Here is a 53063-nt window from a genome sequence, read left to right as displayed (position 1 = left end):
GGGAAAGATAAAAAAACCCTTATCCTCTAGTTTTTTCCCTGAACAATCATCCAAGGTATATAATTCAGGTTTGCTTGGTTTCCTTTTAGTATCAAAATACGAGTAAGTTTTTTAGTAAACATGTTTAAATATAAACAAGATCATAAAAGGGCATGATCACCGTGCACCAAACTTGTTTGTTAAGTTTCCATACTTATTAGCACCACAAGTTTGTATTATGGTTGTTTTATATTGTGACAAACCTGATAAGAATAATAGATCAAAGGCTTTTTAATTTGTTCTGATTTATTGAAAGCAAAAGAATCTGTTGGGTCACTAGCGCTCTTACAAGTTACAAGGTCAATGTACAAGAAAACGAGCTAAAACGCTCTCACATCTGCGGAAGCCCAGAACATGATAAACTATTGTTTACTCCCTTTCTCCACAAATATATGGATTTTAAGAATTTTTAGGGAAAAGTTAAGCAAGAGGGGGATTTGTGTATTCCCTTCGTTAGAGCAGTTAGGGTAACTCCTAATTTGAGACCTACATTTATGTCCAACTATTGAACACAAAAAATGTCTGAAATATAACTTATTTTCAGGCAACAGCTAGTGGCTACTAGATTAACATCCAACGCCCCTAAAATCCTATGTTCACGAGCAGTTTAAACATCGCCTAAACACAAAGTCATAATTCAAGCGACTGACACCTAGGAAACTTACAAAAAATTCTTATATTTTATGGATGAAGTGTTTTGTCTTCAACTTATAGATGAATAGAATTTTCATGCACTAAACTATAAACAAACGTCCAAAACCGAATTAGAGTGTTGAGTGCATGTCCTAGCAAGAAAATAAGTTTCATTTTATTTTACGATTTGAATTCAAATAATTTGGAAATCCTCTAAAGCTGGCGGTATGCATTGCCTCTCAGTGCATCTCTATAGATACTCACATAAAAACCATTGGACGTATAAACGTGATATTATCTACAAATTCATTTTCACCCATATTTTATATTGCCTAATCCTTTCTATACATTTTTGTTTCTCTATAGATTGGACAAAAATAGTGCAATAGTTGTTTCTCAGTGATCACAATTCGCCTGACATTGCTTTAATAATTCTATTACTACCATCATAAAATAAATTAACTTCTAAAATTATCCTAAGTTAAACTATTTTATGTTTTGTCAAATTTATAGAAAATATATCAGTACCCATAAATTAGTAGCACTAGATACATCATAAAATATATTTCCATAATATATTTATTTGGTGTCATAGATAATGTTACTTTCTTCTATAAAGTTGATCAAACCTAAGATAGTTTTATTTTGGATTTACTCTAAGAATTATTTTATTTTGGAAAGGAGGTATTTTTTATAAAGATGATTCTAAGAATTAATTTATTTTGGAAGGGAATTATATGATTTGCACCGTCACATTGGCAATTGATAGTATTCTCCATGTCCGATAAAAACACATCTAGCATTCACAATCTTGGAATAAATATTTAGATTGTTCATCGTTGCACCTAGCTAACTAGTTTAATTTTAAGCCATGTGAGGATACTAAACCGGTGCACTATGTTGCGCCGGTTTTCTTTCATGGACAGTATATAACAATACCAAACAGTATATAACAGTGTATTCTACATTGTATAGTACATTGCGGAAAACTATACTACTATGTTACATAGTTGGTAATATAATATGTGTGCCACGTGCAGAACCATGTATATATGCTACAGTAGTGCCAAACCACGGAGAAGCCAAGGATTTATTCGTGGTTGAGGAAGTATGGCAAGTATTTAGAAACTTCCACGCTCAGATTTTTTTTTTCAAAGAGTTTTGTAGGTTCTATAAACACTCGTGCCAATGCCCAATGGACAAGATGACGGCGACCATGCGTTTGGAACGAACTTGGAAGCGACTCCGACCATGGATTTCTAAACGAATTTGGAAGCGACCATGTGTCACCAGATAATGCAACATATGGATCGAGTAAACCACTCGACTCTTGGTGCAGGTGACAAGGTTCAGAAACAGGCACGAAGCCAGCGGTAGGGCTAGGGGGGCTCCAGCCCCCCCTACCGCTGCTGGCTTAGTGAAATTTCTAGTGTTTTTCTTTTAATTTTAGACATAAATTTATAAAGTAGGGTGGGCTGAGAACTTTATTTTTTAGATATATTTTGTGAATTTCATTATTGGTCTATATTTTTAATCTAAGACTACTTTAAACTAATATATTTTTTTTATTACGAAGGATAATAGTAGAGCTAGGTCGATGTAGAATTTTTGTTCAGCCTCCCCTAAATTTTTTTCTGGCTTTGTCCCTGTTCAGAAAGGCACACGTTTGAGCTGCCTGCACCTGACGAAACTCTACTCGGTCACATCCATGCAATAATAATAATAATGATAATAATGGGATGTTTTTTCGTGCGTGAAGAAGGAAAAAAAAAATCCCAGCGTGGCTGCTCGGTTTCTGCTTCCATTTTTCTATCCGCTGCCGCTCAATCTTCACTGGAGTTAGTTTTTCATATTTTCGGCACACCCTCAATCATGAGGTTAGAGTTTAAAACTCTACCAAACAAGGTCTAACTCTTTCAAATGAGAAGTTTTATAAACTAAAAAATTATAGATCTCTTAGATCTTTTACGGCTTTAATACAAATTTTGTTTTCATTAAAGTTGATTTGAAAAGTTATGAGTTTTTTTATGCTACATCTTTTTTTAGAGGCATCCCATACTTTCAACCATCTCCAGAAATTGCATTTTTCTATATTCGATGTTCCCAACGCCTCTAAAAACAATTTCAAATAGGCAAGTTATCTCTCAAACCAACTTTTAGAAATGGCTCTTCACAAAGCTGCCTTTTAGAAAAAAGAACATCTTCGAAAAATATTTCTATAGTAGTGTCAATCCTGTTGAGTAAATAAGTAAACTCAAGCCATGTCCGCTTGAACTTATCATCACTACTTTTTAGTAAAAAAACAATATTTTTCTCTCGTAACAAATCCGTATCAGCATCAACATCATCACAAGCTAAGCTTTGATATGATGTGAAGATTTGTCATTTCTTTTATACCAGCACTTGCACAATTTTGGCATGACTTCTCGTATACATACCAATACTCGATACAACTCAAGCACAACTCGACATACATATCCGTGTCACTCCTCTCAAATTCTCGTGCACGGTTAAACTCGTAGCATTAAGCATGAGCTTTGGATTTTTTTGATTTAATTTAATTTAGTAGACTAATAAAACCCAATTATATCAATGATAACATCCTCATCATAAAAATGTTTAAGGCAATTTTTTTAAAGACCCATGGTAGTATGCATATTCTTTTGATAATCTTGTGGTGTGACATTATCGTGCATTCGGACTTCGGAGGATAAAAGCAACAAAGGGTGATTTTGACTGGACGAGATTCCCAACGGAATTTCAAGGCATCTGTATGTGTCTACTTTGTAGTTTTTTTTTTTACGGTCACAAAAAAACCATTGGCCATATAATGCAGCAGCCAACGCAACTCAGAGCGTCACAAGAATATGTGCTCCCTGCTGCCCTATAAATTCCAGAGAGATTCCCGTGCAGTGTTCCAGAACGGAACAGTAGCTGCATCTCTCTCCCTCTCTCTACTGATTTCTGTGGGTTTTCCTATAATCTGAACATCACAACGCTAGAAAAATCTCCATCCGTCTGATCCACATCAGACGGCTGATAGGGCCCCTCCTATCTCTCTCTCCTCCATCTTCCCCTGCTCTCCACTCCCCTGGAGAGTGGATTGGAGTTGGGGCAACTTGGCGCGCCCCCTCGCTCTCAACTCGCTCCTCTCCTCTGGTTCTCCGGCCTCTCGCTCGCCCCGCGCCTCCGCCTCATCATCAAGATAAGGCTGCGGCAGGTGCAGGCCCATGCTTCCAGAAGCTTCCGGAGCCTTGCGCCGAGCCTGAACTCCCCGGCGGCCCCTGCCACTGTGAAGGCTGCATGAGTAGTCGCGCCGCCGCCGCCGCCACAACAGAGGAGCCATGGGGATGCTCGCCGCCGCCGCAGCAGACTCCGCTCTCCTCGCCTCGCCACAGGCGTCCCTCGTCCGCCGCCGCCGCCGCCTCTCTGGCGCGTGGGCGCTGCGCCTGAGGCCCGCTACCTCCCACGGCGTCGCGGCGCTCAGGTGAGTGTGTCTCTATCTGCTTGCTGCTGCCGGCTCTCGCCAGCAAAACGCGGCGGGTCCTTTTGGGGTGTGCTTTGATTGAACCGCGAGGAGCTGATAACGGGTTCCTTTCTTTCGGGTATTGGAGCTCGCGAGGTGGACGAGGCGTAGTTTGCTAGCTTTGGGGATTTGAACTGGGGATGAATCGTGTGCAAGATTGCTTGTTGAGATTAGGGAAGGTTGCTTGACACTGGTAGGTTAGGCTCTTCTTCCCAATGGGGTGCTTGATGTGAGAATTAGGAGTTGAAATGTGTCATTAAGCATGTTTCTTATATGGTTATTTTTTTGTTGTGGATGCTCGGCTTCTGGCTCCTTTGTAGCTTTTGCTACTTTTTCCATTGTGTGGCCGGTGTATCCAGATGGTCATGGAAATGAAAGCTAAATTTTGTTGTCCTGCATGTGTTTATAAGTTTTCCTGTCGGTATAGCCAGCATTGAATCCGGTGGGGCAAGAGAGGTTAAATGACTAGAAACACTGTAATAGCATTCGGTGTCCAGCTGGTTGAGCTCATGATGCTGTTTTTCTAGTATTAGATTTTACTTTTGAAATTTCCATCGATTTAAGTAGATCACTAACATATTGTATGTGTTGCCAGGGTACAAAGTTTTGTCCCGAAGTGTTACGTTACAAACGTTGAGGTTGATGTTAGCACTGTAAATAAAGAAGAAACTTTCGATGATCACCCATCACTGCCATCAGTATGCTCCATTCCGGTTGTCAATCTTCGAGGAGATGTTCTAGATTCTAGTCCTTTTCCGCTGCATGATAGGGCTTCCTGTCCTTCTGATTTTGAAGAGTTGCCGGTATGGATCTTCTTCCCTTACAGATATTCTTTGTTGAACGGTTTCTTTTGTCCTTTTGTAATTTTCTGTTTGTAATACAGGTCTTGTCTGAAGGAGAGCAACATACTTTGGCATCCACTCCTGCTCATCCTGCTGGACTATATGGTAAGGTTTTTTTTGGAGGGGGGGATGGGGGGGATCACCTCGATTGTAGCATCTGTGTTACTCCTTACACTGTATAAGTTATGCAAATATGCTGCAAATTTCTTGGAAGAACAAGGATCCATGTTATGGGTAGTTGATTAAAAATTTCAAGGCCTTGTAGAAGGAGCAATAGCCGTATTGTACCCCTATGGATTCATTTTTTTTTTAACTTGGAATCTTTTTGTCATGGAACTTGAATATCCTTTAAACATCTTACAACATTGATGCAGCTCTATATGCTAGTTACTTATTTGGTAACTTGGTGGAACAACTGTGGAATTTTGCTTGGCCTGCTGCACTGGCAATTCTTCATCCAAACCTATTACCTGTGGCTATTGTTGGTTTCTTCACAAAGGTACTTACCACTGTAATCCATAGTTATTAAGGCGTAAAGGCGAGGCATGACAATGTGCCACCGCCTGGGCGCCTAGGCGCCCACCTTGGACGCCTAGGCGCCTGCCTTGCCCGCCTAGGCGACCATTTTGCAAGGCGCTGGGGGGTCGCCTAGGCGACGCCTTAAGAACACTGCTGTAATCAATTTAAGATAAACCTTCTATTATCAGTAGTCTAATTAAATCGATGATCTCCAGCTTTCAGTGTTTGTTGGGGCTCCAATAGTTGGCAAACTTATGGACCATTTCCCTCGAATACCCATGTACACAGCATTGAATGCTGTGCAGGTGCATGTCCTTTTTCTTCTCTTGTTTCTTATGTTTGGAAAAAAATGGACAAGTTTCCATGTTCTTTAATTGATGCTAGTTCTTTGTGCAATCTGATCTTGCAGGTAGCCACTCAGTTGATATCAGCTGCAACTGTCATCTATGCTCTAAGAAACCTGAGCCATGGTTCTACAACAGCTGTGGTTCTGAGACCTTGGTTCATTGCGCTAGTGGCAGCTGGAGCTATCGAAAGGCTTGCAGGATTGGCGCTAGGAGTTTCCATGGAGCGCGACTGGGTTGTGTTGGTAGGGTTGCTAATCCCCATACTGTTGTAGAATGTTGCTTTGTCTGACTCAAATATTTGATATCACCTTCCTACAAGATAAATTTGTGAGATGGAACTAAGAACCTACATCAGTGCAAATGGAAAAGTTTGTTGTCTTAAAATAAAATAGAGATTTCAGAATAACTTGCTTGTTGTTGTCTTTGATCAACTTGTTCCCTTAAAATTCTTTTCTCTGTGAAGTTAGCAGGAACAAACAGGCCTGTTGCGTTAGCTCAAGCTAATGCTGTGCTCAATCGACTTGATCTAGTTTGTGAGGTGCAATTTTTCTCTCTTAGACCTGCACATATTCATCTTATTTCATTGGCACTTCAGCACACAACAAAGCTGATCATTGATCAATCTTATTTTCTATTTGTTGGTTGCAAATAGCTGAACACAATATCCTGTTTTGAGTGGACATAAGAACCTTTTTTGGGATTATTGCAGACAGTTGGTGCTTCTGTTTTTGGCCTTCTTCTGTCCAGATACCATCCCGTGACCTGTTTGAAGATTGCTTGTGGTCTAATGATATGCAGTTTCCCTGTTCTGGTAAACTACATTTATCGTCACTCCTAAAACTTGAATAGGGTAGCCAGATGTAGTGTACTCACAGTGCTATATGGTATTTTCAATTTCAGGTCATGTTGGGTCAACTAATTAATAGAGTTTCATGCCATGCGCTTGATTCCTCTAGAACCGCCACTGATGAATCTATTTGTACTGATCTTTTAGATGTACGCAGGATAGGTGAGGAACTTTGATATGATTAGCTAGTTAATTTTACTTTGTTGTATGGTCTAACAGTCTGATTAACCTTCAGTTCAAAATAGCTTGAGTGCTATCAAACATGGTTGGAATGAGTATAAGCAGCAAACAGTTCTACCTGCAAGTGCAGCGACCGTGTTCCTAAATTTCAATGTTGCACTTGCTCCAGGTGCCATAATGACTGCATTATTGATGCATCGTGGTAGGTTTCACTTCTGTGGTTCAAATCTGTGTGGCTACCTTAAAAGGCTCTCTACAAGACTAATCTATCAATTTTGAACAGGTATCAGTCCATCCATTGTTGGTGCTTTCAGTGGATTGTGCTCTATCATGGGCCTTGTTGCAACATTCATCTCCTCAAGCCTGGTGAAAAGAGTTGGAATTCTAAAGGTGTGACATCTACCTTGTTGGTTTTGTTTCCGTAATTGCTTTCACAGTTCATGCAAACGGCTAATGTTATAACAGGCGGGAGCTGCTGGATTGATATTTCAAGCTTCACTCTTGTCAATTGCGCTCACGGTGTATTGGGCTGGTTCAATTTCACAAAGGACACCTCTACTTATATTCCTAGCATCCATTGTAAGACTGAAATCTTCACTTCATATTTCCCCTTTCAATAGAACTTAGTTGAACGCTCAGAGTAATCCTATATATTCTGTGTTAATCTGCAGGCATTGTCTCGGTTGGGGCACATGTCTTATGATGTTGTGGGGACTCAAATCGTCCAGACAGGTGTTCCTGCTTCAAAAGCAAATCTAATTGGAGGAATGGAGGTTTCAATTGCAAGCCTTGCAGAGTTAGTCATGCTTGCTATGGCTATAATTGCGAACGATGTCTCCCATTTTGGCTTCTTGGCGATTCTGTCTGTGTCATCAGTCGCTGGGGCAGCATGGATGTTCTGTCGGTGGTTAACAAATCCAACAGATGAGCAGAGGGAACTATTCATGTTTGATCCCCTTTATCAAGTTCAGGCAGTGTAAGTATTGATTTTTGTATCTATGCTTTTACTTTATTAAGAAATCCGGGATCAAAAGTATTTGAACTTTAGTTGACAAGGGATTCTTATACTCTGGCAAGATATTTGCATCCCTGATTTTCAGTTTTGCTATTACCTAAAATGGAAACTACTACTATTAATGTCCAAACATAAAATATTAATCAGTCCTAATAAAATTTTACATCACATCTTGCAGATAGTAGATGAGGCAGGATGTTCCCCAACACAGCCAGGAAAACTGCAGGCGCCTACTTGGCTGGTGGTGCTTGTTGGATCTGCAATACCCTTATGATGATATTAAGTTATGTTGTGACATTTAGGTTCAATACAAGGTACACTTAGGATAGAAGCATTTGCTCAATACAAGATACACTTAGGATAGAAGCATTTGCTCCTCTTAGTCTCTCTCTCTTTTTTTAACGTAATGGCAGGAGCTCTGCTCCTCTTAGTCTCAGCCATGCGCAGAATTCAATTTGTATACTCATTGATCTCCCCACCTGTATAGCACATATTTGATCTGTTTAATCGTTGCTTGTTATAGTTATAGCTGATGTAGAACAACATTAACAGCCAACAGTAGCACGAAGTTAATAAAATCTAACCCCCTCAGCTGTCCTCTCTGATGCCGCAAATGTGTAACTGTATCTTTTAGTGGATGCACTGTCTTCTTTCTCCTGTCATCTTGGTTCCTTGTTAAGTGGTTAATGCAAAGTCCGATGTTTCTGTAACTAGCTGAGTTAATTACTGTCACAGTGGCGCTGTGGTGTAAAGGTCTGCAGTTCGAACCTGGGCAGCACCAATTAATTATGTTTTTTATTATTACCTCATCTTAGAAGCTACTTGTGCAGTGCATTTCAACTGTAGTTTTGTCATTGCTATTTCGAAAATTTCACTCATTTCCTGTTTGCATAAAAAAAACAAGCTCTGCTTTGGTGGAGTTGGCCTCATGACGGGTTCGTAGCTGAATTGTTTGTCTCAGCGGCAATGGAGTATCTGTCAGTTACGATAGTTCATGTCCTGTTGTAGAAACAGTCATTTAAGTCCTCACCATACCTTTACTTTGAAAGCTCCTTTTAATTGCAATGCAAATACAACTAGAAAAACAAGCACCAACAGTCATTTAAGTCCTCACCATACTTTTACTTTGAAGTTCCTTTTAATTGCAATGCAAATACAACTAGAAAAACAAGCATCGCATGTAAAACTCTGGTTCTGGACACTATTCATTTCAGCAACCTAGTTCTTGACATTATCTTTTTATGTTTGTTTCAGTAACCTACATGTCCCATTTGAAGAAATGAAGTTCTAATCGATTAGCTCTTTGACAAACGCCATATCATAGTATGATCTCAAACATTTTATCTTTTTTTTAGATAAAGGAAGCTTTATTTTAGAAACTAAAGTTACAGCCTATGTAAAAAGGTGGGACACAAATGTAGCATGCTCACTGTCTCATATTAGAAAGGAAAAAAAAAGTTCATCAGCTGAAATATTTTTTAAGAAAAAAACCAGTTCCTGAATAATTCTTCCATCCATTTTGCCGTGGTCAGGAATATAGTTCACTATCTTCTTCAGAAGTTTTCGTGCAAAGAAGCCTAAAATATAAGCACTACTTTTCAACCATGGAAGAGAAAACACTCTCACAACAATTCAGCATTAGCATCAGCACCTGCCAAAAAATCAGCCAACAGTGGACCCATGATAGGTTCTTTTTTGCCCTGCAAATTATCAATGGATAAGGATAATGGATAATAAACACATACAATTGCGCAAAATCTAGGATATGTTTGATTCTCTTGATGAGTATTGTATAGCCTTGTTGAGTTAGAAATGAGAGGGACACAGTCGTTTGGTTGCTGGGTGAGATTGACCTGATCTAGTGAGTTTTTGCTTGCTTCTGCAAGCAAGTGAATTTGGCTCGCTAGCGCTGGCATGGTAAGCTTGCGCAGGCTGCTGAGGTGAGGCAGTGTGTGCTAGTCCGAGAACCAAACTTGTCCAGCTTGAGTAGATCCTGCGAAAGGAATCGTGAAGCTTCGTAAGTGAGATCAATTTTAATCACTACAACATACATAAAGGATCTGTTTGGTTTTTCTTGCTAAATTTTAGTCATCTAAAACTATTTAGCTACTCTTGAATGACTAAAGGGACTACGCTATTTTAGTTTTTTTAATCAGTGTGTTTAGAAGTTTAACTACTAAAGTGATTAAAGTTCAACTGGCTAAATTTAACAAGGGGAATCAAACAGGCCCAAAGATGTGCGACAAACACAAACTACACAAATAGCTGATTATATTTCCTTGTATGGAAGACACAAGTCTTCAACATATAAAAGAACTCTTCAACAAATTTGTTGAGGTCCAGAAAAGGATAAGATGTCAACTGAAGTTAGCACAACAGAAGTTGAAAGAATCTGAGCCTTTTTCTGAGCCTTGAGTGTGATTCTGACTAACACTAAAACCGAATAAGCAAATTCTTCTTCTTCTCCTCTCTCTCTCTCTCTCTCTCTCTCTCTCTCTCTCTCTCTCTTGTGAAACACAGTTAAGTAAGAAACTATTCAGTTAGATACCCTGCCCATCACTGCAAATATGGTTATAATTGAATCCAAGTTTAGATACCAAGCCACCACAAATATTCTCTGTATAGCATTCCTGACCTTTTTCATACTGAATTATGAGAGTAGAACGGTTAATGTGCATATACTCTACTACCCATTGGGGTTAGCATAATAAGAATTTATTGGAGCATGTACATCCGGATTGGATTAAAACTCGTAGTGCTTGGTTTAGGAAATCAACTCATTCTAGACAGAATGCAACTTGTGAGGAATGAGGTGGTGATAGATCGACACATTCTATTCCACAAAACAAACAAAAAAGTAGAGTGAGATGATAATGGATCACTTCATTCTACAAACCAAACACTCCCTAAATGATTATTTGGTTGCACTCCAATCAACGTCAATCTACATGGTTTGGAAGGAGTTGGAATTGAAAAATTACCAAGCCAACATAGATTGAGATAGACTAGAGTGTAACCAAACAAACAATAATAAATAAAATAACGAGACTTGCTAAAACTTATGTGCTTGAATTTTAGCTTTCTTTCGAACGATGGTTATTGTATATATTTATATTAAAATTGCAGTTTTAGTTAGTTGCAATTTATGTAGGCATAATCTGCAATTTTTGGTCCTGAGAATAAGAAAAAGTCGTTAGACAAAACTCTAAACCCAACAAAATCTAATTTGTATTGGCGCAAAGACAATCATAATTATTAACAATTATTTATATAGTTATACAAGCACACAATTTTGATATATTATTGATAAAAAATATAAATAACAAATTATAAAAGTAACAATTCTCGTATACTTAGTTGGTACAAGAGTATTGCATGCCTGAAATCATCTTTAAATGTAGGCACCTACATATAAAATATAGGAGAAGTGTAAAAAAAAAGTGTACTATTATGGATTATGCTATCCTTTTGTTCTAAACACCCAATTCAATGCATCAAACTTTTCGCTTTGTGTGGTTAGAGCATCACCAAGACTAAGTAAATTTATATTCTAAATTACAAGATTTAGCCATTGTGTAAAATAAAAAATTCACTCAAAATATAGAGTTTCACAATATCCTGTGAATAGGATAGCCAGTGAAGACGACATGTATCTATGACAAGCGAAAGTTTAGGGATAGCAAACTTGCTATTTTGGCAAACCAGATAAGACACATGTTGGACTTTAATTTTTGCTTTAAAAATATAAAAATAGCCTAGAGAAACTCCAAGAGCTTGGCTAAAATTAGTAGTCAAATTCTATTGTTTAGCCATTTTATAAAATAGATAACTTATTAAAAAAGAAGAGGTCCACAACAGCCTTGCTATCAGATAGCTAGTGCCAGTGATTAACTATATATGGCTACCGAAAATCAAGGCGTAACCAACTTTCTATTTTACAAAATCAAATAGCACATTGGTTGGAGCCTATTTTTCTCATATACAAGTTCTAAAATAGCCTCTACAATAGTAATAACCAAACTGTTGGAGTTACTCTACATGTATAACATATGTGTTGGAGTTACTCTTAGGATTACAACGTACAAAGATGCTATCCTACAAAGTTTACATTAAAAGCTTCAAGGCTCCGTGTGGCAAATAAACTTATAAACCTACCCGATTTCCTCAACTCATCAAAAAATAAAAAAAATCCAAATCAATTCATTCATTCCATAGATTGGTCATCAATAATCATATTCTAGTTCATTTGGTTTCACTGTATTTTCCCCCTCCATTGCAATTATTTTCTACTGTATTTCAGAAATCCAAACTCAGAAACAGATAGCAACTAATCATCACCACTGATCATTTGCTATTTTTTGCCCCTGCTATTTTCTCACCAGAAGCCTCACTGCTGGCTACCATTGCTGCCACTTTTCCCGGGAAAATGCAGCCAGCCAATCCCCTCCTTTCCCTCACATTCAAATAAATCATTAACCAAACAAACAGAATTAATTAATATAAACCAATTATTAATTGACCACGTCTCCTATTTACACCCGACCCTAATCAAACTCCAACCTCCATTTCTCCCCCTCTCTCCTTCGCCATGACGCCGCCGTCGCCGCCGCCGCCGCTGTTCCTCGCCTGCATTCTCCTCACCCTCCTCCTCGCCGCCGCGGTGGCGCCACCGGCGGTCGCCGTCTGCGTTCCGAAGGGTCACAGCAAGCCAGGGGCGCCGGCCAAGGCGAAGGCGAAGGCGAAGCCCAAGCCGAAGCCGGCGCCGCCGAAGCCGACGGCGATCCCGATCGCGCCTGGCGCCGACATCGTGCGGAGCCTGTGCGTGAAGACGGACTACCCTGACCTGTGCACGTCGGCCATCACGAAGCAGCCGCAGCCGCAGCTGCCCGCCGGGAAGCGGCTGGACGGCGCCGGCGTGCTGCGGCTGGCCATGTCCGCCGTGCGCGCCAAGGCCGCCGAGGCCAAGGCCGCGGCGGGCGCGCTCGCGAAGGACCCCAAGACGCAGCCGCTGGCGCGCAACCCGCTGCAGGACTGCGTCGAGTCCTTCGACGACATCGCCTACAGCCTCGACCAGGCCCAGAAGGCGCTCGCCGGCGGCGACCGCGACACCACGGGCACCATGCTCGACACCGTGCGCACCGACGTCGACACCTGCGACCAGGGGTTCGAGGAGCGCAAGCAGCTCACGCCGGTCATGTCCAAGCACGACGCCGAGCTCGCCAAGCTCTCCAGCAACTGCCTCGCCATCGCCACCGCCGCCGGCTTGCGCTAGATCGACCGGCCGGCCACACATATCTATCGTCCGGTCATCTCCATAGCTGTGCATGTGCTAGCTAGCTGCTAGGCAACAACAACAACAACAATATATACCGCCGCCACATTATAATTAATTAACTCTCCACACATCAGAGAAGCTTCAGTGATGCAACAAACTTGTGTATCCATGGATATCCAGGAAGAAGATGTAGTTAGTGTGCAAGCGTTCTGGTTGTAATGTTGCAGTGCCTTGTTTTTCTTGATTTCGTTTTCTTTTTTTTCATTCCTCCTCTTCATTCCTTCAACCATCACGAAGAACTGATTGTTGACTGACGGCAACATGGATAGAAAACTTGATCATGTTTAGACCAACTGCGTAAAACTTAGATCTAAGAATAATACTTCTCCAAATAGGAATCATTCCCCCAAGAGATCCTGCATGCATGGATATATGCAACTCTAGAGGAGTGAAAAATTTGTTGACATCATGGTTGTCCTAAATATTTTTAGAACTTAAGAAGTTGTAGTTAACAAATCAAGCATCTAAATTAAATTCTAATTACAGTGAAACCTTCAAACAAAATCTCACTTGAGTATATTTTGACAATATTTCGTTATTGAACATTCTTATCATAGAGATAGAGCATTTTCTTTCTATTAAGCAAGGCAATATTCTAGTGTAGCATCAATAGAAACAATGTTCTGTCATCATCGCAAGAAAAATGCTCTAAATTTAGGACAATAATACTGTAAATTTTAGAAAATAAAATTCTACGTTCAAGTGAACTAGTCATGTCTAGTTGTAAAAAAAGAGAACATCAAATAGGTACCATCAAAACAATTGAAATATCCATCGATCACCACACATGAGTACTACATGAACAAGCTAAAATACAACATGGATATTTCAATGTGTATTGTGTGAACAGTTCAAAACACATCATGGTTGTGGTCTTCTGGAACATCATATTTACTGAATTAACAACCCAAAATACACTAGAGAATATCTCATTGGTACTATACACCATTGCAAAATACAATATATATGAAACATGAATACTTTGAAAAATCTAGAATGCATCATAGAACATCTCAAAATATTATGATAACAATCTAGAATGCACTCTTCTACTCTTATAATATAAATTTTGGTCAAACTTAGAAAAGTTTGACCCTCCAAGATTCTTAGAATGATCTACAATTTGGGATGGAGGTAGTAACTAATTAACTTTTTGAATAGCTTATTGAAAGTTCATTTTCTCTATAAATATCTCTCCTTTCATTACATGTCAGCTTCTTAACTGTTTATTGGAAAAAAAAATCTTATGTGTTAAGAAAGTGCAATGGCTGTTTATGAAATTTCTATAATCACAGGTATTAAAGTCAAAATGCACTGAAAATTACATTCTGCCCCCTCCGTCACCGTCCCCAACTCCGCCGTACGAATCCAAACGCCCCTCTTCTCGGACCTCCTCCACCGGCGTCGGCGGCAGAGGCCACGTAGCCCTCGTCGGAGCGTCTCGGGCCCTTCCGTGCCCCCTACTCGTCTCAGGTTCGTCTCTTTCCAATTCCGGGTTCCATTCTACACGCTCTGCAGTATTTTCCTTCGACGAATTTGATTGCAAGGCCAACGAACTCGCGGTCTCTCTCCCCTTTCCCCTCGCGTCCAGATTCCGGTCAGATGGAAGGCGGCGAGGGCTCCGGATTCGACGCGGCACACATGAAGAGGCGGCGGAGCAGCGCGGGGAGGCGGCCGAGGCCGGAGGGCGGCGGCCCTGCCGCGGAGCAGCGGGACAACAACGCCTCCCCTCCGTCGCCGTCGGCGTCGTCCAGGACCGGCCCGAGGAAGCTGCTGGTGACTTCGGACGAGAACGCCACCGGCCCCGACGGGGGCAACCGTAGTAGGCGTGAGTTCCTGCTGAACGCTCCGTCGCCGGAGCGTGCGACCAAGGGCAGCATCCGGCTGCGTTCCGAGGCCGCGGCCGGTGGCTCAAGGAAGAGCGAGGGTAGCGGCCATGGTGCGCATGCCCCTGAGGGGAACCGTGGTTCGTCGCCGGCCGGCGAGAAGCTGGGGAAGGTGAAGCTCAAGATTCGTAACGTGTTACCGAAACCGAACCCTGATACGTCGCCTTCGAAGCCTCCACGGCCTGTAGATTCGCGGCACCAGCAAAAGCATGGCCATCTGGTGAGTGCTTCGAATTGTGTTTTCATCTTGTATTGTGCTTGCATTTGCACCAAATCGCCACATAATTTAGTTCTTGGAGAGGACTAGCCACCTTTTTTGAAATCAAATGGAAAACTAGCTGATTTTGCTAACACAAAGACAGACTTGCAGATATTTGTCTCAACATTCTATCTAGGCTTATAGCAAGAATATGTGTCCTTTGCAAATATCTTACTTTGTTTAATTCAAGATTGCTATACACAATTGGCAACTGATTCGAAAGGGTGAACTGCTTGCAGAACGAAGGCGCAAAAGATTCTGACAGGTCAACTTCTTCACGAGACAAGAAAGCCCGAAAGGAGAGGTCAATTGAAGAAACAATGGTGCAGGAGCAAGCAGGCAAAGTTCAGAGAGAACCTTCTTCAGATCCTGTCCGGAAGAGCAGAAGGCTTGCTAAGAAATCTGTGGACAATGAATTTGATGAGGACTATGATACAAGCAATCTTGGAACTCCTGAAGATTGGGATGGTACTCGTGAGCCTAAGAGCAAAGGAAATAACTCTAAGAAGAGTGCCTCGAAGAAAGGGAAAAATAGGAGCAAGGTGTATGGGGCTGATAATGATTTTGTTACTTCCCGGTCTGGCAAGAAAAGATCTAGAGAATCAGCTGATGATGATAATACTGAAGAAGAACCAACCTCAGACAGTGAGCCTGACGTCGAAGACACCGAACAAAAAACAGCGATTGAGTCACCTGTCAATGTTAGAAGTGAACCTCTCACAACACGTCGCCGTGCCCTTCAATCATGGATGGATGGCAGCAGCAGCAGTACTGTTGAGTTCCCTGATGGTCTACCTCCAGCTCCTTCAAGAAGTACATACTATCCTTTGCCGTTGTTTTGTGCAGTTCAATTTGATTAAAACATCAAACTTTGTCATTCTACTAAATGCATTTGAAACATATTTCTGTTGGACCAGGCAAGAAGGACAAGCTTTCTGAAGAGGAAATGCTTGCAAAGAAAGCTGAAGCTGCTCAGCGACGCAGGATGCAAGTGGAAAAGGCCACTAAAGAAAGTGAGGTAGGAGAAAAATCTTTTATCTCCTTCTCAATCAATATTGACATGTTTCGCTTCCCATGAGTCATCAGCTATGTTTGATCTCTGCAGGCGGAAGCTATAAGGAAAATATTGGGCATGGACTCTGACAAGAAGAAAGAAGAGAGGAAGCAAAAGGAGCGAGAAGAGAAGGTTCGATGCATCATTTGGTCTTGCCCTGTTGTGCCCATTGGTGTTCTATCAATACTAGCAGTAGCACCTTGCTGAGCAAATCATTTTCTTAATACAGGAGCGAGCTACCAGAGCACAAAACATTGCAGCAAACTCGGTCCGCTGGGTCATGGGGCCCACCGGAACCGTTATTTCATTTCCACATGCAGTAGGCCTCCCCAGCATCTTCAACTCCAAGCCTCACAGGTCATCCTCACATCCCACATCCTTTGCATGGTTGTCCCCCAAAATTGTGCTGAAGCCATGACTTTACGGCATCTCATCTACTAATTTCTTTGTGGCAACGAGCAGCTACCCTCCTCCTCGGGAGAAATGTGCTGGGCCATCGTGCACGAATGACTACAAGTACAGGCACTCCAAGCTGAACCTCCCCCTCTGCAGCCTCAAATGCTACAAGGCCGTCCAAGGAAATGCTTGATAGGATTCCGGAAACATGATGGTGTGAGTTTGTGTCGTTGTCATTGGCATCTACGGCTGGAAATAAGGCATGATGGTTCACCATGATGATGTGCATTTGCACTTTGAGTTCTAAAGGATGCAATAAGGGTCTGCCTGCAAATGTATAGAAATGGATATCTACATGTAGATTTGTGGGTAGAGATGTAGAAGATCTTTTTACTGAATCCGTGATTAGAGATACCGGATGTTATTGTTATCCCACAATGCGTGTTCTGTTCTTAGTTCTTTTGAAAAAATAAGGATGGTTTGTTGTAGATACTGGACTTACGTTCATATATATATATATATATATATATATATATATATATATATATATATATATATATATATATATATATATATATATATAGGTAGTGTGTCCGTGCGTTGCTACGGGATAACTAATATTTTATATTAAAAACACACGGATCACATGATAAGATAACAATAATATAAAAATTAGATATTAATATTAAAGTGATATTTAATCTAAAAAACAAAATTCATAAAATTTATATAATCATAGAGAGCACAACATCATAGGCTTACAAACTCTATTGTATATACCTTTACGTAATATGGTCAGTCACCATGCACACCTCTAGAAAAGGCATGTGAACGATAGGCAACATGATTCCTATGTGTTACAATGGGAAAAGATATTCACCGGGTAACATATATGTTACAATGGGAAAAGATATCCACCAGTCTCATAATGCCTCATAATGCCATGCAATGCACTCATGTTGTCTTTTACCAGGATGCTTGATCTTCAAGTTTCAGTAACATCGCAAATCTTCTAGCTACAGTTTCATCCAAAGAGTTTTTCAACCAGAGAGAGAAGCTTTATTAGCTAGCTATCAACGAATTACAATCGGCATGATGTAAGGACGAAGCACATGCAGACACTTGTCCTCACCAAGTCACATAATGTTTACAACGTCTAGCTAAAGAAACTAAAGTATTTGACACTTAATTGCATAATTTCTTTACTTGGGAACACTTCCGATCACTCCTTAAGAATCATTTAACCGATGCATCCATCGAGGACGACGACAAACAGAGGTACTACCTATTGGTCTCAGGTTTTCCCTGAGGAATCAAGTTGTCCCTCCATATCCTTGTACTTCTCACATCACCAATTTTGTACAGCACACCATGTTTATCTCCAAGCCATATCCAATTCATCTCCATGTTTGGTATCTTTCAGCTGCTGGAACATTAACAAGTTACATGAGAGAAATATTTAGCTTTCAAAAGATGCGCACATAGACTATATGGGAAGGCCACCAGCCTCTGTGCTTGTCTAGCAAGTAAAGCGTGATTGAAAAGTCTTAAATCCTTGAAACCCAAAGCTCCAGAGCTCTTAGGAAGTATGATTTGTTCCCATGGTATTGATTGGATCTCCTACTTGCCATTTTTAGCTCCCCACCAAAAGACAATGCTCTTCATCAGGTCATCGCACAAGGTCAATGGAAGTTTGAACACGATCATGACATATGTAGGGAGAGCTTGTGCAACAGATTTGAAACAAGACATGCTAAAATTCATTCGAAGAGTTGTAAAATGACCTATAAGCATCATATATGTTACTCTTTTTATCAAAAACCAATTCCTCTACAAATGCTAAGGAAATGTATGATCTATAACAAATACTAACAAAATTAATGCCGAGAAATACTAAAATACTTCTATAATTTCAATGGTGCCTTATAAGGTCCAACACGGGTCACTAACATGCTAACTAGTCTGGATTTAATATTTAGATCAAATATACAATAGAAAAGATCTAATTGTAAGAAGAGAGAGGGTTTACCTTAAGAGGACAAATATATAGTGACCCATAATTTAGTATTGCAGCGATATCTTAATATTAATCTTGAAATGTAATTAGGAAGAGATTTTACTCTTGAAAAAATAATGGAGTGCACATGGAGGAAGAAACAAATTGCCAAGGTTGCCAAGATCAAGCCGAGACCTTTGGATTAGGAGGTGTGCAGCGTCTTGAAACCATGGCACAAATCACCATTGAAGATGGCATCACGGTTTCAGATGCTATTTCCATATTAGTGCTGCACCTGAAAAAACAAAAGTACAAAATTGAATTAACTAAATCAGCAAGAGTGCAGTTAACCAAGTACTGTTTAATTCGATGCATTCTGAAAGAGTAATTATTTAGGAACAAAAGTCATATATAATTTTAAAATTATAAAAAGTGTAATCAGCTACAAAGTGAATAAACCATGTGGATTTACTGCATACTCGCGTCGTTCAAGCCATCTGTGTGGCTGTTTCTTGGTTAAATTCTTTTGAGAATATAAGCATGTTGCTTTTTAGTACAAAACATGAGGCTAAATCTTATCTGGAAAAAACAGTAGTATTGCTCCAATACCTGCACTATTGCAGCTGCTAGTGTCAAGCATAGTATTGCAAGTATACCTGCTTGACCTCAGCTTAATTTTCTTTGGTTTAATATCCACTCATGTCTGTGGCTGGAATGCAAATATAGTTGAATCCAAAACTTAATAAGCAGAGCAAACAAAAATTAATATAAAAACTATAGCCAACTGACCTCTCATCTTGTTAGGGAATCGAGGAGATAAATCCTTAGGGTGCTGCATGTACTTGGATCAAGCTTACTTAGAGTACTCCAGTAAATTTAAGCAGATAAAAAGGGATGGAGAAATTGGAAATGATAACAGAACCATCACTTGGAATGAATATTAAATAGGCATGTATTGTTAAAGATATACGAGAGAACTTGTATTATGTTAACTGATACTGTCTTAATAGAATCAATAAGTGATATGTATTCACATATAGAGAAAAAAACGCCAATACAGAAACATAAGATTCCATGAGCCAAATATTTTCCATGCATAAACAATGAAAGAAAGGAGAAGCTAATTTCACAATGGGTTTCCACATATCTTAGCGATCAAAGACTCATACACTTTGTACTTAACAAACTAATCCTAAAAAGTAGCCGAATAATACTACAACGTTGCAAGCACTAACTAATAAGGTTATGTACTGCTTTGAAATCAGGATAGCATCATCATCATCGCTGAAAAATCTAGCACGAGTTCAAGCTGCTTTTTATCTATGCTTTTTATGATCTCTACATTGTCAAATCATAGAAAATAAAACAATATCAAACTGGCTTATATATATATAATGTTTTTTTTTGAATGGAGCTGTCAATTGCTGAAGTTGGACAGGGCAGGTAGAAATGAAACCATCGTAATGCAGACAACTTCAGTAATTGACAACTCCATTAAAAAAAACATTAGGTATATGGTCATAAAATACTACCTTCTAATCTAGTAGTAGACACTAAAATATTGAAAAGCGACACTTTATAGAATCCAGTAAATTTTCTACCAAATAAGAATAAACTTTCACTGACACCCAAAACAGAGTAGAATGAAAAGATCATTATGCAAAAACCACCACCGTCACTCCAAACTCTAGCTAGACAACAAATTACAAGATTAGCTTTTGAATTACCTAAATATCTCTGAGCACCTGGATGCATTTATTGACCATCAGAGTGAGGATGTTGAGCACAGCTGAGCGCTGCAGGAATGTGTTCTACATAATTATGGAGTAGAATCAGACAAAAGCTCACAACGAAATCTGAACAAAAGGTATTTAAACTGCAATTATTTTAACCATAAAAATCTAGCTAAGTCCAATACGATGGATGAGTAACAAAAGATATGACCACGACTTTTACACGAATCATTTGGTCAATTGGCCTCTGTCACCACTGTTCAGATCAATGATAGAGACATGACTATGAATTTTACATGAAATATTTTTTATAGACCTATTAAAATTGAGCAGGCATATTAGGGTGATATGATTTATTTTTTATGCACTATGAGGAATGCATGGACAACCCAAAATCTTTAATCAAACAAATAAGGAAATCTTTAGAGTTTCGAGGCAAGTGTTTGGATAAGAGAGAACTTTTTCATTTCAAGATAAACTGAATAGATTAGAAAAAACATACCATTCAATTAGCCAGTAGATAGCACAAAATAGTATGAGGAAACACATCAAATGGCTTTACAATAATGGAGTAAAGCAACATAGCATGACAGTCCTAATTCATAAACACACTGTATTATGGAAAAACTTGTTCTGATGGAAATACTTGAATGATTTAATTTTGCACTGAGCTTTTCAGTCTTCTCATTTCGCAACTCAGTTTTTGCACCTGCGGTGGGTTCTCTGACACTTGTTTGGTGTCCAGTTAGATGACATCGATGTAAACTGAGAGGAAAGAGGGGAAGCTTCTGGATTATAGGCACTACGGTAACATGATCTATTTTAATTGTTAGATCTGTTGGCACTGAAATTTTTGTATATTTATCTTTTAATTACAAAGGGTGTAGTATTTTCTTTCAAGAGTTAAAAGTTTTCGCTTTAAATGGACCAGGATGCTTATAAGTTGATGTCAAGTTTTAGTTGAATCACAGAACATGATGCAGTGTTCATCCATAAGATATCTTAAGCAGGATAATATTACATCAGCAGCACTCGGAGTTCACCTGACACTATTTCCCCTTTGACTCCCCTATTGCCTTCAACTTCACCATCATCACCAGATTCACGAGTGAGCGCAGGAGAGGAGGAGATTGATGAATGAGGCAAAGGGGAGCCGAAAGGAACTTACCTATGTCATGGAACACATTTTCTGCCCCTGTGGATCTCGCGGATTCAACAGGCATATCACAAATTTGTTGCCCTCCAATCCTTTGTACCAGATCTTGCATCGATGAGTGGCGGCGGGGCTTCGCACCTGGGTCTCCCACATCTGGCCATCGCCGACATCTCACATGGCTACAGTAGGTCTATCAATATGCAGGCGCCGTCCACAGTTGCATCTCAATCTCTACCGCTACCGTTTGATAGATCTCCGGCGAGCCATCGCGGATCTCGATCAGGTCGCTCTTCTTGATGTTGCCTTGGTCATTTGATGGCTCTAGCAGGCGACAGGCGGACAGGGTAAGTGCGGGGGCAGGGGGTGACAGGACGGGGGCTTAGGGACCGGCAATGGTGAGGGTGGGGCGTGGGCGCCGTACGGGGAAGGCGGAAGATATGGAGAGGTGTGCGACGTATGCTTGGATGGAAGGGAAAGGGAAAGGGAAAGCGAGGTGACAACGGCGTTGATTGAGGAACCCAGGAGCACCGTGATCTGCGGAGAGGAGGCGTCACGGTATCACATGGGCTCGCGGCGCGCGGGAAGGGCCCACCTAGCAGCGAGGAAATTGTCGCATCGCGGAGTCATGGGATCGCACAGGCAGACGGAAGAACCAAAACAAATGTCACACCAAAAATTGTCCACACTTTGTTCTTTTTAGTTGTAGGAGATAAAGAGCAGAATAGGTTTTTGTAAGTTACTTGTTCATCCCTCATAGAGCTCGATTAATCAAGATTCATATTATATGTAATAAAGATCAGAGTAGGTTTTTGTAAAGGAAACCATGCAATGCCTATTGCAGCAAATGAGGAAATAAAAAGAATAAAAAAAGAGTATATAGTATGGAGCAATTCTCGTTTTCAGCCGTTCATAGAGCTCAATGTTGGGAGGGGAAACCATGAAATGCCTATTGCCGCTGATGAGGAAATTAGAAAAAAAAATCAAAACAAATATGGGGGCATTCCGAGAATTGAACTCGGGACCTCTCGCACCCTAAGCGAGAATCATACCACTAGACCAAATGCCCTTTGATGATACTACGTTTTAATCAATTAGTACTAAACTTTATTGCTGGAATTAACCACAGCTGCATTTGAACCAAGTGACACTAGTCGAGCAAAAGACCCACACTGTTCCGGCTGTTCGTTTGAGAACATGGGACCGCCTAGCATGAGCTGGTGAGCCCTGTGGAGAAGCAAATTACTTTGGACCATAAGACTTCTAAATTCAATGCAAACATATTGGTACTCGACTTCAGTTTATGGTCTTGTTTAGATGTATGTATTGACTAATGGTACTCACAATGCAGACTCTATCATAGAGTCTAAAGTTATTTATTTCCTCGAATAATGTGGACTTAGAGTCTAAATAAGACTTCGAGTCTTATTTTTTCTACCTCTTTCTTCAATAATAAATATGCTGCCACATCAGCAACATACCATAAATAATATGCAATTAATTGTCTTGGACTCTATGATAGAGTCGTGCATTGTGAGTGCCCTAATTGTTACTGTGAGTCTACAACTACTACTGTCTTACTCCCTAACTTTTGAGTTGTTGAATCTGGAAATGTGAAAACCTTATCAATAGATTTGTCTTAAAAATACTTTCATAAAAGTATACATATACCACTTTTTGATAAATATTTTTTATAAAAATAAGGAGTCAAAGTTAGACTTTGAAGACCGTGTCGTTGTCCTAAACGACTTCTTTTATAGGTACGGAGGGAGTATATAATATAATGCACTCTAAAAATTTAAAGATAATAAAAAATACTGGAATGACACATGTACATATGATTTAAACCCAATTAATCAGTCTTTTTTTTTCTTAAATTAGTGTTTCTTCTTTAACAACTTTGGCAAATATGAGCATGGAAATAACATAGAATGCATTATATTTTACTCCAAAATTTATAAGTCACAAAACATTATATTTGAAACCGAAGGGAGTAGTTATGAGTCAACTAGCTAGTCGAAATCAGATAATTTGTGCTAACTTTTAGCTAACTACTCCCTCCATATCTAAATAGCTGACGTTTAGGACATGATTGTGGTAACCAAGGAGTGATTAATTAGGGCACTCACAATGCAAGACTCTATCACAGAGTCCAAGACACTTAATTACATATTATTTATGGTATTTTGCTGATGTGGCAGCATATTTATTGAAGAAATAGGTAGAAAAAATAAGACTCCAAGTCTTATTTAGACTCCAAGTCTACATTGTTCGAGGTAATAAATAACTTTAGACTCTATGATAGAGTCTGCATTGTGAGTGCCCTTAGAGGTTAGTTTTCCTTCTTTACCCCTAATAAATATGATTACAGCTGCTCTCTGTACAAGAAAGTTGACTAGTTCTATTGGTTAATAGGTGGTTGTTCCAGTGGCACGTCTTCAGTTCGAATCCTCCTCAGGCCCACTTTTTTCATTTTGCATGGTCAGGCTTGCCGATGGCAGTTTTGCATCTTTAGCGCCGGCAAAAACGCTTGCCTATGGCAGTTTTGTATCTTTAGCGCCGGCATTTTCGCTTCACACGATTCTGCATACTTAGTTTTGCAGTAGTTCTATTTTCTTTGGTGCCTGCGCGCTCGTCTGAAATAAGAAGAACGACACTAGAGCTGCGTGTACTCCAGGCCACTGGCTTTTTTATGTGTGTACTCCAGGCCACTGGCTTTTTTATGTGTCAACTTGCTTTCTCTCTTCTCCACGCCATTTGCTCCCTAGCCTGCTTGCTTGCTGAAATGCCTCCAGCACGGCAACGGACTCCGATGAGGCCGCGACGTCCTGCAACGAGCGTGCAGGCGAGTGAACGGCGAGAGCGTGGCGAGCTGGGAGCATGTGACGAGTGCGCGGCAAGCGGCGAGAGCGCGACGAGGCGCACGGCGAGCGGTGGGCGCGACAGCAGGCGAGCGAGACATCCGTGGTGCGCAGGAGCTATGGCGGCCGAGCCTGCAGATGAATGCAGATAGCGGCGAGCGAGCTTGCACACGGTGGCGCGCGCGGAGGCTGATGAATGCGGGCGCGAGCCGAGGCGAGCACGCGCGCCTTGAATGCGCGGCAGCGGAAGAGTCAGGCGGGGCAACGGATGGAATTGCCAGGGGCAGTCGCGGTATATATGTTCCTCCGCTCTCCAGAACGACAGCTTTTGGAAAAACAGCACTCTTGCCCAGAACGTCAGCTATTTAGATATTGAGGGAGTATTAACTAGTGCTAGCTAATCCAACCCTAAGTTACCTTCAAAACATTCATATCTATAGGAATTCCCTCCTTAGCATTTGTCTTCGTTCCTCATCAAAGAAACCAATTTTCTTTGACATGAGCCGACCCGTGCAATTTTGCGTTTTGTGATTCAAGGACACACAATCAAGCCAATCTGATGTGATTGGTGGAGTTGGATCCACCCAAGCTGTACACAAAGGTGTGCCTTGTTTAGTTTCCAAAAAAATTTAAGATTCTCCATCGCATCGAATCTTGCGGCACATGCATGGAGTATTGAATATAGATGAAAACAAAAACTAATTACACAGTTTGCCTGTAAATCGCGAGATAAATATTTTGAACTTAATTAGTCCTTGATTGGATAATATTTGTCAAATAAAAATAAAAGTGCTACACTGCTTAAAACCCCAAAATTTTGGGAGCTGAACAAGGCCTTAATACTCTCTTCGTCTATAAAGAATATCTTATAATTTAGCAAAGTTGAATTGTTGTAAGTTCGTATAAATTTATAGAAAATATTATCAAAATTTATGATATCAAATTAGTAAATTCAATTTGCTATGTAAGATGATATAGTTTTATAGCATATCTATTTGATGAATAAATACTAAACATATTGTAAATTCAGCTACACTTATAATAGTTTGTTTTTATAATAAAATTATATGGTATTTTTTATGACAAAGGGAATGAAGTCGTATACATATCCTCTCACAACTAGGGATGAAAATGAGAGACATATTTCTTGATACCGTTTATCTCTAAAGAGTTACAGCCCTATTTAAATAATTCATATATGAATTCGGATTTTGGCCTTGTTTAGTTCACCCTGAAAACCAAATTTTTTTTTTTTCAAAATTCTCCGTCACATAGAATCTTGTGGCACATGCATGGAGCATTGAATATAGATAAAAATAAAAACTAACTGTATAGTTTGTCTGTAAATCGCGAGACGAATCTTTTAAGCCTAGTTATTTCAAGATTGGATAATGTTTGTCAAATAAAATAAAAGTGCTACAGTATCGAAATCCAAAAAAAATTAGATCTAAACAAAGCCTTTAATATCTATATCATATTTTAATACTCAAAATTAGATTTATTCGATACATATATATGACATGGAGTATATAAATGCGTTCAATACTATCCGTAGGTGTTTTGACTATACAACACTCACACATGAAGACGTAAACTATGCATCGAAGACGTAAACTTGGCGGGAGCAATCAGAGCCAGCAGGGAGACGCCCAGACCAGAGACCACCACCGGCGACACGCTCGAGAATAGCGGCGGCGCAGGTCCCCCTCCATCTCCGTCGTGGTGAGCTTCCCTTCCCTCCCCTCCACCGCACCCCGGATCCTTACTTCCTTTCCCGCCGCCTGATCATACACCGCTACGCGCCTGCTCGCGTTCTGGAGAAAAACTCAACACTTTCGGTTTGCTTGGCCGTCCGGATCTGGGCTTCCCCTCGGCGCCGGCGCGCAGAGTTCTCGCGGCGGATCTCCTTCCCCCACTCGCGCTCAGGCTCGGTCCCTCAGCGCAGATCTCCTTTTCCCCCACTCGCGCTCAGGCTCGGTCCCAGGGATTGGATCTTCCGCGCGTCGGCGGCTCCCCCTCGGCGGCCTCCAGCGACGGAGGGGCAGTCCCAGGCTCGGCGGCGGCGTCGGCGGCTCCCCCTCCCGCCTCCGTCCTCCGCGCACCGGCCGGCGACCCTGCGTACGCACCTCCCTCTCCTCTCCCGCTTCTGCTGTACCGTGGGAGCCCGGCCAGCTGTCCAGGGTGGCCGGGCCTTGGCTCCGCCGGTGTTGAGCTCTATTTTTTGAAGCTTTGCAATGTGGATCTTCGTGTCTTATTCTTCTTAGACAATTTCCAGTGTGTGTGATGGAATTTAGCCTCTATCCTAGACCTGGGACTTACTCTGATGTGTGGAGGCTCTTTCACTTTATGACGTGTTATTAGAAGGTCTTATCAGATTGCTGTTGCTTTCCATTTCCATGTAGCTTAGGATACATTATATTTAGGAGTAAGCATCAGTGTACATGAGTACATCACACCAAGTGCTGTGGTATGGATGCCGCTTTAGATTGCCCCTTCACTATTCTCTTAGGATTAGATTACTGCATTGCTTTCGTTGTAATATATGTGCGTCTGAACTTCCATTTGTTTACTGAACTGTCAGCTATGACATTGTACTCTTTTGAGGTGTTATAAATGACTTAATATGGAATTGCCTGCTGATGCTAGCCTGTAAACACAATAACTTTGCAGGTCATTCTAGGTTCTGCGCACGCCCGCACTGATCTTCGGACTCTGGGGCTCAAATTCACCGTGAATACCCTGACGCTACGAGAAGTTGTCACGGTAGGGATCTCAAAGGGAGGTGCGAAGACCCAACTGCCGTCTCTGATGGGCTTCGCCGGCCGGGTATCCGCGCTGCTCTTCCTCCTGGTCGCTGGTGCTGTAGCAAATGACCAGGTCTTCACCACTTCAGGTGAGCGCCGTGGGGCTGCACTGGATCTCACCAGCACCATTGATTACCCCCCACCTTCCCACTCCCTCAAAAAAACACAATGAACCCACCACTTCGTCAATGTCTCTTGATGGCTTCTCTTGTCAAGTCAGAAATCCAAAGGCTGTAGGTCGATGTTGGCGGTAACTAGTGGCTAGTACCCATATACTATAAATTCTTGCCCAGATTTAGTGTGGTTCAAAAGACTTTGGCTTTAAATGCGCATATGGATCGAGGGCTGGTTTGATAGTCCTGCTTGCTCTTAGGTTTTCTTTTGTTCAACACTGATATGTGCTGGAAGTGAGCTTAACTGGGTGTTGATCGTCAGGTGTGACATTTGGGCGGAGTTCGCGTGAGCCAAGGTACCGCGTCGAATTCCATCCTGTTGATTCGCCGTTCCATCCAGTAAGATTTCTAATGGGTTTGCCCTTCCGATCCTTGTTTGTAACAAACCAAGAGCTTTCTTTTGTTCTTACTCAATTTCATTGCTGGTTATGTGTGGTCGACTGGTTGTATGGGTATTAAGTTCTAGTGAACTGTAATTGAAACTCCTTAAAGTTTACCGGCAATTTTCGAATGCTTGTATATATAAATATAAATCATTCTTGACTTTACCACAGTTGGTCATCACTGCGAAAGACAGTCGACTATAAATCAGGCAATGCAAACGTACCATGTCTATGCTACATCGTGTCAATTTCACGCTTTCAGGAAAAAACACATTTGAATTTTCCATTTTACAATTTTGCTCTGGAGATTACTGCTTGGCATATTTCAAACATGATCCCTTTTATTCTAACTAGAGATGATTATGGTGTATTCAACAGGAGAATGGTCAGGAATCCGTACCAATGGCTAATCATGAGGGGAAACGTTACAAGTGCTTTCTACCAGTTGAAGAAACTAAAACCATGAAGTCAATGCTCCCACAAAATGCAACTAATGTTATAGTAGAAAGTGAAAGGAGAATTAAGCCAAAGGAGCCAGATGAGTTACTTGAGGTTCTCAAGGATCAGTGTTTCTACAGGGTGAGCATATAATTCTTTCGTATGCATGGGCATGCACAGTGTATTTTCAGTCATATACATGTGTGCCTGGTAAGCAATGCCTAAAAAACTGATTATTATTTATTTTGCACAGCACGAAGGTTGGTGGTCGTATGAGTTCTGTTATCATGGGAAAATCAGACAGGTCCATGTAGACGATGAAAAGGTTAGAGTTTTTTCTCCTTGAATAAATTTGTTACATTTTTTGTTATTCTGTCTATCCATCACCTCAAACAAATCTCGGGATGTTCCAGTGCAAGAATTGCTAGCTTCAAATGGAGAAGCAAGTTCTGTACTTAGTTACAATGTGGAGAAAAGAATATACCTTGCCTTTGCTTTGAATAGTAGTAACTGTACCTTCAGTTTTGTTGGCATCACCACATGTGCAATCAAAAGTCGCTAGTGCTACAGCATTGCTGTGTAAACTGTGTTTCTTTTCTTGAAGGTTATCCAAGAATTTGTTCTAGGTGAATACGATGATGACGCGACTGCTGCATACCACGAAAATAGCACCTCTGAGTTAGCTAATGATGACAATCATGTGAAAGATATATCTAAGAGGTTCTGTACTGAACTCTCCTGAAAGTGGGAAGAGAAATAAATATCTCCCTCAGTCTTGAATGAATATATTCTGTTCCTGGTTTGTTTCAGGTATCATGTTCACTTGTATAAAAATGGGACTGTATGTGATCTCACAGATATTCCCCGGGAGACAGAGGTGAGAAAGAAAATATAAATCTACGAAGTAAAGCAACCATGCCAGTGCATTTGACTGTGCACACCCTGCCTTTGTTTTGTCCTACAGGTTAGATTTGTCTGCTCGGAGCCTACTGTACTGATTAGTTCAATCAAGGAGATCTCTTCCTGCAAATATGTTGTAACAATTCAAAGTCCCATGCTTTGCAAAAACCCGTAAGTGCTATCACTCCTAGTAATTTCTATCTCTGCAGTACCTAAAAGCTCACTTATCTTTGTTCTGCTTGCAGGTTGTTCCAGCAAGAGAAACGAACCCTCTCCATCCACTGCAATGAGTTGCCTGCTAAAGCAGAATCCAATGTGGTGGATGACTCGCTTCCAAAAGAAGCGCAGATATCCATCATCCCTGATCAGGATGGGCTACATGATTTTCCAGCTTATGCTACTTGATATGCCTCCAATAATCATGTCTGATGTAGAAAAGGCACAGTTTTGGAGGCGCAGTGGCAACTGAGCAACAAATGTATTAACTATTATCCCATGGATCCTACAGCAGAGGCTCCTTGTAAAGTAGGTTGAGACGATCATTTTGCAGTGCTAATTATATAGGATGATTATACGAGGGTAGAAAAGTTTCTCAGTATTAGTAAAGGAAACAAGTTTGAGACAGTAATATTTGCTTGAAATGTCTACAGTCTACAGCAAGAATAATGCAGCATTCTTGAAGTTGCCTTTTAATACCAATCAAGACAACTCAAATTGGAAGGATGACTTGAATTTTTTTAGCATCATCTTTGGCAAACAAATCCCAGGAAGCGTTTGCTCAAAAAAAAAAAAAAAAAACCAGGAAGCGTGGGCTTGAGTGCTCAGAAATCGAAAAGGCTCCTGTTCTTTTATTGTAGATCAAGCAACTCAGGCCCAAATAAAATAATTTGATGTTAGGATGTCTTGTATCTTGATAATTTGCTTTTTGTCAGCTATACTGTGTCATAGAAAGCCAAGAACCACACGCTTCATTGCTTGGAGAACACAGTCACGAACGTACCTCCTGGGAAATGATGTTTGGAAATTAGTACAAGTTCTTAGCTAATATAAGAACTACAGATTAAAATATGAATTATTATCTAGACATGTAACAAAAGTTATGTAAATAGAAAATTTAGAACGTAATCCATCAATTCTTAGAATATGTTAGAGTGACAACATCTATGATATAAAATGTGCATCTTATGAAAATATATTCTATGATAAATCTAATTATACTAATTTGATACCACAAATCTTAGTATTTTTTTAAGGAATTTGGTCAAAGTTTAAAAAGTTTGATTTAGGATAATTGTTGGAATTGATTCTTTTGCGGATGAAGGGATTATGGAATATCTATCTTTGACCTGAGTCTATCCGTAAGGTTGTGTGAATTAGACGGCAATCAGTCATTGGTCCACTTGTAGGTGTAGTGGACCCTCCGAGTGGGGCATAGAGGCATGTTCCACTTATACTCTCTCCATCTAAAAAAATATTTTTTGGGTTTAATTAGTCAAAGTCAAGTTATTATAAGTTTAAATAAAATTGTAGAAAAATCAATGAACATTTATGATATTAAATTAGCACCAACCAAGACTCGTCCTGGATACGTATGGCTAATTGTTGACTAGTTAATTTTAGACACAGTATATCTAAACATGGATCTAATTTGTAGGATATAATTCATTAGCTAGACTATACCCCCTCTATCTTTTTTTATCTGTCGTTCTTATTTTCCGAGGAGTCAAATGTACTCAACTATGATTATTTATATATATAAAAGTATTAATATTTATGATATATAATTAATGTCATCAAATAGATCGTTGAATCTATTTCCACAAATTTACTTAAATTTAATAAAGTTTGACCAACATGTTTTCCACGACAATAGACATTAAGAGACATATGGAGTAGTTGTTAGCCAACTAGTTGTGAGCTAACCTTTAGCCCCATCTACTAACCAGCTCTAACTGATCAATCCAAGCAAGCTCTCAATTTGTCATATATATATATATATATATATATATATATATATATATATATATATATATATATATATATATATATATATATATATATATATATATATATATATATATATATATATATATATATATATATATATATATATATATATATATATATATATATATATATATATATATATATATATATATATATATATATATATATATATATATATATATATATATATATATATATATATATATATATATATATATATATATATATATATATATATATAAAATATAGTTTCATAGTATGTTCATTTAGTGCATAAATATTAATACTTCCTATAAATTTGATGAAATTTATGATATTTTAATTAACTTCACTAAAACAATCGTGGGATATTTCTTTTTTTTTATTTATAGGACCACAAGGGAGTATAGCAGTAGGCAAAGGACTTATGAACACGTAAACTGTGGCATGTCATGTGCAATACGAGTACGTAATGCCTTGTTTAGCTCACTGTAGTATTTTTGTCTGTATTTAATAATTATTGTTTAATCATAAATTAACTAAGTTTAAAAAAATTATCTTATCAATTATAGATAAATTATGCAATTAGTTTTTATATATATTTAATGTTCTATTTGTGTCGATTAACGAAAAATATTGGAAATTGTACAAGGCCTGAACTCGGCTGGAGCCCGGAGGCTCTGGAGCGGTCATATAGGGTCATAGTCAGCGGCAGACGCCCCAGACCAGCACCGGCCACTCGCTCGCGAATAGGCGGCCTTTAAAGGGCGTCCCTGCAAAAACGCCACCCCACCCACGCGATCGAATTACCCTCTCGGTGTCCTCCCTCTCGGCGGCGGCGCAGTTCCCCCTCCATCTCCGGCGCGGTGAGCTCCCCTCCCCACCCCTCCACCGTACCCCGGATCCTTACTTATTTCCGTTCCCGGCGCCTGATCCTACACCGCTACGCGCCTCCTCGCGTTTCGAAGAGAAAGCTAACCCTTTCGGTTTCCTTGGCCGTTCGGATCTGGCTCCCCCCCACCTCGGCGCCGGCGCGCTGGGTTCCCGCGGGGGATCCCGTTTCGGTGTGGGGTGTCGACTGTCGAGGGCGTGTAAGGCGAGAGGGCTAGGTCGTCGTGTCGATAGCTTGGCGTGGGGTGCCGATGCGGTGGCTGTCTCTGCTTTTGTTTCCTGGGACGCGAGGGTTGTCTGCCATGGAGTGATGCGGTGTGGCGATCCATTCTGCAGCGAGCAGTTCTGGTGGTCTATTCGTATATGCACCGGTGTCCGTTGACCTGCGATGCGATATGGCGATGTGATTAGTGTTTGATTGCCGGTGGTGAAAAAGAGGAGAGAAATGGTGGTTGTCGCAGGAAAATACTGTCTAATTATAATTCCCTTTATCCAGTTTTTGCGGTTTGCTCTAGGATCAGAATGCAGCAGGGATGGGCTAGTATGATAGGGTACTTTGAATCAACTTCATGGGGTGATGCAGTTGTTACTGATGTTAATAAACTGGATGACACAGAGGCATAACCTACCTTTTTTTTGTGTGACTTTTTCTGGTCTACCATGTTTTCATGTTGAAAAAGGTTTTGCATTGATCATATTCATGATTTGGATGTAGTTATGCTCCTTAAGCTCCAGTGTGCATCTAACTTATCACAAGTTTCCCTGTTGAGTCTAATCTTCTTGCTTAGCATTAGCCTTTGCCGTGTGTAGCCTCTCACGGACTAGGTGTTCGTTTCGTGATGCACATGGGCACAACACATATTCTGAATGTAGCAATAGGAAAAATGTACATTGACTGTTGTCATGTTTACTCCACTACTCAGTATTTCTGTGATCATCCATACCCTGAATGAATGGAGGGTTCTCTGCTTTGCATAGGAAATTAACTAGTAGACATGGTTTTAAGGGCATGCTTATGTTGTATTACCTTCATAGGTTCGGTTGGGAATCAGGCTGCTTTTAACACTACCTTCAAACGATGCGTCTCTTAAGCCTATATTATTGTGACATTGACTGATGGGAGCTGTTACATATTGGAATTTTGGGTCTAGGCGTCTAGCTAGCATACGTTCAAGTTGACTGTTCATCTTCAACTCTATGTTTAAAGCTTTTCAATGTGGATCTTCATGTCTCAATCTTCTTAGAAAATTTGCAGTGTGTGAATGGACTTTAGCCTCTATCCTAGGCCCAAGATTTACTCCAATGTGTGGTGGTTCCTTCATATCACATGTTATTAGTTCTTATGGGCTTGCTGTTGCTTTCCATTTCCATTTAGCTTCTAGGATACATTATATTTAGGACTAAGCATTGGTGTATATGAGTACATCACACCAGGTGCTGTGGTATGGATGCCGCTTTAGATTGTCTGCATATGCACTTGTATTTATGCTGAACTATGAGCTATGACATTGTAATTCTTGAGTTCTTATTAATGAGTTAATATTGAAATTCCCTGCTGATGTTAGCCTGTAAACACTTTGGTAAAGTTCCTTGGCGTTGTGTCATTGTCCAGAGTCTCCAGACCCTAGCCACTTTACATGAGCTTCTACGGTCCTACCTGTAGATTAATTGGATTTATTTGTATTATAACTTATGTATGTGTATCATAGCTATCTTCCAGTCATTTCCTACCCTGAAGCATAATCTGCTCTTAGTGCAGACTCACTGAAGTCTCAAGTGTGCCTCATCTAAGCTCTTGGTTTTACCTTTTGTTAGCAGTCTGTTGTTGTTGTTGTCTATTTCACAAATAAGTCAATATGTTGTCTATTTTTACTGAAGCTAATTGGATTATGTCCACAAATATAAGGGCATTTGGTGTAATCCAACTGAATAGGCATGATTATAACGCTGCCATATATGGCATTGGTTACCTGAATATGGAGGAATTATTTGCATTACTGGTGATTTAATTGTTTGATTGAGGGATACATGTATTTTCCCTCCTGTAAACCGTTGTGAAAACCAAACACTAGAAATCATCAGACTTGTGATGGAGGGAGTATTTTGGAGCATGTATTACAACCACTTGGATCAAAGTGAGCGACCTGTTGTTTCTGTTTGGAGTTTTTGTGAAGCATGCTCATTGGTCTTTGTTGGGTGTGTATGTAACATCTAAGATTTGCATCGAATTGAAAATCAGCATGGTAACCTCATAGCTTATTAATACATTTGTTGTTTAGTAGATGATAAGTAAATGATGCAGCCTTGTGCGATTCTGATATTATTCTCTGTCTGGTTTGATGTATGCTTGTTAGGTAGTATATACTTTTAGCTCTTGCTATTGTAGATGCTAGAATGTTGATATTGTTACCTTGATTCTTTGTTGGGTGATAATGAAATTCGTCTAACTAATTTGCTTTGCAGCATTTTGTGGCTTTGTTTGACTATGATGGCTATGGCTATGTTTGTTTGGGAGTGAGTGCCAGGTTAGGTAAAGGGTACCTGGTGTACATTTGTTTTTTTTTTGGTCGAAGAAGCAATGATTGAGACCAATGCTGGAAGTGTTTCAGGTGTCATTTTCTATTTCTGCCCTCATCGCTAAGAAATGTTTTGTAGTGAATAGTGCAATTTAGGATGCAAATGTAAGAATAGAGGGAGTTAGACTCTCTTGAGTTTTGATGGTGATTTTCTGGGAGGGGTTGCTGTTGAACAATAAATCCCTCCACTATTTCTGAATACCTTGTTGGCTTTGCGAAGCTTATGTCTCTGCATATTGTGGGTGATTCTTCATAATAAGTCATTGCTATACAATTTTGGGCCCAATTTTGCTATATAAATATCACCTTAGCCTCCCCTTGTAAGTGTGACTAATCATAGAATTTGAAAGGGCCAAAATGTGATGCTGTATTGTATGCACATGTCTGCATTTATTAAGAGTATCTTTCTACCCTAGTGAAGATATGCTGTCTGCCTGTTGCCACCCACGTATCAGCTCACAGAATCTTCATTGCTTTCACTTCAGGCACTTGACGTCTGACCTCAACAAGCAAGCAAATGGCAGGTGGCAGGGTTGCACATGCCACCCTCAAGGGCCCGAGCGTGGTGAAGGAGATCTTCATTGGAATGACCCTGGGTCTGATTGCGGGAGGTATGTGGAAGATGCACCACTGGAACGAGCAGAGGAAGACTAGATCCTTCTACGACATGCTTGACAAGGGCCAGATCAGCGTTGTCGTCGAGGAGTAGTTTCCCACATGTCAATTCTGAAGTTTTTTTTTCCGCCAGTTTTCAAAACTCTCTGAAGAGCATGACAAAGTGAATGCTGTGGAGATTTGTCTTGAAAATAAGCATAACCATTTGAGAACACCAGATTTTGTTGAATTTCCTTTCCTTGTCATGACTATTTAAGCATGTCTATGTCATACCAAACATTGATCTACTTTTACATATGTTTATGTGATCTTTGCGAGTTACTGTGCTTGCTCTACTTAATGTGACTGGTTCAGAGTTACCTAACAGGCCATTCCCAAACTTGTGTTTTGACGTAACTTTTGAGTGGATGATGCACTAATAATATTGACATGTTGCACGCTCAGCTGGTGCTCTTTCATTTGATAACGTCATTGGTTCGGTCAAGATTAATTTTTAAGGTTTTCTTGCGCCTTTCACTGTCGTTTTCGCATTCGTCATGGATTGTTAAACGATTGCTTATGAGGCCTTGTTTAGTTTTCAAAAAAAATTGCAAAATATGTATTTTGTATTTTTCCGATGAAACAAGTGTTCTTTTACTGCTTCGATGACAAGGAAATAGATCGGCGAGCAACATAGGAGAGGGAGCTGTCAGCAGACAGGATCCCACGAAGAGCTTTGCAACAGAAGATACTCTATGCCCCCCTTTGATTTGATCGCTTTAGATGTGTTACTTTGCACTCAAGTTGTTTTGATGCCTTTCTCCTTGCTTTGAGGTGTCTGATATGAACTCAACTTTTGTGACTCATGAAATCTTTTTTTTTTTTACTTTTGTTACTCTTTCATAAGTAACCCATAATCATCATGTGAAGTGAGGTTGGCACCTCAACAAGCTTGAAAAATTTTCCAGCTGAACTCCACAAGAAATTTTTTTTATGGAGTTACTTGCTAGCCGAATAAGTTAACCATACACAAAAAATTGAGACATCATCAGATCTGAATTAACACTTAACAGTAGAAGATTACATAACACTTATTGTTCATATAACATTACAAGACAGGAAGTTACAACCAGACACATAATTAAGCCTTACATAACATATAAGATGAGCATCATCTCATACACACTGACAGAAGAGCAAGAATTATTGGAGAAGAGAAACCAGGAGGTGGTAGATTTAACACAGCAGCAGATAGTAGAGCCTATGTATAATTCTCAAAAGCAGCCAGGGTGAATGTGATCATGTGCAGAGACGCAGCCAATTCTTCTTGTCTTGTTGCCAACCAACCAGCCCCAGCTGCCTGCCTGCCTGACTCCAAGCAATCATCAGTAGTGGAGCATGTGCGGGGCGCCGATGGGCATGGCGGCGGCGGGGTAGCCGGGCAGCTGCCAGGGGCGGAGAAGCGGGTCGTCGGCGGGCATCATCTCGTCCTGGATGTCCATGGCGACGCCGCTGAAGTCCTCGACGACGCGGAGCACATCGTTGACGGAGCGGAGGCGGTCGCCGAGCTCGGCGGCGCGGGCGCGGAGCACGGTGTTCTCCTGGTCGACGCGCGCGTACTGGGACGCGATGTCGGCGGCGCGCGCCGCGACGCGCGCGTTCTCGGCCTGCAGGCGCGCCACCTCCTGCACCAGCTCGTCCAGGTGCTGCTGCTTCCGCAGCCGCGACCGCCGCGCCGACTCGCGGTTCGACAGCCGCCGCTTCTCGCGCCGGTGCGTGTCCGCCGCCGACGCCGAGTCGCCGTCCGACGACCCGGACGTCCTCCCCGTCCCCGCCGGAGACAGCGACGACGACGACATCAAGCTTACCTCCAAAAAGATCCTCTACCGCTGCCGCTGCTGCAGCTACTGCTATTTATTATTCGGGAAAGCAAGGAAGGACGAAGGGGGTGGGAGAAGGGAGAGAGCAGAACGGGGGAAGGAATGGCGGATCCGGGGGAGGGCAAGTTATGAGATCACATAAAACCAGTAGAGGAAGACAACGGAGAAGGAGTGGAGGAAGCAGGAGCGGCGCAGGTGAGTGGCGATCTTCATAAAGCTCAGAGATTTGGCATCAAGGCGGTGCTGCTGGTGCTTCCCAGCCAAACCATGGCCGGCGAGAACGAAACCTCCCTCCAGCGCAAGGAACCCCGGCGAACCCCCCAACGCGCAAGTTTGTTCGGATCTCCGGCCAAGATCTGCCAAGAACAGCAGCAGTTCCTTGACTGGCGACGACCTGGGCAGAGAGAGCTTCGGTCCTCGGAGGAGGCTGGTCTGCTCGACGGACCTCTGGAGGAGAACCGAGCTGGAATCTCTCTCTCGATCGAGAGAGAAAGGATTGCTGGGTGGGGAAGAAGGTGAGCCACTCAATCGGAGGCGGAGGAGAGGGAAGGGGGAGGGGATCAGGTGAGCCGGGGAGGCTTATTTAATGCCTGGGCAAGGGCATTTCGGTAAACTCGCAGACGGGGGCGTTTTGGTAATTTTCCGCTTCCATGGGGTAGGGGGGTGGTTTCAGAATGGCTCTGATGAAATGATGATGGGAGAAAGGTGAAGGGAATCTTTACTAGTCTGGTCTTGGGTGGCTGTCAGTGGGGCTGCCGTGGGTTGTTTCTGTTCGTCCATCATGCGGCCGAATTGCTAGGTGCACCATGGTGGGTGTACCAGGGTGCCGCGTGCCGGTTCGTGACGGGTTGGTTAAATTTATAGAATGAAAGCTTTTACACTCTTATTAATATAAATATATGATGTACCAGTCCTAGCGGGACACTGGGTTATTGGGGGGAGTTTGGCGGTTTAGGCGGCGTGGCTGATTTATTTGGACTGTAAGAGTATCTTATGTGTGTTGCGATGTGACGTGTTACGTACTATTGTGAGAGGTTTAGTTTTTTTTAAAGTTTAGGTATTGGACTTGTATTAGAGCTATGATTGAGACATCTAAATAAACGTCTCTATGGTGTAGTTTGGCTCGATCAAACTTAATGAAAAAAAAATGAAAAGTAGTGTAAAAGACATTCATTTTGCTACTTTTAAATAGGCATCTTTGTGGGATAGTAATACTTTTTTTTTAAAAAAAAGATTGATAATACTTACTTTAGTTTAGAGTTTTATTCTACGACTGCGGTTCAGTGTGTATAATAATAAACTTTTGGCTAAGTCTGAATTATTTTTTATTGAGTACATCTTCTTGTTCTTACTCGGAACTAAAGCTGTAGCTCTCTTTATTCTCTTGCTATTTCCAGCAACTGCTTCAATTGAAATTCATGTTAGGTCACATTTCTTACCCCCCAAACTTTAGTACGAGCCATCCTGCACCTCTCAACTATCTTTAATGTAAAACCGTAGAAGAGGCAACACAAGAATCAGTTCCTCCTCGAATTGTTTAATCTTAACAACAAGAGATCACTTTTAATACTCTTTCGGTTTACACGGACCACATGTGCCGACTGATGTGCGCTGAGCTCGTGTATCGGTTCCGGTAATGCCCCTGCGAGGAATCTGCGCGCTTTTCAGAAAGTGCAGTTGGAACCAACTGACCCGGGGTCAGGCAAACGATATTTTTCTCACCCAACTGATCGTCGTCGTTTCTCTTTGAGACGAATCTACCTCCATGAATTTAATCATGACAATTATGAATTTTGGAGGCGTGAGATATTTGCAATTAGTGGAGATCTAAATAAAAAAAATAACCAACTTTTTTGTTTGAGTTTGACAACATTATGGAGACTTGCATTTTTAAACGGGCTAGCAGTACATCCATAAAATCTGAATTTGCCTCTAATTCAAAATCTAAATGACCTCTTTGAATACAAGGGCTAATCACTAGCTAGCTTAAAATTAGTCCAAATTAGCTCTAGTGAATTCAAACAGAAAAGGCTAATAGGTGAGCTCAGTTTTTCTAGACAAGTCTTCATCTAATTATTAGCTAAATAGTTAGCTGGCTAATTTAAGCTAATTTTAAACCTAACTAATAATTAGCTCTAGCTCATACAAATAGGCCATAAAAAGACTTGAAAGTGAGCATAATTTCTTATCCTGACTACCTATTCCAAAAAAAAAATTGCTGTAGGTTTTTGAACTACAGAAACTTGAGCAATGTAGGCATTGTCTTTTGCAGCGTTTATAAATGATCTTTCAGCATTCAACCTTTTTTTTACCGATACTTTAATAAAAGCGATGTAGGTTCATTGTATCTTCAAGGTACTTGGACATACTGTTATCAGTACCCACCTACCCTACCCTACTATCCAATGGAGAGCTCCAAGCTAACAACTTTATAGGAACACATAATTAATTACTGCTTAACATTTGCCCAGTAAAAACCAATCTTCTCGCATGCTTTAAATCCATTACAGATTTTTCTCTTACGTTGGTATAGCGTTTAATTTGGTGCGCAAGAAAGTGATGTTTTCTTTTGAAACAAAATCACTTTCAAACAACCATGGCTCTCCTCTATGTATGATGACACGTGCAAGCACATGAGATAGGTGTCGTTACCAATATTTTTCAGCAACAGTAGTCACACCAGAAATTAAAATAAAAATCATATCTATAGTATTGATTACCATGTAAGTATAAGAAAACATTTTGACTATCCTAGTAACTATTTCAGTTGACTTTCTCCATGGATAGCGCCCATATTATTCTACTCACTCTCAACCAACCTGGAAGAGTTTTTCTTCTGGAACCTTGCCTTGTTCCATTATCTAAAAAAAAAGAGAGATTTTCTTATTGGTTACCAATGCTCATATAAGAAGAAATAAAAACACCACACTGGCCCTATACCAGATATATCATATATTTATTATTCATACCATATCAAAATGAGCTCAAGGAAAGGTAGGATCTCCATTGAATTCATGACCGTGTGGAAAATAATATGCATATGCATGGGCGGATGAGTCCAAACTATACTAGACCACAAACAAATACGTGAGCTGGAATTTTCTGCTTTTATAACTAGGGCCTTGTTTAGTTCACACCGAAATCCAAAAAGTTTTCAAGATTTCTCATCACATTGAATCTTGTGGCACATGCATGAAGCATTAAATATAGACGAAAATAAAAACTAATTACACAGTTTGTCTGTAAATCGCGAGACGAATCTTTTAATCCTAATTAGTTTATGATTAAATAATATTTATCAAATAAAAACGAAAGTGTTATAGTAGCGAACTTCAAATTTTTTTCGAAACTAAACAAGGCCTAGGAAAAAGGAGACAAACATTGCCTCCTCAATTATTATTGTCCAGGGTCTTAGGGCACTCACAATGCAAGACTCTATCACAGAGTCCAAGACAATTAATTACATATTATTTATGGTTTTTTTGCTGATGTGGCAGCATATTTATTGAAGAAAGAGGTAGAAAAAATAAGACTCCAAGTCTTATTTAGACTCTAAGTCCACGTTGTTCGAGGTAATAAATAACTTTAGACTCTACGATAGAGTCTGCATTGTAAGTGCGCTTATATATGTTTCGGCCTAACATCGTGGGGTCCACCTCACGTCCTCACTTGAATGTGATGCCTGCCTCCATGATTGCTCATGAGAATGCAAGTTTTTTGTGCACTTTTGTGTGGAACAGGCTTCCAACTTCTCATTAGGCCTTGTTTAGTTTCCAAAAGATTTTACAAAATATTTCAAATTTTCCGTCAAATCAAATTTTACGGTGCATGCATGGAACATTAAATATAGATAAAAATAATAATTAATTGCATAGTTTATTTGTAATTTACGAGATGAATCTTTTGAACCTAGTTAGCCCGTGATTGGATAATATTTATCAAATACAAACGAAAGTGCTATGGTATCCATTTTGCAAATTTTTTTGAACTAAATAAGGCGAGTGAAATATTTTTGTTGGGGCAGTTTTAACCCAGAAACTATAATGGTTTGTATACTTACTAGGTCAAGTAGACACTATACATATACTAAATAACATTTTAAATAGATAATTTCTTCAAAATCAAATTTCGTCCAATCAAATGTCTTCTCTCATACCATCTCTTACCAATAACATCTCATACCTATATAAGAAACCATTTTCTTCTCTATTTATTAAGGATTAGTGCCACATCAACATTTGTTTAGTTGACACACTAATTAATGGCTATAGAAATCTAGTTTTTGGGTTGAGACTTCCCTTAGAGCAACTCTAGCAGTAGCCCCAAAACAGGGCCCCTACTTTCCATTTGAGTGCTCCCCCCTACTTTTGTGTGTCCAAAATTTTTGCTTCCACTCCAACGGCACCACACAAATGAAGGCCCCCAAATCCAAATTGGCAGACAATGATATGTGGGACCCGCTCGTCATTGGGTAAAACCTTTCTTCCTCACATCCTCCACACATAGGCCAAGACGCAAAGGACATGAGAGCTCTCGGCGCATCGGGGCAGCGCCCGCGTGGCGAGGAAGGGGCCACGCCAGAGTTACGCACCGGCGAATCTGCCCATGTTCGTCGGAGCAGAGTCTAGCCGCGATGAAGGGAGGAGCAGTGTCGTTACCGCGCGACCACAGGAAGGGGAGCCTCGACGCTCGCGACGACCATGGCTAGGGTTGCTCCCGCTCATCGAGGAGGGGCCGCTCCCATCGGAGGGGATGAGGGCGAGGCCCAGCGGTGAAGGTCGGGGGTGGAGGGATGGAGCGCAGTGGTGGAGATCAACGCTGGAGGGAGGTGGGCGAGGCTGCGTTTGTACAGTGTGGGGAGTTAATGGCCACACCATGCAGGATGGGGGCTGGGTTGTTGGCCCAACAGGAACAAGGTCTGCAGGGAAGATTTGGGTGCCCACCCTAAATTGGAGGGTGAGCATCTCCAGCTGGCTACCTAAATGGACTAGCTATCCCCAATCTGAGTAGTGGAGGGCTAAAAATCCACTCCAACAGACTACTTATTCCACCCAACAGATTTGTTGGCTACCCAAATCCCTCTCTCCACTACCCATTCGTGTTGGGTCAAGAACACTACCCAAATCTTCTCTCCCACCCACGTGCCCCTCTCTCCCACTCATGCTCTGATTGTGGGACCTAGAAACCATCCTCTGCTAAGACAAAAATGGGTAGCTAGTTTTAGGTAGTACTGCTGGAGTTGAGAGCAAAATCTAGGTAGTATTAAAATGGATGGCTACCCAAATAGACATTTAAGTAGTCTGATTTAGGTAGCACTGCTGGAGATGCTCCAATAGAAGTCCTGCTGGAGTATTGTTTTTAGCCTGTGCACTCATATTTAGCTATGGGACTCAAGTAAGGGCCTTGCTGGGGTTGCTCTTATAGTACCTACTCTCCTGTCATTGTAATATAGTGTATTCTGAAGACTTTAGGACAAAATAAGAGAGAATAAAAAAAACACATATCCCTTACTTCATTTCCTAATCTGACGCTACCATCCACATGATAATAAAATTTAGTTGATAAATGGCAAGTGATGATATAATACCGACCAAATTTGTGCTATAATTTAATACGAAGCTATCTTTTGTCCCTAAAATCCTTTATATAGGTATATTTTTTAAATGTTTGAATGTACTATGTTACAGCAGATGAAGTAGCATGAAATTTCTTTAGAAAGAAGGAAAATCACACGCTATGACCTCTGATAGCCACTTTCTGTTTTCATGTCGTGTTTGGAGCCACGATGCTCAGAACGCGTGGTGCGGTATCCAAAACGCAGCCGATATCTCGCGGCACGAAAAACCTAGTGCATTGTCGCGCGCGGTTAAGCAATCGACAATACCATGGTATTTGGCATGATTATATTTTATTCTCGCGGTCATCGGTCCAGAAAATTAGACCGATTACGCCCTTATTAATCAAGTTGTTAGCTTAATTAAATCAAAGGAGTCTAATTCTGGAACTAACATGGTAATAAAATAATGAGATGTTAACATAAATCAGCGTGGTTGATTGCTGTAGGATTAAAGATCGACAATTAATGAAAGTGAAATATTATTTTTTTTAATAGCAGATTTAGCCCCCGTTTGCTTCCCCTTGATAAATTTTAGCTAGCAAACTTTAGTCACTTTAGAGCATCTTCAAGAGATTATCTAAAAATATTAGCTAAATTTACTGATCTAGTTACTCGCTAAAATAGATTTGACAAGAAAACACTAAAGTACTCCAACAGACTCTGTATTGAATAGCTAGTGAGGTAGGCTATCCAAAAGTAGAGAGCGAGAGAGGTGGGATGAAGAGCTACTAAATTTAGAGATTCATTTATAAAGTCTGTTAGAGATGTTTTTCCTTCAATAATAGCTAAATTTACCTTTACAACACGATTTGGCTAATCTCTTGGAGATGCTCTTAGTAGCTAAAGTTCCAAACACATTAACTAAAAAGAGCTAAAATAGTTTAGTTTCATTAATCACCCAAGAGTAGCTAAAATAATTTTAGCTAGCTAAAATTTAACAAGGGGAACCAAATAGGCCCTTACAAGAGAATTTCATAAGAAATTTCCAATAAGCAACAAAATCAAAAAAGCATAGCTTAATATAGACTTTAGTGGGCCAGTGGCCTTCTAGTCACCTAAGCTAGTGAATGGAGGTTATACACATTATTATTATTATTATTATTATTAATTAAATACGTCTGCATGGTCGGTGGGCATCTCGATGCATGCATGTGCATACAGCCGTCCACATGATCCCTGTAAAAAATATTCCGAGTTATATTCCATAAGAGCAAGTATTATAGCAGGATGTAAGCCAGCTAAATGCTGAGGTAAAGGAGAAAGAAGAAGAGAGAGTAAAAGCGGGCTGTAAGCTTACAGCCGGCTCAGACACAAAAACCAAGAAAGTCTGTGACATAGACAAGTGGGCCATGTATTAATAGTGATGAGCTAACCATTATATGAGTGGGCTGCAAGAAGGCTGTAAAGAAATCTTACAGCCAGCTGCTGGCTGTATTATAATACTTGCTCTAATAGTACATTTGTTTCATGGGCTTATGTCTAGAAAGTATTCCTCCTCCAGTCCTGCTTTAATTGCCTGAGCTAATTGATTGGTCCGCACCAGAATGGAGCATTACAAAACCCTAAAACCATAATGGAGTAGGGTGGTTTGGTAGACATAGTTTCGGATCTAGCTCAAAAAAACATTTCCGTGAAGAACCAGAATCACTTTATATTATAAAATCGTTTGGCTAGTTGGCTAAATTCTAATCCAAAAAAAATTGTTTTTCCCCTAAAAAATCATATAAAAATATTCTTAAAAAATTCAGAACCTTTTGTAAACTTAAACACAACCCATGTAAATTTATTATACTTCAAAATAATTAACAGGAAAAAATACAATAACTAGTGGAGACAAGAGACGTGCGTGACTCCATCACAACTGTGCGAAACTGTCTTCTCCCCGTTCCGAGAGTTTCTCAAGGAAAGGAGAATTGTTTCCCTGAAAACTTGTTTGGCACCATTTCAAGTGATTCTGGTAAGAGCATCTTCAACAGTTTGCTATCCGGCTTTCTCATTCTTAAATTTTTGACAAAATAAGAAAAAAAATCATCTCCAATAGTTTGACATCTTTCCTCCCCATCTTTTTCAATGCCGCAAAAAATTATCCCGAGCGCGCATAGCGCGCGGCTTAGGAGAGCGCATTCGGAGTTTCCTGGCCTGTCTAGTAAGCAGAAAGAAAGACAGAATTCTAGGTAAGAAAAACGCAAGAGAGATCTGGTGGAAGGGCTTAAACGCGTATAAAAATAAAATCAGGTTCCTCATACAAAACATAAGACGGGTTGTATGAAAATGTACCAAGAAAATAATTAAGATAGAAATATATAAATATCTTGAAAATAACTTCTTTTTTTCTCATACTAATTAGGAGTTGATAAATATCATATTTTGGGGGAATAAAATATGATGATCTCTTAGAGATGCTCTAAGAATCCGAACCGATCCACTCATCCAAACACACTTTTATACTAGCTCCTTTTAGGGTCAGATCCTTCAACAGGATTTTTCTTACCATGTCTGCAAATATTTAGTTATGATAAACACAAAATTTTAGCAAGCCAATCGTCCTAAATATTCATGCAAATTGCCACAAAAAACAAGAAGTATCGCTGTCGGATGGAGGCGTAAGAACCCACTATATTACCGGTTATTTTAGACGTTACTCATCTTTCATTTATCTATATATCCGATCGAATATTCCGCATTGTCGTCGTAAGAGATGATGCTGGCCAGGCTCTACTTTCTACCTGCAGGTAGCAGCTTGAAATAAAACACAACATCATCTAGCTAGCCAATGCAATGTCTCCCCAGATCGTGACTCTACCAAAGTAGTTTAGTGCATCGCATGTGTATTAATTTCACCGGTCTCAAGGAACTAACAGTACACGTGTGCATGCAACTTCTTGGTTTGTGTAGATTCGAATGGAATATACCAAAGATTCGCACATACATTATACTTTTTTATCCCCTCAAATTCCACTACTCATGAAAGTACACATTTTTTCTGGGGAAAATGACTAATAGAAAATCAAGCTCTAACCGGACTAGCCTGGTAAATTTTTTCTGCAATCGTTTTATATTATCATTTCTAAATATATTTGCCACTTTAATTTTGAAATTTTCTTAGTTTTTCACTATCTTTAATTTTTTCCCGGAGGTGAAATCAAAACCTTAGCAAATTTCCCATGGCACAAAATTAGGAGCTTGTCGAGCAAAGCCTGGCCATTAGAAGACTTTTTACCTCCATAAATGAATAAAAGACAAAAGGAATTAGTTAATGTCCATCAAGTCAATTTCTCTGATGTGGTTTCTTATAGGATATCGCTGGTCTCCACTCTAAATCTATTAGCTGCTTGAACTTTGAATGCTTTCTATGGCGGCTATATATCAGTCAACCCAACCAGTGCCATATTTGAAAGGATAAGAACAAAAAGGAAGAAAATGTCTAAAACAAGTAAAGGTAAAGCAGAAGCGAGAAATAAATTACATATAATAAGGAGGAGCATATCAAACTGAGCACCCGATTCTGTTGGAATCAAAAGTTCAACAATTAGCTGCCGTTCTTTATCTTCCTCAACCAGAAAACGATGGGAGCATGTACACATTGTTTAAAATCCTTCTTTATATATAGCACACATCTTTCCTATTGCTGCATGCATGCATATATGGGCCCATAATTTAAGCATATACTTAACACTTGGTCTCAAGATGTTTATCCAATACAAATTAAGTTATTGACATGCTTGTCAACACATTGTGAAATTGGAAATTTCTCGGTTAGCAGGGAACAGTGCCACGCTTTGCTCCTTTTTGCTAGTACATGTTTTTTGACTTAATTTCGTTACAGTACATCCATTACCTATTTTAAAGTAAAAAAGAAAAGAAAAAGAAGAACATGTGTGGATCTTCTCTTTCCATGGTGCAAACTGCAAAAGGAGCTTTCTTAAGCGCAGCCACTTAGGCCCTAAGTCCCCACAATGGTTTTCCTTTCAAAGTGGGTTTTTTCTGGTCACCTGCAGGCAAGAGGGAAACCTAACACAGGGTTTTAAATGACAACGTCAAGGCAATTCATAGCACAATTTTGTTGAACCAAACACAGAAGCACATGTGTATATATGCAGTAACAAAAACAACACCATGAGTCCAGTTCTTTTAGTCCTAAAACTGAGGTGATCCTTTTGTTTAATTAGGCTACCAGCAAACTTGTGGCAGCCTAATATAGTAGATCAAAGCAAACTGAGAGAGATATATAGAATAATGTGTCGTCCTACCTAAAAGGCATGCCTCATTCAGTGGTTCTCCTAGTTGATTAGAGAGAGGACAGACAGAGGATGGGACTAAGAGGAGAAGATGAAAGCAGCTACAATGTAAAGAAACTTAAGAAAGTCAAGCGGGCCATGACCTGTCCTTCAAAAGAGCACCATAAACGTGCTTGAATCCAGTGGCCACTTTGGCATGTTGCCCTGCACCGATTTGCTAATCTTTATTTCCTCCTTTCCGACCACGTTTTAAGGTTAGGTCCAACTCGAGAAAAAGCTCCCACAACTGTGCATGCATTGGAAGCACTAACGAAGGTTCCAATGCAGATGATCACAAAAAAAAGATCTCCCGGTATCGATCGGCTTCATAATCATGCTGTTTGTTCTTGCCATTGTTTGCTATGGTGAGTTGATCTCAATGACTAGTTTATATTTCATGATGATTGTCGACCTGATACCAACCGGTTTCCACCCAGAATTGTTTGCCATCAACATTGAGTACACTAGCTACATTTTGGGTCTCAGTGCTGTAACTTATGTACATTATTCAGGAAGAGAAAGTGGGGGAAAAAACTGCAGCTAGCAGACCAGTGAGCCACCGGTTCTTGCAGAGGTGGGGGCTCATGGTTTAGAAAAATTGGGGTGTCCAGCGGTGTTTGATTGCGATGGTGGCCTTCCAAGTGCATGCACTGCACCCATGTGTGGCTGCGTCCCAGGGTTTAGGCCTCTTTTTTCTCCTCTTTTTGTGTTGACAAAACCCACCAACTAAACCTACATGATTCTGTTCAATCCTGGATGGATAATCCATGAAACCAAGTTGACAAAGCCACCGTGAAAAAAAAAGATATTTTTAGGGTGATAAGGATAGTAAAGTTCGTTGCGGAAAATATACAGGTGATTCTACAGGAACAAAGTACTTAGCATCTTCAAGTTGTAGCCGCCGGCGGTTGCAGATAGCTTAAACCTGACAATGACTATGCTCTGCGAACGCTTAAGTTTCTCGTTGGTGGAACATATCTATTTATGTTTAAGTTTTGAACTTGTCATATGCCTTTTTGTATTTTTTTTTTCTGGTTTTTTTTCTCGACGAAGAAACAATGATATTCATTAAGTGGTATGCAGCATGTCCTTCCACATTGAGACACTGTGATTTCGTCAATTTCAAGATTTGATATATCTCAACCTTCTAGATAAGGATGACAGCGGGTCGATTTTGGTTTGGATATCCGCGGGTTTCGGGTCCAACGGTTTTGGTTTTGGTGGTAGTTTTTCATCCACGGTTTTCGGGTTCGGGGCCCCGAAACCGATCAGGTTTGGTTTCGGATTTGGTTTTCCACCCGTGGATATCCAATAGATATCCAAAATAAATCATTTGGAATTAAAATTTATATTTTATAATATGATAATAATAATTTATTTACTTAGATTATTAAATTTATTCAAAGTTAACTCATGAAAATATTTATTATTTGTTGCATCTTGTTTATACATGTGAATATGTGTCTATATATATCCGCGGGTTTCGGATAACCATTCGGGTTTTGGGTATCCGTTCGGGTTTCGGGTATCCGCGGGTTTGGTTTTGGTACTGAATTTCCACCCGAATCGGTTTCGGTTTTGGTTTCGGGTTTCGACTTCGGGTTTCGATTTTTGGTGCACGGAGACTCCACCCGATCCAAACCCGACCCGTTGCCATCCTTACTTCTAGAGATACTCAACTATTCATAGGAGTAAATATGCAGGCGCTAGTTTGAAAATTCAAATTATCTTAGGATCCCAAACATTTCTTAGGGCCAACAATCCATGGGGATATCATTTGAATAAACAACTTAGTTAGTTCTCCATGTTGGGCTTTCCTCCTAGGTTTGCCTCTTCTTACGGGCCTTGTTTAGATCTAGCCAGCTTTGCTCAATCCACATATGTTGGGTGGATGGAGGTGGAAGCTGAATCCGACAACATGATCTCAGGGTGAAAATAATTTTGTACCAGCAACAGTCCCAGTTGCAAAAACACTTGCGTGAATATTCTTTGACAATCCAATGGAAGTTGTTATTGTTATTATTCGTATAGAATTGATTTGTCCTTTCTTTCGGAAGTCATCATCTTAACATATCTCTTCGTAAAAAAACAAATTCCTCATTATCCTAGCACTTTTATACTATTCTCCACCTTTAAAGATACGAGGAAATAATTGTGATAGCGCATCATTTCAACAATGTTATTTCTCATGAACAAACTGTGAAGCAGATGGAAATTTTGATACATATACCCTCTATGCGGTGACTATTTTTTTAAAAAAAAAATCTAAAACAAATATTGTGCCTCTACATTGTGTGACATAGTGTGCTCCTCTTGTAAGCACACCTTAGTCAGCCCAAGTTGTTGTGGTTTGTATGCTTACACTCTACAAAAATTGCGTGACACTTTTTTTTTGGCACATGAACTAATTTTGAACTAAAAATTTGTTGAGTTAATTCGACATATCTCCGATTTTTTTGACAATACGCAGCACCAGTTCTACAAAACCCCACTACAACTTTAAAAAAACGAATGTAGGCCCTTTCATCCCAACAGATGGACCCGCAACTACTTTTAATGATCCTCTCAAAAAACTAATTTTAATGAATTTTTTAGTTCATTGCTATATGTGCCTAAAGGAATAGATGTTAATATTTTTCAATGGTCATATGAAATTGTACGCCTTCTGGTCTTGGGGGTGGTGAGTTGGACGTGTTTGACCTTGGTTGGCGCTTTGCCTCCCGTTCCAGCACCGCCATATTTATCAGGCCAGTCTCAGCGGGGGTTTCATCAGGATGTCATGCACATTTATTAGAGCGTCATGTCAGTAAAACTACACTTTTTGCATGAAACGAAGAGGAGAGAGAAGGAAGTAGTTTCACCATGGTGAAACCCCGCGGGCGTTGTTTCCCACGCGGTGAAACGGGATGAAATCCCCACTGAGGGCCAAATCGTTTCACCATCTTGCATGTGATCCAATCATTTTGCAGTAATTAAATGCTTTGTTTAGCCTTGGAAACAACAAAGTGAAATGCTTTATTGCTGGAGTTATTTCATAGATGGTTTTATTTCAATCTTCATGACGTGTTGGTATGTGAAATCGTACAGTGACACTATCCCTTGAGATTGGCCTCATAGCCCATCGTTTCATGCACCCATTCGGCTCTCGTTCACTGGCTGGCCCCATGCAAAAGCAAGCAACCAGCGAAAAAATGTGGTCACTAGGAACACCTCATTCCACTAGCCGTCTGAACTATGGTTGTTTTTCATATGAAATACACTCGTAACCCTATTTAATAGGGACAGACAGAGAAAAATACTGGGTTATGAATGAAGAGAGATATGATAAGAGTTCTATAAAAGTAGAGAGAGTTCCATGAGGATGAAACTTTTCTGCACTGTTTCTAAAGTATAGATATGTTAAACTGGGTTATAAAACTTTCACTGAGGTTGACCTTAGTGAAGGATAGTATGGTATTTTCTCTATCATTAATTTATCACTAACTTGCTCGGAGACAAACGGAGTAGCGCTTGGCACCATCTCATGAGGATATGAACCATACTACGTGCTCTCTTCCTAGCAGGCAACACATACATACAGAGGGGCTACTTTGATACACTCATTTTCCTATATTCCTCTCAACCCCCTCCAATCCCTATAGGAAATGATGTTGAAGTGCAGAAAAAAGTTGAAGTGCTAGATGGCATTCTCCTTGCGGCCGCATGATCCTTGAGAAACATGTTGATGTGTTGTGATTGAAGAACATGGCACCTCAAGGCTCAATTCCAACGCAGCAGCTACAGCTGCAAGAACCTCCCTTAATTGAGGAGCGGCAGCGGCTGGCCTTGTTTAATTACACTCAAAATAAACCTTTTAAAATTTTTCATCTTATCGAATCTTGCAACACATGTATAGAATATTAAGTATAAATAAAAAATAACTAATTGTACAATTTATTTATAATTTATAAGATAAATCTTTTAAACTTAGTTAGTTTACAAAAGTGTTACGACATCGAAATCTAAAAAAATATAAACTAGGCAGCAATGAGAAATCACCACGCGGGCAGGCACATCGGCCACCACCAACCACGCAGCGCAGAGCAGAGCGGCCCGATTACGGCCCATAATGTATCAGCCCACTCGTGCTTCTAATAAGCCCAAGCCCACAACATCTCGGCCCACTTTAGGTCCGGGCCAACCTGCTCTTCCCGCCACGCCGCCCTCTGTCTTCCCGCCAAAACCGCTCCTCTTATCCCCCCAACTTCCCGCCATTCTCCCCAACACTTCGCCGACAGACTCCCGTTCTTCCCTGCCTACCCCTCCATCCCTCGCCGCCGCCGCCGTTCCCATCACCGCCGCTGGGATGAAGAACCCCGACTTCGCCGCAGACAAAGGTACGTCGTCTTGCTGTGGCGGAACCCCCCTCGAACCGTTCCTTCGTTTGCCCTCGGAAGGTTCCAGAACATTCTCTGATGGCGCGTCGGTTCTTGGTGTTTGATTTGTGTGCCTGCAGCGCTCGCCAAGGACTTCCTGTCCAACTTCGCCGGCCCTCACGGCGAGCCCAAGTACCTGAACATCCTGGTACCCATGATCTCTTCTCTTCCCCGTGTGTTCTAGGGTTGTCCCTTCCAGATCCGTTTTTTTTTCGCTCGAAATTTCACGCTGATTTCTCTCTGTCTCGTTACAGCAAGATGTCGCCAATAGGAAGATACGCGCGGTCCAGATCGAGCTGGACGACATGTTCCATGTACCAACTCCTCACCTCCACAACATTCAGTTCCTTTTCTTGTTTCCCCCCTTTTACCAACTTTGCGGCCGCAAACATGTGATTTATGGGTGCGAAATGTTTGTTTTTTTTGGTGTGCAGTATAAGGATATCGACGAGGAGTTCTTGCAGCGTGTCACTGAGAACACGCGGCGCTACATCGGCGTCTTCGCGGAGGCCATGGACGAGATCATGCCGGAGCCCACGGAGGCGTACACCGTCGACGAGGACCGGGACATCCTCATGACGCAGCGTGTGGATGAGGGTGCCGACGGCGGCGCCGACGGCACAGACCCGCTACAGAGGATGCCACCAGAGATCAAACGGTTCTTGTAAGTGGCTCTGTACGAAATTTGTCTTGGTGAATGCCTGAATGGTTGCCTGGTTTTGATAAATTGGTTAAACACAAGAGTTGGGCCTCTGGTTATGCTCCATATGGAATCCAGAGAGTATTGCCTTGCACGTTATTAAGAACATAAAGCATATTACTGCTTGTTACTTCAGAATTTAAACTAGCTTTTCTTCCTCTGATTTTTCTGTAAATCTAACCATTTCATCTGCTTTGACAGAACATGTTAGTTTGTTCAAAAAAAAAAGATAGAACATGTTAGGAACACTTGCACTTTTGTGGATATAAGGATATGGATTACTGTACTACAATATAATATTTCAGCCAGATATGAACATTTGTGTCTCACATTCTTGCCAAAATTATCTGTGCCTCTGCTCCCATAATTTTCCTGTCTATCCAATTATCGAGCTCTGTTGATGTTTTATCTAAAATTGATTTTATTTTGGCATTGTAGTGAGGTTTACATCAAGACATTCTCAAAGGCGACTCCGCTCACCATTAGGCAAGTAAAGGCATCCAACATTGGGCAGCTTGTGAAAATATCTGGGATTGTTACCCGCTGCTCGGATGTGAAGCCCTTGATGCAGGTTGCTGTTTATACATGTGAAGAATGTGGCTTTGAGATATACCAGGTACTTGATCTCGTTTTAGGCTCCCTTTTAATAATGGTGCAGTGTAGGATATATATACTGAAAGACAGAATTTTGTCTCCAGTCTAAGTTTTATTTGGAATGAAACTTTTGTTTTCAATTTGGCAGGAAGTGACGGCTAGAGTGTTTATGCCTCTCATTGAGTGTCCATCTCAACGATGCAAGCTGAACAAA

General features: G+C 40.6%; 6 protein-coding genes and 1 non-coding gene across 8 annotated transcripts in view; 5 read left to right on the top strand and 2 right to left on the bottom strand.

Moving 5' to 3' along the window:
• LOC8068841 (solute carrier family 40 member 2, chloroplastic) lies at positions 3583-8553 on the top strand. The gene is made up of 14 exons (XM_002443316.2): positions 3583-4159; positions 4794-5001; positions 5082-5145; positions 5415-5539; positions 5775-5864; positions 5969-6148; positions 6370-6444; positions 6616-6717; positions 6807-6915; positions 6989-7135; positions 7217-7323; positions 7399-7512; positions 7605-7909; positions 8127-8553. The coding sequence occupies exons 1-14, from the start codon at positions 4017-4019 to the stop codon at positions 8128-8130; spliced, it is 1773 nt and encodes a 590-aa protein (XP_002443361.1). The 5' UTR covers positions 3583-4016; the 3' UTR covers positions 8131-8553.
• LOC8068839 (eukaryotic translation initiation factor 5B) lies at positions 14606-17366 on the top strand. Its single transcript, XM_002443314.2, has 7 exons — positions 14606-14756; positions 14875-15389; positions 15668-16241; positions 16346-16446; positions 16534-16614; positions 16712-16839; positions 16945-17366. Exons 2-7 carry the CDS (start codon positions 14886-14888, stop codon positions 17069-17071), a joined length of 1515 nt encoding a protein of 504 aa, XP_002443359.1. The 5' UTR covers positions 14606-14756; positions 14875-14885; the 3' UTR covers positions 17072-17366.
• On the bottom strand, positions 22758-22829 carry TRNAP-AGG. Its single transcript has one exon. It is a non-coding gene; the product is annotated as a tRNA-Pro (tRNA).
• On the top strand, positions 26184-30033 carry LOC110429872 (protein OS-9 homolog). Of its 2 annotated transcripts, XM_021446570.1 has the most exons (10): positions 26184-26343; positions 26509-26739; positions 27292-27514; positions 27861-27937; positions 28360-28560; positions 28673-28744; positions 29024-29139; positions 29230-29296; positions 29384-29490; positions 29565-30033. In XM_021446570.1, the coding sequence occupies exons 3-10, from the start codon at positions 27430-27432 to the stop codon at positions 29722-29724; spliced, it is 885 nt and encodes a 294-aa protein (XP_021302245.1). In that variant the 5' UTR covers positions 26184-26343; positions 26509-26739; positions 27292-27429; the 3' UTR covers positions 29725-30033. The 2 variants fall into 2 exon arrangements, with proteins under 2 accessions (XP_021302245.1, XP_021302244.1); XM_021446569.1 differs by lacking the exon at positions 26509-26739 and having other exon boundaries at positions 26185-26343.
• On the top strand, positions 32016-35722 carry LOC8067455 (cytochrome c oxidase subunit 5C). Its single transcript, XM_002443313.2, has 2 exons — positions 32016-32171; positions 35258-35722. Exon 2 carries the CDS (start codon positions 35290-35292, stop codon positions 35479-35481), a length of 192 nt encoding a protein of 63 aa, XP_002443358.1. The 5' UTR covers positions 32016-32171; positions 35258-35289; the 3' UTR covers positions 35482-35722.
• On the bottom strand, positions 36404-37815 carry LOC8068838 (ocs element-binding factor 1). Its single transcript, XM_002442278.2, has one exon. The coding sequence runs from the start codon at positions 37223-37225 to the stop codon at positions 36752-36754; it is 474 nt and encodes a 157-aa protein (XP_002442323.1). The 5' UTR covers positions 37226-37815; the 3' UTR covers positions 36404-36751.
• The window catches only part of LOC8066367 (DNA replication licensing factor MCM7), a 4971-nt gene continuing 3291 nt past the window's right edge, over positions 51384-53063 (top strand). The window contains exons 1-6 of the mRNA XM_021446245.1: positions 51384-51516; positions 51636-51703; positions 51810-51869; positions 51990-52219; positions 52694-52871; positions 52998-53063. The exon at positions 52998-53063 is cut by the window's right edge and continues 57 nt beyond it. Of these exons, the coding sequence (XP_021301920.1) occupies positions 51486-51516; positions 51636-51703; positions 51810-51869; positions 51990-52219; positions 52694-52871; positions 52998-53063 (633 nt within the window). The 5' untranslated portion in view covers positions 51384-51485. The remainder of the gene's footprint in view (positions 51517-51635; positions 51704-51809; positions 51870-51989; positions 52220-52693; positions 52872-52997) is intronic.

The sequence above is a fragment of the Sorghum bicolor genome, chromosome 8 (assembly GCF_000003195.3).
Source record: "Sorghum bicolor cultivar BTx623 chromosome 8, Sorghum_bicolor_NCBIv3, whole genome shotgun sequence".
Lineage (NCBI taxonomy): Eukaryota > Viridiplantae > Streptophyta > Magnoliopsida > Poales > Poaceae > Sorghum > Sorghum bicolor.
The sequence above is the reverse complement of the archived record's forward strand: the minus strand, read 5'-3'. Positions and strand labels throughout refer to the sequence as shown.

What these genes read in the sequence shown, in the direction of transcription:
- LOC8068841 (XM_002443316.2), top strand. Translation starts at nt 4,017, where the DNA reads ATGGGGATGCTCGCCGCCGCCGCAGCAGACTCCGCTCTCCTCGCCTCG. An exon ending in CAGCATTGAATGCTGTGCAG is followed by an intron (nt 5,865 to 5,968) that starts GTGCATGTCCTT and finishes CTGATCTTGCAG; the next exon opens with GTAGCCACTCAGTTGATATC. An exon ending in AGCGCGACTGGGTTGTGTTG is followed by an intron (nt 6,149 to 6,369) that starts GTAGGGTTGCTA and finishes TTCTCTGTGAAG; the next exon opens with TTAGCAGGAACAAACAGGCC.
- LOC8068839 (XM_002443314.2), top strand. Translation starts at nt 14,886, where the DNA reads ATGGAAGGCGGCGAGGGCTCCGGATTCGACGCGGCACACATGAAGAGG. An exon ending in AGCAAAAGCATGGCCATCTG is followed by an intron (nt 15,390 to 15,667) that starts GTGAGTGCTTCG and finishes AACTGCTTGCAG; the next exon opens with AACGAAGGCGCAAAAGATTC. An exon ending in TTCAACTCCAAGCCTCACAG is followed by an intron (nt 16,840 to 16,944) that starts GTCATCCTCACA and finishes GGCAACGAGCAG; the next exon opens with CTACCCTCCTCCTCGGGAGA.
- LOC110429872 (XM_021446570.1), top strand. Translation starts at nt 27,430, where the DNA reads ATGGGCTTCGCCGGCCGGGTATCCGCGCTGCTCTTCCTCCTGGTCGCT. An exon ending in TTGATTCGCCGTTCCATCCA is followed by an intron (nt 27,938 to 28,359) that starts GTAAGATTTCTA and finishes TGTATTCAACAG; the next exon opens with GAGAATGGTCAGGAATCCGT. An exon ending in GTGAAAGATATATCTAAGAG is followed by an intron (nt 29,140 to 29,229) that starts GTTCTGTACTGA and finishes GGTTTGTTTCAG; the next exon opens with GTATCATGTTCACTTGTATA.
- LOC8067455 (XM_002443313.2), top strand. Translation starts at nt 35,290, where the DNA reads ATGGCAGGTGGCAGGGTTGCACATGCCACCCTCAAGGGCCCGAGCGTG.
- LOC8068838 (XM_002442278.2), bottom strand. Translation starts at nt 37,225, where the DNA reads ATGTCGTCGTCGTCGCTGTCTCCGGCGGGGACGGGGAGGACGTCCGGG.